At 32.5% G+C, this 67867-nt stretch overlaps 1 protein-coding gene across 1 annotated transcript; it reads left to right on the top strand.

Annotated features, from left to right (window-relative positions):
* The first annotated feature begins 13211 nt into the window (after positions 1-13211).
* On the top strand, positions 13212-31855 carry LOC143042714 (PDZ and LIM domain protein 3-like). The gene is made up of 2 exons (XM_076215151.1): positions 13212-13537; positions 31703-31855. Exons 1-2 carry the CDS (start codon positions 13370-13372, stop codon positions 31853-31855), a joined length of 321 nt encoding a protein of 106 aa, XP_076071266.1. The 5' UTR covers positions 13212-13369.
* The last annotated feature ends 36012 nt before the right edge of the window (positions 31856-67867 follow it).

Here is a 67867-nt window from a genome sequence, read left to right as displayed (position 1 = left end):
CTATATACTATTAATTTGTCATTGTTAGTATTGCTGCTGTGGTATTTTTAATGATATTATATTCCAGATGTATTTGTCAATCCCATGGAAGAGAAACAACAAAAAGTAGAATAACAGAAGAAATGAACCATAACAGAACGAAACGGAATGAAACGCACACAAATTAAATGGCAGAACAAAAAAACACAACACAAATTAAAATAACAGTCTAACAGTCGTGACTATTCACAGTAATCATGTTGACTAACCAACATGGTCACTTCCGACTATATCAATCAGTCATATGGACTACATTCAATTGTCAAACTGACAAATGTGCATAGTCAATTGAACAATCCAATTCGTCATAACGAGTATGACATATAGTCATTTTGACTTCCTAACGTAGTCATAATGACCACCCCACTCAGTCAAATGTGACTAACCATCTAGTCAAACGACTAAGAGCATAGTCAAAATGATTAAAGTCCATTGTCATCTAGAGGACAGTCAAAATGACTAATTAAATTGGTCAAATTGACTAATTTAGATTTTCAGTGCAGCATATATGGTCCATCATGTCAACTTTTGAAAAAAAAATGATTGGTATAGAGATCGAGGTTGATTTTGTATACTGTTACACATTATGTATGTATGCACACAAATAAATCAAAAATACATCCAGTAGTACATAATAAAATATTGATAATGTCAGTTGAGTTACTTATAATTTTGAACTGAAAAAGAAAAATGCAAATGATCGAAAACGATAAGATGGAATGCGTACAGGTGTATTGGGTGAATTACATGATTAGTTTGTAAACCTTTAAGATCTAATAATGAACCTTTGTACCATGAGAAATAAACTAATGTTTTCTTCATTTCAAAACTTTTTTAATAGCCAAGGTTAAACTTTGATTTAGTACGTTTTATTTTCTTTATTTCAAACAAAGCTTTGTTAAGGGGGAGGGTTGTGATCGCATTAAACATGTTTAACGCCGCCGCATTTTTGCGCCTGTGTCAGAAGCCTCTGGCCATTGTTATCCTGTCTTGTTTATATTTTCGTTTTAGTTCAGTTCTATGTTTAGAGTTTACTTAAGTACGATGGCCATTTCTACTTTTAAGTTCGAGAGTTATGTCTCTTAGTGTACAATACGATCATCTTTACCTTTCTGCTGCATTATTCTATGTCAAAATAATTTAATATTTCAAGTCAATATGCGCAATTTGCATCAAAAGTAGATGAATTGCTTCGTCAGTCTCTATATTTATGGTTCGAGTATTCCTGGGCAGAAGCCAAGTGGATTTCTAAGGTTGCTGATATATTTGTTTTCCGTTTACAGTATAATATAAATCAGGCCGTTGGCTTTCTCTTTTGAAGTGCATTTTGACATTTTTGATGCTCAGTGTATTGTTTATCCTGTTTCGAATCTCCAACTCTCCAGTATATAATGTTTAACATGAATAATCTGAGTGTGAAGAATAAACAAAACTATTTGCAAAACATTTGGTCGCAGCAGTCTATATGTGTGTTTTAAACTCCACTTTTCAGCACCGCGTTTGGGCTATTTCGTGGAGGCCAGGTTTTATTGGTGGAGAAAGCAAGAGCGTCCTTCTTAGACCACTCGGCCACCGAGGCCCCCTGGTCATGTTTGATAAACTGTATTTCACGGTTGGATTTAATCAAGTAAAAGTCACCAAGGGAATCTTAAATATTTGCATTACTAAATATTTGATAATTATATTTTAATTCATTTTCAGATTCATTTTCAGATTTTTATTGTAAAGAGAACTCTGTCGATTATGAATATGAATAACATAAGCAACATCAACACAACGAAATAAAATCCCAAAGATAGACATCATTGTTTCTTATGTTTAAACATATTTATTTATAGTGGATTGGGTAACAAGTTTTGCAACTTATATTAATCCCTTTCCACTTTGCGGGTGCGAGTGTTGCCTTGTGGCGGCATTAGCCTATCAGCTCTTTTTCGAAATCTACAAGGGTGTCTTTAACGTGCAAGAGATATGGCTCTCTCTTAACACGGGTCAGATATTTATTGTCCCCTTCCAACGGACTATCATCGTTTCCTCTAGAACATATTGGCAAATGGTGTCAAGGGAGACCCGAAAATTCAGTCCCTGAAATTTTCATCCCGGAACGGGAATCTAACCATACCTTTGTGGTAGTAGCCCGATGCACTAACCACTACATCACGGCTCTCTTGTTTCTTTGATACATATGACGTGGCTCTGAACGTGTACATGTCGTCAATGTGTTATTTATATAATAATGTTGTGTTTAACATTGACTATGCGAAAATAGTAGCCAGGGTGAGAGACAATAGTGCACGACCCGAAGGGGAGTGCACTATTGTCTCAAACCCTGGCTACTATTTTCCATAGTCAATGTTAAACACAACATTAATATCATTATTATACTGACTGTTTACTATTTTGAATAGTGACAGTAGTGTATTTCAGTGTAAAAAAAATGCGCTGTATGTAACTCTGCATATAGATGTATTTATACTGCAACTAGTTTTGTTTATTTTCTTAATATAGAAGCATAGCTATATTTTGTATAATGTCAATTTCATCATGGAACACTTTCTCCACTATCAGAAGTCCATTAAGGGATACAAAAGGGTTTTTGTACGATTAAAAAAGCTATGATTTTATTAATTTAAGTTACAGTATAAAAACAATACTCATATAACTCAATATCTTACAAAAAAAACAATGATAGCGGATCACAACTATTTATCTGTAAACAAATTACTTCTAAAGTATTCAAACAATTTTGGCTTCAACGGCAGTAAGCAGAAGTAAACAAAGAACAAAAACGTTCTAACAGAAACTACAGTCATTTAAAGTCTCTTAAAATGTCAGAGAAATTTAAATGAATATATCTTCTATTTCCCCTCTGATTGTCCATTGTAATAGTTTATTAATTGCCATGCTTATAAATCCAACCCACTTGCCTGTCAAAGCAACTAAGCTCCGCCTTTGCACGTGAAATTGACAATGATTGACATGAAAATCAATAGTCTGTAGCAACAGCAAGGCATACTATTTTCGCATAGTGCAGTTAACGCTATATATTTCTTTAAAAAACTATGCAAAAATAGAGCAATTTTTCTATAGAAGGACATTCTTACAGGAAGTATAATAATGTGCTATAATGGTAAATGTTTACATTCTTGTCTTTAATTTTATGCTAATGTGCTTTATCTATATGCCTTTTTTGTAATTCTGTGTAACATACTTGTTTTTTTTTATGTTTGTTAAGATTATAACACAATGTTGACTGCTGTGCCCCTATTTTTGAATTTTTTTTAACTATATCGTCTGTCTTTCTGTTCACTCATCGTTGTCAATATAATTGAATTTGATGCGACTGTCATACAAGTGAGAGGACTAGCTAGTTATAAAACCAGGTTTAATTCACCATTTTCCACATGTATAAGAAAATGCCTGTACCAAGTTAGGAATATGACAGTTATTATCCATTCGTTTGATGTGTTTGAGCTTTTGATTTAGCCATTTGATTAGTGATTTCCTTCTTGAACTCCAGTATTTTTGTGATGATACTTTTTGCAATCGTATTACAGGTCCGCATCGAAATTCAAAAGTTCTTAAATTTTCTATAAGAATCGAAATAATTCGATCATGCCATGCTCTGTGCTCTTTTTAATATGGGTAGGCATTATATTTGTTATCATTTTACATCGTATGTTTTTTTTTTATTTAACACTATAAGGTATGGGGGAAATTTGCATTCAGAATATTTATTTTTGTCATCCTGTTGACCAGAATATTTTTTGTTCTCGTAAAATTGGGGATCAGATTTATTTTTTTCTAAAACAAACTTAACTACCCTTTTTTATTAAGTTTAATTGTTGTATCCTAAGCAGATCCTGCTAATTATCTGGCATGCACCCTTTGTGTTGCGCATGGAGGTACAAACCCGAGGATAAGTCTATTTCGATAGGTCACATTCGGGGAAAAGGGAAGGGATTATAGTTACGATAGTTGGAACATGTCCGTCGTCATCAATGAAACAGATATGCGTAATAGTCAACCAACTCGTGACGGCATCTGTAAAATTTATGAACGATAATATTTCAACTTCACGACTTATAACTTTTCGTTTGGTAAATTCCTGGTTGCTTTTTTGTGAGCAGCAACCCTTTAGCGAGGAATTATTGAAATGAAATACAAACGCTGGAATATCGTACATGTTTCAACTGGTAGATTACACCCTTGCATGCGTTTTTTACACGTAATAAATGAGAAAAGGGGACGGGATTACGACAATAGGAACATATCCATGATCATCTATGACATAGGTATTCAATAACAAACAATGATAAAAATCTACTTAACTAGGAAAATATCAAAAGTTTGAAAAGCAAAAAATATCTATAATATACGGTAAAAAAATTGAAGAGCATGAAACCAAAGGGTCTTATTTAAACGACAAAACCTCAAATGAAATAATAACACTTCTTATAGGAGCCTCTGGCCTTTGTTAGTCTTGTATTATTTTAATTTTAGTTTCTTGTGTACAATTTGGAAATTAGTATGGCGTTCATTATCACTGAACTACTATATATTTGTTTAGGGGCCAGTTGAAGGACGCCTCCGGGTGCGGGAATTTCTCGCTACATTGAAGACCTGTTGGTGACCTTCTGCTGTTGTTTTTTTTTTTTTTTTTTTTTTGTTTTTTTTTCTATGGTCGGGTTGTTGTCTCTTTGGCACATTCCCCATTTCCATTCTCAATTTTATAACTATAATAGTTAAATTTCGAACGTCCGAAGCGTTTTTTCATCAGGAATGCTCAAAGATAAACATTTGAAAGCCAAGGATTATAAGACCGAAAACGCTTATAAACTCTATAAGTAAAAGGTACCTTAAGGATGTACTTGGGTGAGGTTTTGGAATTTGTGTCAAATGTTCGAACTCCTTGGTGTTTTTCCATACAATACAATGTAAAATATTGCCAAATTTAACTAAGGTCAATATTGCCTGAGGGCATTGCAGTCACCGATACTATATATGGAGAGCTATTGCCTGAGGGCATTGCAGTCACCGATACTATATATGGAGAGCTATTGCCTGAGGGCATTGCAGTCACCGATACTATATATGGAGAGCTATTGCCTGAGGGCATTGCAGTCACCGATACTATATATGGAGAGCTCTATGTTATATATTAGCAGTGCCCGCTGAAGATACAGACTAGGAAATGACAGTAAAACGTTATAATACATGTTTTGTTATAGTATATATATATGTGAATATACTAGTATCATAAAATAGAAATAAAATGACAAAAAAGAGTTTTGGAATAAGGCGGAGGGCGGAAAATATGTCCGGTCTCCTAGTTCTTATGCTCTTTACGCCATATAAGAATCAACCACTCTACATCATCTTAAACCTTGACCAATATTTATTATCTAGATCTACAAGAAAATGAAATTTCACATGTATTTACATTGTCCTTTGCCAAATGATTTTCAAATGATGACTTTAAGCATTTTAAACGGTTTTTAGGATTTCCCAAACCACATCACTGACTTTTGAATCGCCATTTTATGTCTATCTTAGTTTTATGACAACTTCTTAACCATGCAGTGACTGTATTTAGATTTTCATGACTAATCTTTAACCGCAAAAAAATCACTTTTTTAAATTCATAATTGCTTCAGTTAATAGTTGCACAAAATTGAACCTTTTCATATTTATCAATTTTTCGGCAAACCACAGTAGCGAACACTTTTTATAAGGGGGCCGCTGACTGATCTAAAAGAGGGGCCGCTCCAGTTACGCTTCAGTGATTCCCTATATAATCACCCAAATTTTGCCGGCCACAAAGGGGGGGGGGGTGGCGTTCCCCTAGGCCCCAGGATCCGCCTATGATCAAATTAAAGATGCAATATGAAATCAAATTTGGGTTCTTTTTAATTGTAATGATGCAAGTTAATCATGCACTAACTCGTCTGTAAACTAGACTCGAAAGAGCCTGTGTCGGTCGCATGCATCTTCAACCATGGCAACTTTTTTTAGAGGAAAAAAAACATAATGGAAGGGCAATAATTCTAAAAAGATTTAACTGACAATTTCAGTCATGTTGACTTGGGATTATTAAACTAATAATTATCCCGGTGTCGACGTATTTGTAGTTTTTGTCTTATTGACCGTTTTTGTTTTTACATCTTTATCTATCTAACTAGTACACATACTAGACTTATTTGTTGATCTCGTCTTGTTGATCATCTTGGCTATATAAAGTTTCTATCTATATATTATAATTTTAACAATTATAGTCGAAAAAAGAGGTTTCTTTATAAAACAGTCTTTAGAGCTCAGGACAGGGTACTCTTAGTTAGTTTTACTTGTGTCACATATAGATATGTGTGTCTTCAACTCAGTTATATTATTGTTGTTGTTACTTTTGTTTAATATGTCACAAGTATATAATGTTACTTATATGACAAATAAAGATAGTATAATAATGCGAAAAAATAATGTCCGTTTGAGGACAATATCTCCAACTACAATGTATAAGAAGTCTTCCAACAGTTTTGACGTAAAATGACAGCAAGAATATCTCAACATTCTGAACATTTTTTACGGGATGTTCTCTATTCACGGCAGTTTTAAAGATATTAGACAAAACTTGCATTGTATTCCCTGTATTTGTTTTGCTGGCCATATGTTTGTTTGCCGAGCCGGGAGCATCGGGCATATGATTTTTAAACAAGAACCTAACTAATGATTGTGGCCAAGTTCGATAATAGTTAGACCAGTAGTTTATGCAGAGGAGAAGATTTTTGTATGATGTTAATCATGCAAAAACGGAAACAATGGTAAACTTCCTAAAAAAAAATTTTATGTAGTCATATAGTCTAGAACGGTAAGTCAGTGTCCTCTTTTAGTTTATATCTTTTAATTTTCAAAAAGTGTGGAGTCACTGGAGAGAGATTACGACAGAACCATTGGGCAAACGAAACACCGACACCGGAAAAAGTAAAACCACAAAACTACTGCAAAAACGCAAAGTCCGATTAAAATCTCCGATGAAACGCATCAAACGAATGGATAGCAACTGTCATATTCCTGACTTAGTACAGGTTTTGAAATTGGAAGGTGATTCAGCAGTTACAAAGTTTTTGGTGGGTTTCGTGTTGCTAAGTATTTTAGTTTTCTATGTTGTGTTTTGTGTACTATAATTGTTTGTCTATTGTTTTTTCTTTTCTTTATAAGCCATGGTGTTGTCAGTTTATAATTTGAATGTCATTTTGAACATTACGATATTCACGGTCTTGTAAATTCTATCATGATTTCCTTGATAGAGGGTTGTTGTTCGTAAGGAAGCTACTAAACCAAGACTTCCAAATGGTGCATGAAGTTGAAATCACCTATCGCTATCATAAGTGCCTGTGACTAGTATAGGATGGCCATTTTTGGAATATCCGTTGCACCGATGATAGCAGATATGTTCCTAACAGGGCCGTAAATTGCCTGACATGTAAGGGGAGGCAGCCTGCTGAACGGAGTGATGTGAAATTTGTTTTGGACCCATTTTAAGCAGAAAATGATACTGTTTCGGGCATTTTCCCTGTATGCAATGTACCTCCACAGAATCCACCACTTGTTAGATTTTTGTTACATTTCAAAGATAAGAGCCTGAAATATATTGAATACAGTTATAAACCAGAGTTAGGAGAGAGTTGGGATCCCGTTAAAATGTTTTACTCTGTATGTATGTGCCTGTGACAGTGTCCCAAGTCAGGAGCCTGTAATTAAGTGCATGGTTGTCGTTTGGTGATTTGTTACATATTTGTTTTTTCGTTCATTTTTTGGTATATAAATTATGCCGTTAGTTTTCTCGTTTGAATTGTTTTACATTTGTCATTTCGGGGCCTTTTATAATTGACTATGCGGTATGGGCTTTGCTCATTGTTGAAGGCCAGAGCCGTAACTACATTGAGGCAAATGAGGCAAATGCCTCATTTAAAAAATAAAAATAAAAAAAATGAAACAAAAGGTTGTTTTCATATAAAATTGTTTTCACGGAAAGTGTCTTGCAAGAAGCAAATTTTCACTCTCTGGTGTATCCCCTGGATGTTTTTCGTTGTCCATGTTTCGATTTTCCTTTTAGTTTTCAGAGTTGATGGTCTATTGTTTGTACCTCTGTGTTCCGGGTTTGTCTTTTGTTCATTTATTGTCCTACTATATGACTATAATCTGAGCGTTGATATTCATTTGTAAACGTGGTTTTGCAATGTTGCATGTCCACCGATGTCCAGAATTGTGCGAGAAATATAGTTTAAGAACATGCGATGCTACTCATTGGACACAAAAAAAATGTCCTTTCTGCATGGATAATTGAAATTGATATCAAAGAATACAAAACAGTTTGTTTTATTGTAAATAAAACTAGATAGCTGACATGGTTTGAATTAAAGTAAGGTCACATATTTCCCGGTATCAAATAATTTGAAGAAAAAAACAAGGTATTGCCATATATGACCTTTTACATTGAAAGTTTAAACTTGCATTAAGTCGTGTTGAGACCCTTTAACAGATAATAAAGGAGTATGGGGACATAATCGCACACAAAGTCAATGCATAGAAAAAATACAAATGATCAATGGTCAAAGTTTGTGTTCCTGCTCTTCATCTTGATAGTTGCCGGATGGTCTTCAACAATACTTTTAAAGAATCATTAATACCGTAAAAGATCGTAGGTCCCTAGTGTGGACTTAAGCAGTACAAGTACTTAAAGTATAATACTGCAATGTCACTATATTTAAATCTTGTCATAAAAAAATCACCAAAGTCTAATCACAATACAAGACAAGAACAGAACAGACAGAAAGATACGGTATTAATAATTATGAGAATTACGATTTTTGCTTTATCCTACATATCGGTCTTTTAATGTTGTCTCTAATACCTAAAAGTCTTGAATTACAATGAATCTTTGTTTTTGCTTCGGGACCTGATTGTCGAAAAAAATATCTAAAAATTAATTAAGCCGTTTCAATGAAAGAAAGAGTCTGAAAAACGCTCAGAATGCACGATTTTGCGTTATATAGCGGCCCCAGACTCCTCGCCCAAATTTTTTCGTTTCGCTCCGCTCGGCGAATATATTTTGCCTCGCTATTAAAAGAGGCTAGTTACGGCCCTGAAGGCTGTACGGTGACCTATAGTTGTTAATGCCTGTGTCATTTTGGTCTCTTGTGGAGAGTTGTTTCAGTGGCAATCATACCACATCTTCTTTTTTATTCATATTAAATTGGATATGTGCCGGTAAAGAAAGATTTGTTTTTGGCTTTATCCTGATTTATGACTCTTCACTAGCTATTTTACTTAGTTATATTCTGTTAGGCTTAATGTCATATGATAAGGTGATTTTTCCAGTGTGCTCGTACGAAGTCCATCTCTTTATCACTTCTATACATTTAAATTGCCAACATTGTCACTTTTATGTATGTGTAGCATAGCCAGACCACACAATCTGCTTTCCGTCATTGTAGACTTGTTCCATGTTTGAAGGCGCCGTAGCGCAGAAATCGATCTTTAACAACTGCAAGACACAACTGGTAAGGTTAACATAAGCAATAGTATTTGTTTTATATTTTGGTAGAGTTGGGTATCGTTCAGCGATATTTATCAGTGCTAAATGTCGAACACACCCTGCCATTATGATTAATAACCTTGTTGGTTAAACTAACGAGCAGTGCTATCAAAATAAAGCACGATTTGAACTATCTTTTTATTTTCTGTTTTTGTTTTTTCTTTCTTTGTTTTTCATATTTTTTTGCCAACCCGCAATAGGAGGCAACTGCCTTCATACCTCCATGTAATTTACGGCCCTGCATAATGTCGTAAATACAATCCCATCCTCTTTTCACGAATGTGACCTACCGAATTAGACTTATTGCCTGGTTTATACTAACCTGAGCAACACGACGGGTGCCACACGTTGAGAAGGGTCTATGCATACCCTTACGGAGCCCCGCATGTTTTGGTGGGGTTCGTGTCGCTTTGTGTTTTGAGTGCTATTGTTTGTCTGTTTGTCTGTTGGTCTTTTTTCTTCTTTTTGAGCCATGGTGTTGTCAGATTATTTTCGACTTGAGAGTTTGGATGTCTATCTTGTATCTTTCGCCTCTCCTTTGTAACAACTTCAACTTCACTTAAATAGCAGGGAGAAATAAAATAATATCAGAAAGAAGAATAATTACATCAAGTTGAAAAGAGGGACGAAAGTTACCAAAGGGACAGTCAAACTCATAAATCTAAAACAAACTGACAACGCCATGGCTAAAAATGAAAAAGACAAACAGAAAAACAATAGTACACATGACACAACATAAAAAACTAAAGAATAAACAACACGAACCCCACCAAAAACTAGGGGTGATCTCAGGTGCTCCGGAAGGGTAAGCAGATCCTGCTCCACATGTGGCACCCGTCGTGCTGCTTAGGTAGCAATACACAGTTAGGAGTTTAGTTTCGCATTTTGGCCCCTGTGGATTTTTAAAATAGGAAAGTTATTGTGTAATAAAATTCATTTTTAGACAGATGAGTGCTAATTTAGCCTTCAAAGATGGTTTATAAGTTCATCAAGATTATTTTTTACATGTTTTATGGGCTGTTTTCTGTTTGACAATCCGTATTTTCATAGCTAGACCGGCCATCGGTCCAGAAATTAATGTACTGTTTACAAACACTCTTTTTTCTACGCGAAGTTTTTGACGCAATTTTACAAAAAAATGAGATGAAAGACATATGATTATCATTGGATTGGCTGAATGATATATGTACACAGTTTCAGAAAAGGTATTACTTCAAGCGATTGAAATTCTACTTTGAGCCAAATTTTGGGGAAATATATGACATCTTTCCCCCCCTTTTTGCAATATTTTATAACAAATAAATGCAGATTGTTGCCATGGATACACCAAAAAGAAATTATATTTTTCCATTTTATATATTGGATATAAAATCTATGGAAGATTCTGATTACATACATATGCCCATATATAACACAAACAGTAAGCTTGATATTGCAAGAAAGCAATGAAAAGGGGATGGTAAAATTCATAAGGGCAAATTTTAGTATTTTTCCCTAACTGTTTATTGCTACCTTATGGCATACTTACCAAGCTCAGAATTGTATAATTTAAGACTTTTCATGCCACAAATCTATTGATATTTAGATTCTTAATCAATTTCTGAGTAAATTGAGTGTTTAAGAATGACAATATATGTCAATTTTATTGTTTACAGTCCTTAGCAACCAAAATTAGACATTTTGACACAAGGCTTATATTTGTACTCTATCGGCTTAGCTTTTGCTTCTGATGGATTGGGCTGCATGTAGTAGCCTAAGTATTGAACGCGTTGGGTTTTTTCTTGCGAATATATCAAATTATTGTTTTTATCAAGATTTCATGTTACATTTTGGCATATATTAAATGTATAGTTAAATCAGATGTAAGAAATTGATTCCCTATCACCAAGTTTTTTAATCAAGTCTTTGGTATGCAATAAGCATAAAGATTAACATTTTTATGCTTGAAATTGCTAAATTTTATACAATGTTGCATCATCAGAGATCTTATTAAGATATTCAACATTAAAAAACTGACAAAAGAGGTACAGTTTTTAAGATTTGGCTAAAAATTGAGGTAGAGACAAGATTTACACTTTGACTTGGCACCTTTCTTTAAAATCAGTTTTTGTCGCGTTTCAGTGTCAACTGCTAACCTTCATAAAATATTCATTACTCAACCAATTTTCAAAAATAAAAGGCCATTTTACTCGTATTAGCTAGCAGAACTCAGAAAATAAGTTAAAAGGGAGAATTTGAAAAAAATATTTACTATTAAGGTAGCAATACACAGTTAGGAGTTTAGTTTCGCATTTTGGCCCCTGTGGATTTTTAAAATAGGAAAGTTATTGTGTAATAAAATTCATTTTTAGACAGATGAGTGCTAATTTAGCCTTCAAAGATGGTTTATAAGTTCATCAAGATTATTTTTTACATGTTTTATGGGCTGTTTTCTGTTTGACAATCCGTATTTTCATAGCTAGACCGGCCATCGGTCCAGAAATTAATGTACTGTTTACAAACACTCTTTTTTCTACGCGAAGTTTTTGACGCAATTTTACAAAAAAATGAGATGAAAGACATATGATTATCATTGGATTGGCTGAATGATATATGTACACAGTTTCAGAAAAGGTATTACTTCAAGCGATTGAAATTCTACTTTGAGCCAAATTTTGGGGAAATATATGACATCTTTCCCCCCCTTTTTGCAATATTTTATAACAAATAAATGCAGATTGTTGCCATGGATACACCAAAAAGAAATTATATTTTTCCATTTTATATATTGGATATAAAATCTATGGAAGATTCTGATTACATACATATGCCCATATATAACACAAACAGTAAGCTTGATATTGCAAGAAAGCAATGAAAAGGGGATGGTAAAATTCATAAGGGCAAATTTTAGTATTTTTCCCTAACTGTTTATTGCTACCTTATGTGATTACAAATCCGGTAAATAGTCTAATTCGGTAGGTCACATTCATGAAAGGGAAGGTGATTGTAGTTACGACGTAAGCGGGAACATATCCGATATCATTTGTGAAAGCTATTTCAAGTAGGGGACAATCAGTTACTATTTTGTGTGTAGTAGAGGGAAGCGGAGAGCTGAGTTTTTGCGGATAAAATGTTCTTTATCGCCAGGCGTCTGCTTTTGCTTTTGTAAGTTAATGGCCAAACAAACTGATTGTACTGAAAAATAAGAAAAATCAAATATATAACCAGTGGCGGATCCAGAAATTTTCATAAGTGGGGGCCCACTGACTTACCTGAGAGGGGGCCCGCTCCAGTCACGCTTCAGTGATTCCCTATATAAGCAACCAAATTTTTTCCCAAACAAGGGGGGGGGGGGGGCCTAAATCCGCCACTGATAACTTGAAAAGATAGATCGTATGTAAAATCAATTGTTACCAAAAAAATCTGAACTGCTTAAGTTTACAATTTTTCAAAGATCAAGTTTAAGAAGTGTATTAATTACTTTTAAAACTTTAACTCTTTCAAATCTGTGCTCTTTTTTAAACTGAAACAAAAAAACACCAAATAGTATGTCGACAAAAAAGACAAGAGAGTGCGTTAAATCCCGAGGTACATCATCTTACCTGTTCGTTCCGAATGGTTACAGGTGAACTGGCACGCGATATCAGACGAACGTCCGGTGAAAATGTTTACAGTTTCTAACAGTTAGACAGTTAGAGATGATATATTCACGTTATTTTTAATTTTTGGAAAATATTTTAAAATTATAGTGCCATGTCATCAGCGGACGATGAGTCCGAGAGCGGAGATGAGTTTACATTGTGGGACATCAGAAATAATTTGGATACAGAACCATTTGAAGTTATTCTAAAAGGGGGGAGTCCGTGGGGATTCACCATAACAGGAGGGGCCGAGGTCAGGTCCCCAATACAGATATCAGAGGTGAGACTTTTTAGGTTCTTTTTCTACTTTTTAAAAACTTTATTGAAGAATTTAATAACATTTAATGACCGATAAAAGTTTATATTGACATTTGAAGATATGAGGGGGTCTAGATGTGATACCTGGCTATACAGGTAAGAATCTTGATTGTATAGTAATTGTTCAGGTAATAATTACACTTCAAAAGACCTATGATGTAATGTTACTTCAATCTGGCCACAGGGAAATAGCTGACAAGAAAATTAGAGCTTAATTTAAAGTAATGTGTGTTATTTCATTACTAAGTATTTTAAATCTTAGCTAATTATTTTTTGTAAATTTCTTTTTGAACAATCAGCAGTTTTTCTTGGGGCCTCTCCTCCTAATTTACTTTCCACAATGAAATATAAGGAAAGTAAAGAATAGCAAAATGATATTCCATTCAGACCATAATTTTAATAAAAAATAAACTAAAAAAAACAGACCACGTACAAGTCACCTGAATAGATTGTGCTTTAAAAAGATTGTAAAAACACATATTTTAATTCTATTTGATTTAATCAAAATATTAAGTTTTGATTTTTTTATTGGAATTTATTACTTTTACTCTTCACTTTCTGTATAGCATGTCTGTGGCAGATCCAAAAACTTAAATAAGGGTGGCAATGACTGCCCTAGAGTGGTCCACACCCCAGTCATGCCTATGTGATTCCCCATATTTAATATAATCATCAAAAATTTTCAGACAAAAAAGGGGGACTCAGCATTTGCCTCTAGGGCCGTAAATTACATAGAGACAAAAAAATAAATGGAGAAAAAAAAAGCACTGAAAAGAAAAAAATTGTTAAAATCATGCATTATTTTTAAACAAGGTGGTTAATCATAATGGCATGCAGGTGTGTTCAATATTTAGATCTGAACGGTCGGTACACAACTCAACTCCTTTGCACACATAAAAGTTTCCCACAAAATACTAGTGCATCTGCATACACAGAAGTGACAATGTTGGCGATATTGAATGCATAGAAGTGTTAAAAAGATGGGATTCGTCCAGTTAGAAAAAATCACCTTAGCATTTGACAAAGCCAGAATAAAACTTTTTGGTGTATACAAACATTGTTACGTTTTAATAATTTGAACTTGATAGATCAAGTTATGAGTTATTGAGTATGCATTTTCATTTTAAGGTTTGAAAATTGTGTCTTTGAAACAATGTTAAAATTAGTTCGATTTGGACAGCCAAATAAGCCGGATAAACCACAAAAAATGACCAACGTCAGGGGGCTTTCATTTTATGTCTTTGCAAAATTTCCCCTAAACGTAAGTAAAATAGCTTGTAAAGAGTCACAAAGCAGGATAAAGCGAAAACAAATCTTACCATACTGGGACACGTAATCTAACTCTGGTTTATAACTATTTTTAATATATTCCAGGCGTATATTTATTGGAATGTAACAAACAAATTAACAAGTCCTATATTCTTGGAAGGTACATTGCATACAAGGAAAAGGGCAGAAAAATATCCTTTTCTGCACAAAATGGGTCCAAAATATTTTGGCGATGATAAACTGCCTCCCCTTACATGGCAGGCAATTTACGGCCCTGATGTATATGGATTTTTTAAGCTTTATTGATCAGAAACCTCAAATATTTGAAGATTCTTTGAAAACTTCATTTCCTATAGGGGAGACAACTTACTCTGGCAAGAAATAAGGATTTTTCTCTTATATATTTGTATTGGAACTTAATGTTACTTTTACCTTATGTTCCCATCTCCAAAGGACTAATTACAAGCCAAAAATGCAAAATACATGTATGAAAATGTAGGTCTTAAAAATTTTGAGATACACTTTGTAAAGTAAATTTTTATGAAATAAACTGCCAGTACCTGCTGGTTTTTTAAGCTCCAACTTCAACTTGTCTTCAAGGTCCAGCTCTAAGTAGCTTTACGTCATAGAAATATAAAACTAAGTTGTTTTCTTTTCAAAAAACTAAGGTTAAGAAATGTATAAATCATTGGGGTTTTGTAAACAAATTTGGTCCCCTACATTGTTTATGTATGAGTATCTTAAACTCACTTTAGTGCTACATGTATGTCAAGACAATTGAAACTTTGCAAAGAATTGGACTTTTTTGAAGATTTAAATTGACGTCACATATATATTTGATTATAGATCAGTCATTGCATTAAACTGCATTATTAAGTTTAAAGAACATTCCCCCTACTCCCAAAAAAAAGACAAACAATAAGGTAGATAGGTAAAAAGAAAAATTTTATGCTCCCCTAAGATAGTAGAGGGCATTATGTTTTCTTGTCTATGTGTCCATCCGTCTGTTTGTCCGTTCAATTGTTCGTCCGTTTTTGATGAAGCTGAAGTCCAATCAAATTGAAACTTAGTACATTTGTTGCTTATGATATGATCTTTCTAATTTTAAAGCCAAATAAGACTTTTGACCCCAATTTCATAGTCCACTGATCATAGAAAATGAAAGTGGGAGTTTCAGGTTAAAGTTTTTGGTCAAGGTAGTTTTTGATGAAGTTGAAGTCCAATCAAGTTGTAACTTAGTACACATGTTCCCTATGGTATATAATCCTTCTAATTTTAATGCCAAATTAGATTTTTTACCCAATTTCACGGTCCATTGAACATTGAAAATGATAGTGCAGGTGGGGCATCTGTGTACTTTGGACACATTCTTGTTTAATAATGTTTTAGGAAAATTCCCCCTAATACCCAATAAGGTACGTAGATCGGTAAAATTATTTTTTTTACAAATTTATTTTTTGAATTACATGTGATCTTCCATCACTCTATATGAGATTTTAGTCTTTATTATTGGAGTTATTGCCCTTTAAAGACCATTTTTTTAAAATACTATTCCCCCTGCTGAAACTATTTTTTCTTCAAAGTTTGGAATCAGAATATTTTTGAGGAAAAACCTGTAGCCTCTTGACAGCTTTGAAAACAGAATATATATTTCTTTTTTAAATGATGAAAATTATTTGATGAACATGATATATTAATTTTATATGCCATAATATGGAATATATGCATTCATTACACAGTTATAGGATATGAACTGTTGCTGTCAGTAGGAGTGCATTCAAAAATTCTATCACAATTAATTAAATCGGAATTAAACATTTTTGTAGAAGGTAAAATTGCTCGATCATGCTAATCATGGTGTAATGAATGTTTATTTTGTAACACTCCAAGTATCATAGGAAATGACATCCTATTTATGGATATATTTAATATTACTTTGAATAATTATTTTAGAATAAAATATTAAATAGTGTTGATTTTGTATGAATTTTAATCTTTTCAAGTCAACTGAAGTGAACAGATGTACTTCAATGGCACTCATATAATTACTTGGGTTGAAATAAGTTCAGATAATAGAAATTTTGAGTTTTTTTTTAATTTAAAATTTATTCGTAAACTTCTAAAAGGATTGGCCATTTTACAAGCAAAGACTAATTCAGTATATATATCTGAAATATTTTAAACGTAATAAATGGTAATAGTAAATATTTTAATTTAAAAAAAATTTTAAATGATAAAAAATAGCTAGTTCTTTATAAATCTGGGATGATTTACTATTTTACAAGCTAAGACTGTTTCAGTCTATTTCTGAAGTATTTTGACGTTTACCGCAATGTTAGCAATTTTTAGCTTGAGGTACATTATTTATACAATGTACTCTAATTTTTATGTGTGAAATTTCGTCTATAACGTTTATTGTAATAATTTAAGGTTCGTGACCAAGATAAGTGTGAAAACATACTGTTATAAATCTGTCTTGGCTAGTTCATTTATCTTTTGTATAATAGTTCGTCTTTTGTGTATGGTGACAAATTTTATCGGAAATGTTTTCAAACTTCAAGCTGTTTTCCCAAGGTTAATTTATTTTGTTAAATTTTTGCCTTATTTAATTCTTTATAAAAAAGTTGTCATAGGGAAACCTCAAGGCTTGTCATTTAAAGGATAAGGTCCGGTAAGGACTCATTTTGGCCTCAAATTTCAGTTTCATCTGACGAAAGATTTTGACCACTTTTTAAACACTTAAGTGTCTATTTCACTTGATTCAATTAGTTTATGTGAAAGATTTTAACTGATTTAGTCATTAAAACGATCCGATTCCAGCTCAAATATGAAAAATCTACCAAATATACTGAAAAATGTCACTTTACAGATGGTTTTTGTCAAAAATGAAAGTGGCCGCATCCGTGTTCATCCACAACCTTTATATATGTTATGTATTATCATAAAATACAACTTACATTTCAATATTAAAGATGAACACAAATGCGGCCACTTTCGTTTTACACGGAAACCGTCTAAAATTTAACTAAAATGCTAGAATTTTGAAGATTTCAGTAATTTAGAATGACTTAATGGCGCTACAACCCGATATATGTGCATTGTATAGTCAAAAACAGCCCATATTTATGTGGCAGAAGCATTCAGCTGTCCAATAAATAACTAAAAGTTTACATTTTAACAATTTTGTAAAACTGTTATATTTTGGGGCCAAAAAGGGGTCTTACCGGACCTACTCCTTTGGTACGCATAGTCTTAAGGATGTACTTAGGTGAGGTTAGGTGAAAATTAATTAATCAGGAATTTAGAATTGATACTATAAACTGGTAGAGCATCAATTAAGAATAAAGATAAGCTAAAAATATTGATAGGTCATGGACCTTCTTTTTGAGATATTTTGGATTTAAAATATGGCGGGAAAAGACTGACTCGGACTTTTACCTTATATTTGTATTGATATTATGTGGGTCTCAAAACAAAACAAAGAAAATCAAGAATCTACTAAAATTTTGGTTAATGACCTTTCATGGGCTATTAAGTCTTTTATGAAAAAATAAACGGGTGTTATATGGGTATAGATGCGCATTAGTTTCTCCATAGGCGGTAATCATAATGGTAACGTTTTCTTCTGTTGCTCAGTCCATATCGTTAACTTGGATATGTGTGATGGCTCGTTTCGAAGCTGAGACATTTTGACATATGTGGTTAAATTTCGGGGTACGAAGTGAGGTTACTTTTTCCGTAAATTAGCAAACCCCGAGTATCCTTTTGTGATGCGGCTCCTCATGGTAAATAATCCCATTTTTAACACAATAAGATCTTTGAAAATTTAATACTTTGAACACATTTAATAGCTCCATAGATTTTACACATTTATTCTGTGTTCCCCTACTTTCTAAATTAACTCAAATGGTTAAGCTCAGTCACTTGTTTATCATAGAAAAGTGTCAAATATCACAACACAGAGAATTTTTGTTTACACGTGACTTTTGAGTTCCTCATTTCAAGGCACATTAGGGATGTTGTCCCATATGGGGCAAAATATTTTTACCTTGTATTGTATGGAAAAACACCAAGGAGGACGAACATTTGACACTAATTCCAAAACCTCACCTAAGTACATCCTTAATTCATATATATATGAATATACTTGGCTGAAATAGAAAGTGTTCATGAGTTTTATCCGGCCTGCTTTAAAAATATATTTAACACCAACAAACAAATGGTTACTTAGGGAATCTGTAACAGGAATGGTTACATACCATATCATTTATTTTGTTTCTTGATGTTGGTAATTGTCATTATCAAAAGGGGTGCATTTAAATAGTTCAATGAAAATATGTTACTAAGGGGGATAAGGATTTAATGTACCCTTGTGTTGATTCAATGCTAAACAATGCTGAACAAGCCATAGAAGAAAATGTGTAGCAATTACTAACAGAGGCTGATTAATGGAACTTTTAGTGATAAATACAGGGGCTGATCCAGCCTTTCAAAAAAGGGGGGGGGGGGGTTCCCAACACAGGATAAAACGGGGTTGGTTCGAATTATATGTCCCCATTCAAATGCATCAGCTAAAAAAAAGGGGGGGTTTCAACCCCTGGATCCGCCGATGAAATACATAAACATTTTACAGACCCCCCTTTTTTTGTTCCAAATCTTGGATTGATACCTGATAAATTTTACTTAACTGGGAGAACTAAAGGTAATACAAAGCAATTGATCAATGCCTAAATCCTTTAATATCCAGTAGGCAATTTTTCATTTCAAGTCAGGATTATCCCACCCCATACAGAGGGTGAAAGATTCTCAGCACTGGAATGTTCACTATATGATTTACCCCTTCTGTTTTATGGACCAATCTTATATTGTATTTTCATCTTTGACCAAAGAAGAAAAGCAATGTTTATTATCCATAAATTAGCACTTTTACCAGTAGGTGTTTTGGCATTAAAAATTTAAATGATAAATAGCTATAAATCAACTGAATTCTTTAACATACATTTAAGGGAATTATTGCTTTTATTTAGATGTTAATTTATGTGCAGTGTCAAATAATATGCATATATTTAAATCGTAATAGCAGACCATTGTACACCCTTAGTACCAGACTTTTATAGTCTTAGAATAGTCTAAAAACTGGACCATTGTAGACCCTCTTTCTACCTTTTAATGCCTTTAAACATTTATGTAAATGCTTAAAAAATTATATATTAAATTTCACTGCAGTTAGAGATTTTTCTATTGTTTGAAAATGTCACTAAAAGAAGGATAATTGTTGGTTAACTGGGCTATAAAAATAATTCTTTGTTAACATAGAAAAATAACTGAATTTTAAAATAGGACTTAAAACTTCCTTAAGATAGTTTAAGGTGTTATTAACTCCGCACTGCTAACTGCTGATTTAGACTCAACACATAATAGAAATCTATTATACAGAAAATTATAAAAGCTTTTGAAATTTAATTATAATGTTCTACTGGTAAACATATCTATTTTCCCCCCATGTATTTTTTTAAAAAGTTAAACACATGTTATAATGATAGCTTGTCAAAGAAATCATAATTGTGAAATTTAATATAATTAATGTCAGAAATTTGAGAAGTCACTGATTATAAATAAGTGAATTTAAATAAATGTTGACATACAGGAGACTTTAAGTTTGGGGGTTGAGCCGTTTGAGGGGCTGAAAAGGTTTGGGTGATGAGCAGTTTAAGGGGCTGAGAAGGTTAGGGTGATGAGCCCATTTATGGGCATTATGTTTTTATGCCCCTTACGTTTTCTGGTCTGTTTGTCTGTTCATCCGTTTCTCCCGCTTCAGGTTAAAGTTTTTTTTGGTCAAAGTAATTTTTTATGAAGTTGAAGTCCAATCAACTTGAAACTTAGTACACATGTTCCCTATGATATGATCTTCCTAATTTTAATGCCAAATTAGAGATTTTTTTGCCATTTTCATGGTCCACTGAACATAGAAAATGATAGTTTGGATGGGACATCTGTGTACTTTGAACACATTCTTGTTAAGGTGGCTCCTGGGTACAAAAATTTCAGCCAAAAATTAAACCTTTATTTTTTCATTACAAGTTTTATTTATTATATATACAATTTTAGTTATAACTTTATGATATGGTACAAAAATCAACCCAAAAAATTGATTCAGTTTGGCCCAAGATGACTTTTAAATGTTTATATCATTGAAAAAGCTCCAAATTATCTCCCTTTGGTGCAAAAATGCCATTTTTTTGCATTAAATTTGTAATGTCTTTTTTAACTCATCGGTGACCTATATTTTTTATTATTGTTTTCAAATAAGCTGTACATATACTAAATAATTGTATAATTTAAGCGATTTCTGTAATTAGGTTATTTTTTTATTTCGATATTACATCTATTTCTCCTAAATTAGTTCAACAGAAAAAAGGACATTAACAAAAATGTATGCTTCTTCCAGAGGCAGATTGTGAGCTTAAATGAACGGTGACCCTATCTTTTTATTTCATTTTTCTTGTAAGTGTATGATAAAGTTTATTTATAAAAAAAATAGCGAAATCCTATATTAGAAAAAAAATTGATTGATACCCAGGAGCCCCCTTAATAATGACTTAATATTTCCTTCATGATGTTTTCGTGGGGTACATTATATAATTCTTCAGTCTAGTTCTATGTGTTTTTTTTATTGAGAGCTGTTTGACTTTTTTCATTTGGACAATTTTCAGTTATCTAGCTAGCTTTATTCTTCAACTTTGACTGTCTTCTGTTCTTTGGTCAGGTTGTTGTCTCTTTGACACATTCTCCATTTCCATTCTCTTTTTATATCTTTAAGTTTGATACATATTCTTTTGATATCTTTAAGTGTGTTTGGACATGGTATCTTCTGATAACATTAAAAGCACAAGATGCACATCAAATTACCAGATTATAAAATAGGAGTTGTCTCATGAAATCAAGGAAAATTGCACTAAATCTTTAGAATGAAAGCGACTGATTTTTACTGTAGCAATACAATGGAACCTGAATGGGTGATGCTAGTGGAGCAGGACCGATAGGAAATATTTATCTAGGTTTCTTTTTATAAATACATGGGCATAAATAGGCTAATTAATGTTTACATGTATATGTATATATTTTTCAGATGTATCACTGCTTATATTAACTTTTGACTCTATGTAAATTCAGACTACAAAAGGCCTTTGTCAGCACTTTTTAAGCTTAAATGACATCTTGATTCGATGTCTAGGTAATCTATAAATAGACTAGCACAATACGATATTGAAATGATACATACAAACTTGAAAATGACTAAGGTTGCATCATGTGCAAGAAATCTAACCAAATGTCAACATCTTATGTCAAACTTGCATACGTGACAGGATACAAATACATGATAATATATGCTCCAGTTGTATATAATATATGTAAACTGACAGAAATTTGAAAAAAATGATTGAACAAGCTTGTTTTTAAATATGATCATAGACCAGGTATCTAAATTGATTGAAATGTGTCACAAATATATAAGAAAAACAAGACTTTGTTAATTTATGCGTCATTGTCATTTTGTTTAGTTTTTTTGTTACCTATTCTGATATCAGACTAGGATTTCTTTTAAACTGAGTTTTACTGTGCGTATTGCTGCATGTGTTTTTTCTGCATTGGCTAGAAGTATAGGGAAAGGGTTGGGATCTCAAAAACATGTTAAACCCTGCCGCCTTTTTGCGCCAGTCAGGAGCCTCTGGCCTTTGTTCATATAGTCTTGTATGATTTTTAATTTATTTTCTTTTATATATTTCGGATTTGAGTAAGACATCTATTATCACTGAACTAGTACACATTTTAGTTTATTTTTGGACAGCTGAAAAACGCCTCTGGTTGTGGGATTTTCTCGCTGTATTGAAGACCCATTGGTGGCCTTTGACTGTTTTCTGCTCTTTGGTGGGGTTGTTGTCTCTTTGACACATTCCCCATTTCTATTCCCAATTTTATTTCATTAAAACTTCTTTATATACCCTTCATCAAGACTGAAATTGTATCCTGAAAACAAGTCTCTTAATCTTTTATCACAAATGGCACAAGATCTGAGTACTTACCCTTCCAGAGCACTTAGAGATAATAACCGCCTATTGATATGGTTCTTGTTACTTTTAATGTTGTGTAGGGTTTTGCTGCAGGTGTTTCGTTGTCTATTGGTTGTTTTTTGTTTTTATTCCCCAGGGCATAATGTTTCTGGCCATCATTGAACCAGAAGTTGGATGCCAGATTTTCTCGCTGTATTGAAAACCCATTGGTGACCTTTGGCTGTTGTCTGCTCTTTGGTCCGGTTATTGTCTCTTTGACACATTCCCCATTTTCATTCTCAATTTTATTGATCTTGTCAACGCAACCCTCTGAAACCATGTGGGCATAATTTTATGAAACTTTGTAGATAATGAAGGACACAATATGTAGATGTGCATATCGACAGGAAATTGAGGGAGGAGGGTTGTACAAACCCTTCGAAACCCCCTGGCTACAGGTGTGTTGAGTCTTAGTGCACTTACTCTTTGTGCAAAAACCAATTTTGATCCAGCATTCTACCCAAGACCATGCTTTAGTGCAGATCTTTTACTTTTACATTTGTTTACTTAATGATATGTAGTTCATATGTTTTTCAAAATTTTCATTATGGCTCAAATTTTGAAGTTTGATTTCAACTATTGCCAAATTCAATAAAACTTCAAACTTGGTATTTAATTTGAATTGTATTTATAGAGCCTCATACAGCACTTTGATTTAACTTTCTAAATAACATCATCTTATCTGCTATGTTTGACTTTCAATATATATAGAGAGTTGAGGATTAAGAATTGTATGTACATTTACACTGGTTTTATCCACAGGAAATGAGTAACGTGATTTAAGAGGGTGTGGATTGGGGGGTTATGGAACAGAAAATAATGGGCAAAAATATTATGAATAGAGAAAAATGGAAAAATAAAATAAATAATAGATACTTTAATATAGAGAATAGAGAATAATGAACAAAAAGTATAAAGAATAGAGAGAAAAAGGCCTAAAAAGTGAAGAATTCTGAAATGAAGGACCCCTGTCCAGACGCTCACGAGTAACATGATTTAAACTTTAGGTGACATATCGCCCTTGCGAAAATAGTGCAGGATATCACAAGATTTCCCCAGGATATCTCAGGATAATCTTGAGAAAAATCACAGGGCAATCTTGAGATATCCTGATCCTGAGATAGGGTCAAACATGGGACGGTATTGGAACAAGGATATTCCAGGGATATCCAGGGACCATCCAGACCATAAATTTCCTAGTAGAAAATCCTGTGATAATCCTGTTCTCAGGATTCTCAGGTCCTGGTCTCAGGAAATTATCCTGATGTCAGGATTTACAGATATGCTTGCATTGAGTTGGCCCTGGGATAATCCTGGTATATCCTGAGAATGTCCTTAGTTCAGGACCAATAAATGTCTTACATTAATTCTATAAGAAATTACAAAATTTGAGTAAAGTCCTTTTTTAAATTTTTCTATTGCAAATATTTTCTTAAATTAGTTTATATCCATATTCCTCATTCTAAGCAAGGGCGGATCCAGCCATTTCAAAAAGGGTGGTTCCCAACCCAGGATAAATGTGGGTCCAACTAAATGTCCTTTTTCAAATGCAATGATTGTCAAAAAAAACAGCAAGACCCCTCCCTTAAATACGCCACTGAATGACTGATAAGGTATGTTTGCCCTGGTACACAGTGGCTCGTTAGTGAGTCGCAGGAGATCTTACTGTCAATGGCGGTATCTTATGTTTTTTTTTATGTAGGTTACAACCGCCATTGACTGTTTGAATTACATTACATGTAGTTAGGCAGCAACCATTTAATTTTTGCAGGGTGGGGGGCTATGGATTTTTAGGAAAATAAAGTGTTTCTAGTTTTTGGAGAAAAAAATAATTTGTTTTTGACCCTGAGAAAAAAAATATGTTTGTTTCACCCTCAGCTGCAATTACATGTAATGCTAAAATTGAAAGAAAATTTTTTTTTCGACTTGTTCGATACATCATGTACATTGTTTAAATGCAAAAAAAAAAGTTTTTCCGAAAAGCAAACTTGTTGGCCAATTTTATTAATGGCTGTTCATATTGTTAAATTACCAATAAAAATGGTGCACCAGTGGCGTATCAAAGGGGGTTCCCTTTTTTTAGAACATAAAGTATGAACCCCCCCCCCTTTTCAAAATGGCTGGATCCGCCCCTGTGCCTACCCAATATTAAAAATTAAATTATGCGTCAGATATATAAAAGGATACATGTAAAATTCTGCTTCTTTCTGTAATATGTTGCTGTCTGTTCTTCCAAGTAGTAGTGCTGAATAAATAACTGAAATCTGCATGGAATCATTCAATCCCCTAAAAGTATAAAAAAATCCACAAAGAATCAATTGTTCTAAGACGTTTAAAAGCAGTACAATCAATAGAAATGTTGTTGCCTGTTTATACAGTACATCGGAAGCTGTTAACCTAAGGAATCGAATTCATTTACAGCCCCCCCCCCCTTTTTATCCCCTGAACTTTAAAAAGATTAAAAAAAAACTAGCTCAGGGTTGACTTTGGCAATGGTAGCCCACAGATTAATTTTTTTTTAGCCCACATACATAGTCCTATACAAAAAAAGTAGAAATTTAAGTAGCCCACACTAGATTTTAGGGGCCAATGGGGCCAATGGGCCCGTGGCCACTGCTAATTTCATACCCTGCTAGCTACTTATTATTCACTAAAGAACCAGTCACACAATTCAATATTTATAAAGTTTACGTATCTACCAGTTATACCCGTTATCATATGTGAAAACAATTATTCATTTTGTTTAATTTAGGATACGTAAAAATTATTTTTCAAAGATATGCTTTCAGACTTTCTGATGTTGCTTTGCTTAAATATAAAAAACCAAAAAAGAATAATAGTTCTTCAATAAATTATATTTTATAATAATATACACATGTCTGTCATGTTAAATTAAATTTGTAATGCACTTATCTGAAATTTTTCTGTCTGGAAATGTCTTTTTCGGGTTTCCATCAGCGTAGTCTCCATTTTGGTGACGTATTAATCAAGAGTGCACTTACGCTCACATTGAGGTGACAATCTCGTCCCAAATTATATCGGCCAAAAATTGATCCGTCACCGTACCGGTATTATAAAAAAAAAATCAAGGATGTCGCAAACAAACATTTTTAATATGCAGTTTTTTATGAAGTATAATAAAAATAATCTTTAGTTTGAACGGAACATGGTACATGCGAATGAACAAGTGCCGAAGTGGAGTCACCATCTAGGACGATATATTTAGGGCCGAACTGTTCAGACCTGTTCAGTACAATTACGAAAAACCGCGAGGTCCTACAATTTGTTTACATTTTGCATACGTTGAGAAATCTATCATTGCTGTTCATCTGATATTTTTTCTAAGTTAATTATATGCCGGACGACAATTAATAGAAAGGCATATATATAAACTTGGAGAAAATCAGAATTTACATCTGTAGGGAAAGCTAGGAAGGGTCAAAAGATACCAGTTACAAAAAAATGTACCACCGCCACCGGCACTGTAAGTTCATAGTTCAAAGTTCTTTATTTTCCAATTAAGGGCCCCTAACGGGACATAATGACAAGTTACAACACACATAGATAAAATTAAAATTTAGCTGTATGATAAATAAAACAAACAACTCTGCATATCCGGCAATGACAAAATTATGTGTGTTTCAACACTCTTTCTTGGACACCCTGCTGTTCTTATCACAAAAATCTCTGACTTTGAAATACTGTAAAACTGAAACTCGTTATGCTTCCTGAACAGGGAGATCAGCAGAAAAAAATATGTTTAATATTTTTAATTAACACCATAATTTGGGTATTTTAAAAATGTTTGACAAAATACTTTTTGTTTCTTCCCCCTATTCTATCACCCTTCACGAATCCTTGCCAAAAAAACTTATTTAATTTAACAAACAACAGTTAATTTCAGTCCCAAAGATATTTTTTATTTAAATTTGTGATACAGATTATATTATTTCTTAAGTCCCAATACCAGGAATCATTAAGGACTTTATTTCAGTTTATTCATTCAGGAAGAAAGTGTAAAGTTTCTGAAAGTATGATGAATGTTGAAGGAAAAGTCCTGACATATCCTGGTCTATATTATATTTATTTTTGAAAGTCTGGAGATATCCTGAGAATTCCCCTAGTTTACAGCTGCTTGATTTGAAAGTCCTGACATTTCCTGAAATTCTCCCATAAACTTTTTCCCTAAAAAAAGGGCTAAATGTTTTACAGGATATTTTCAGGATTTCCCAGGATAATCTTGAGATATCCTGGTTAAAAAAATTGTCAGGATTTATTTCTGCAAGGGCAGTCTCAGCTTTGTTGGTTGACACCTTTATATCTTGAATTGTATTGTCAATTACATAATTGAATTTTATTTGAAAGAAAATATAGAATTTAAACTTTTGTTATGATTTTGAAGTATACACAAGACTGTTCCTTTTAAAATTGATGACGATTTTATTAAATGAAATTATTGATTTGAAATGAGAAAATCATAAAAGATTTTTATTTACTCAAATGAGATTTAAAATTTAAAATATATTAAATTTAAATTTTGTCAGTGACAAATGCTTGTTACATAATTCTTAAGTACAACTATCAATATCAAAGCAAGTCTTGATAAAATATACAACCCTATTAAGTGCCAGTCATTCTAGACACTTACAATGTTTAATATTAAGTCAAGAAAAAATTTGAATTTACTGTCATTGTAAGAATCAATAGTTTGAAAATGAGGACTTTATTGTACTAAATTCTGTCCCATGGCGAGATATGACATATTTGAATTTATTTATTATCTATGTAATTGTCACATCTTCATATTTCATGTATGTGTTAAAACAATACAAATTGTGCAATATCACATAGAGAAAAAATAGATAATAAAAAGAAATCTACAACTTAATTGTTTGCTAAACTTGATCTAAGAGCTTTGAGAAGGATAGAATTTAGAATGGAAACAGGAAATGTGTCTCAGTGACAACAAAGTGAACAAAGAGCAATGCCCGGTCACCGTCTTCAAAGCATGAAGAAAGTTCTACATTAGATGTGGTGCTTCTCCTGGCCCCTTTACAATAATTTCTTCTATTACAGGAAATAGACACCTTGAACTAAACTCCAAACTATACAAATGATATAAAAAAGAAGATGTGGTATGATTGCCGAAGAGACAACTCTCCACAAGGGACACAGAAATTAACAACTAAAATTAGGTCACCAAACGACCTTCAATAATGAGCAAAGCCCATACGGCATAGTCAGCTATAAAATGCCCCAAAATGACAATATAAAACAATTCAAACGAGAAAACTAACAGCATAATTTATGTACAAAAAATTAAAGAAAAAAAACAAATATATAACATATAAGTAAAAGACAACCGCTGAATTACAGGCTCCTGACTAGGGACAGGCACATACATAGAGAATGTGGCAGGTTAAACTTGTTAGCGAATCAACATGAACCAATGTTTTAAAAAAACACAAGACTAACAATTTAGGCTAGAGGTTCCTGATTAAATAGGACAGGCACAAAAAGGGGCTGGTTTTAGACGTTTTGGGGATCTCAAATTGCAATCCTCCTACTATACTTCTAGTTCTAGCCATAAATAATCACAACAGTAAAACTCACTTTAAAAGAAGTAAGAATCAGATGTTAGAATAGGTAACACATAAGTATAAATAAGAGTCTGATCGAAGAATTCTGATTTCATGAATTACAATAAAGCATGAGGTGAAATCCTTTCTTCTTAAAGATGTTTACAATTTCTGCTTTGTTTGTTCTACAAGCTAACCACATAACCAAGGATTTGTATAGTGAGCACTAAACATTAATCCTTGTCTTAACTTATTACATACCTATTAAATATAAAGCAATAGAAATCAAAATGCTTCCTCAGGCCCTATTTTTGAAATGTGCAATAAACTATTGTGTTTATCAATTCTTAAACATTTAAAACTTTTTAATCCCACATATTGCAAACTACATTTGGGTTTAACAAGTCCACATACTAATAACATGTAAAGCTACATAGAAATTTTGTACATGTGCAGAAAAACCACAGAACACAGATTTTTCATGCTTCAACACTCAGTAGATGTTGGGTAAATGTCACTGATTTGTATCATATGGTAACCAACTAAACCAAGACACATTTCTATCCTCTAAATTTGTTAGGGCGAGGTTGCATATGTACGAACAATAATGAACAAATTCAATACCAGAGTATTTTTTATTTTTTTATTTTTTTTTAACTTAAATAAGGCCGTTAGTTTTCTCGTTTGAATTGTTTTACATTGTCTTATCGGGTCCTTTTATAGCTGACTATGCGGTATGTGCTTTGCTCATTGTTGAAGGCCGTACGGTGACCTATAGTTGTTAATGTCTGTGTCATTTTGGTCTTTTGTGGATAGTTGTCTCATTGGCAATCATACCACATCTTCTTTTTTTATATATTAGCTAGAAAAGGATATGTCATGATAAAAATATGAAACAATTGATAAAAAAACCAACAGCTTGATTTTAGCATATGATAACCAACGAGACAACTATCCAACAGAAACCTAAGGATGTCAGGATGCTCATGTATACAACCATAGGTCAATGTTAAAGACCAACAACCAACGAGACAACAATCCAACAGAAACCTAAGGATGTCAGGATGCTCATGTATACAACCATAGGTCAATGTTAAAGACCAACAACCAACGAGACAACAATCCAACAGAAACCTAAGGATGTCAGGATGCTCATGTATACAACCATAGGTCAATGTTAAAGACCAACAACCAACGAGACAACAATCCAACAGAAACCTAAGGATGTCAGGATGCTCATGTATACAACCATAGGTCAATGTTAAAGACCAACAACCAACGAGACAACAATCCAACAGAAACCTAAGGATGTCAGGATGCTCATGTATACAACCGTAGGTCAATGTTAAAGACCAACAACCAACGAGACAACAATCCAACAGAAACCTAAGGATGTCAGGATGCTCATGTATACAACCGTAGGTCAATGTTAAAGACCAACAACCAACGAGACAACAATCCAACAGAAACCTAAGGATGTCAGGATGCTCATGTATACAACCGTAGGTCAATGTTAAAGACCAACAACCAACGAGACAACAATCCCACAGAAACCTAAGGATGTCAGGATGCTCATGTATACAACCGTAGGTCAATGTTAAAGACCAACAACCAACGAGACAACAATCCAACAGAAACCTAAGGATGTCAGGATGCTCATGTATACAACCGTAGGTCAATGTTAAAGACCAACAACCAACGAGACAACAATCCAACAGAAACCTAAGGATGTCAGGATGCTCATGTATACAACCATAGGTCAATGTTAAAGACCAACAACCAACGAGACAACAATCCAACAGAAACCTAAGGATGTCAGGATGCTCATGTATACAACCATAGGTCAATGTTAAAGACCAACAACCAACGAGACAACAATCCAACAGAAACCTAAGGATGTCAGGATGCTCATGTATACAACCATAGGTCAATGTTAAAGACCAACAACCAACGAGACAACAATCCAACAGAAACCTAAGGATGTCAGGATGCTCATGTATACAACCATAGGTCAATGTTAAAGACCAACAACCAACAAGACAACAATCCAACAGAAACCTAAGGATGTCAGGATGCTCATGTATACAACCGTAGGTCAATGTTAAAGACCAACAACCAACGAGACAACAATCCAACAGAAACCTAAGGATGTCAGGATGCTCATGTATACAACCGTAGGTCAATGTTAAAGACCAACAACCAACGAGACAACAATCCAACAGAAACCTAAGGATGTCAGGATGCTCATGTATACAACCGTAGGTCAATGTTAAAGACCAACAACCAACGAGACAACAATCCAACAGAAACCTAAGGATGTCAGGATGCTCATGTATACAACCGTAGGTCAATGTTAAAGACCAACAACCAACGAGACAACAATCCAACAGAAACCTAAGGATGTCAGGATGCTCATGTATACAACCATAGGTCAATGTTAAAGACCAACAACCAACGAGACAACAATCCAACAGAAACCTAAGGATGTCAGGATGCTCATGTGAAAATGCTCAATGTTAAAGACCAGCAATGAACTATATCAATGATAAAAATGTGTATCAATTCGATGAAAAAATCCAACAGCCAGATATTGATCTAAAGACTCAGATTTTAAAGAAAAAAAAGGCAGAAACTGATCAATTTTACCAGTTTGACTTGTTAATTTGCCAGCTGCATTTACCACTTATGTACCTCCCTCAGAGGGGCAGCGGCACCCCTATTAATCAGCCACTGAAAGAATTATGCAATTTAAAAATAATCAATGATGATGTATCCATAACATTTATTTACTGCTTAAATCTGCCTCTGATAATATATTCTATATTCAGCACTTGACAGACATAAAAAAGAATCACAGTTTCCTACTTCTGTTTTTTTTTTTAAACATTAAAATTATACTGTCTGACTCATTGCCTATAACTATCCTGTTTAGACAGCAATTAACAATTTTATATCTCTATATTTCACACTTTGAAAATGATTTACCAGAGATAGAACACTTTTATTACAAATTACAGTTATACTTTATTATATTTTATGCATTTAATTTATATAATGCATTTCACTTTTACTCTGATACAATCTTACTGAATTTATAGTACTGTTTGAAGATTCACTTCTGCATTAGATTAAATGATGTTTTAAACAGTTATATTGTTTCCATTGCAGATAGCGGAGAATGGAAAGGCAGAGAATTGTAAACAGATTCAAACAGGAGATTTTTTACTAGGTGTTAACGGTATAAAATGTGTGGCACAGAATGAAGCCGTGGAACTCATTAAAGGAGCATTCAGGACTCTTACCCTTACAATTTGGAGGTAAGCTTTTTTAAATAGTCAACCTTCAAGCATGTGGCTCTGTTTAGGAAAAAAATAAATGATTGCTTAATAATGGGCACTTGAAATGGAAGTACTAAGCTTTCAGCATTTGTTTCCTTACAGTTTGAAGGTTAGTGTATGACCAAATTGTGTTACGGAATATTCATTTCACAGATGATATCAGATATATGTTCTTAATGACATAACTATGATATTTTGACCCTCTTTTGCCACAATTATGCTTTGTAAGCAATAATTAATAGCTTCCTCAACCATTATTATATTTTAGTTTTACCACCACCAAATAGCTCAATAATGCTGACAGTGGCATTAAACACCAATCAATCAAACAATATATAAAAGCAGTTGTGTGCATTGGTCGACCAAGAAAAAGGAGGGGTTCCAACCCCCAGAACCCCCCCCCCCCCCCCTGGATCTGCCAATGGATTAACAGACACTGACAACTATGATTCACATCAAATAATGTGTAGGAGCAGATTCAGGACTCACCTGAAAAAAGGATATTTGAATAATTTTACCTAAAAAAATCATTAAGCCTCGCTCAACTCTACAAAATTGAAGTTTGTCCCCCCTCCTAACACCTAACCTAAATTCCTGCCCTTGATGTATTTAGGAATTGATTTTATAGTAAGTAAATGACACTTAATATTGCAGATGTAAAGATGTGTCTTTAGAGACCCTCTGTAATTAACAAATGCATCTACTGTAACATTGGGAAAATACATAAAAACCTTTCAGTAGTAAAACAATATAGCCAATAAGGAATGGGAGATAACTCTATTTGACTTGTAAAATTATGAAAAGGAAATACCAAACTTTTTGTTAATTTGAAAACGTGACTAATTCAAAGATATTTTACATATTTGATTGTTTTATGCTATCTATCTTTTATTTAAACATTGCATGTCTGTTTAACTTTGTAAAAGGGTATGTTCAAGTTATGTTTCCAATAAAACTTGTGTATATTAAGAGCTTAAGTCCACTGCATATTAGTTAAAAATCATTTAAATAGCAACACTTCAACCTATCTAAATTTACCACAGTAACTGTTATTGCCATATTATACACAAGTAAAAGATATTTCTAGTGCATGCAAAAGGTTCTAATTTAAGTTTAAATTAACATGCAATGTTTTGGATTCAGTTGATATTAATTTTTAATGTTTGTACCCTTTTTGCTTAAATTCATTCATTACTAACCCTTAGATAAAGTTTTATACTAATTATTTCCTCCTCTAAACAAATAAAAAAAAAATGATGCCTCACTCAGCCAGCATACCTTTTTAACCTCAATTTTTATAAAATGTAAAGGGAGGCAACTCTAATTTACCTGTTGAAAAGAGATCTGATGAGAATTGTAAAATAACAACTTATCCATCATAGATCAATATTTTCATGGGACAGTGGTGTTTATATGTAATCACAAGAATTATTAAACCCAGACACTATTGGATCCCTAACACGATTTCAATACATCGCGATATAATTGAAAATGAATTAGGTTTTTCTTTATGTATACTGTGTCTCAGTGACGGCTAACAACTGCAATTTTCTCCCAAGTCAAGTTTGATACTATTGAAAAGATCAATTGAAAAGTATGATTTGAATATGAATAAAAATAATATTTAAAAAGATTCACGTCTGTGTGACGGGATACCAGCGTCGTATCCACATTTAAAAGCAAGCAATCAAATGTTTATTGATATTAAATGGATATGTTATGAATGTAAGAAAATGGAAGTTTAATTTTTGAGGCGAGACAATGGATTTTTTTAAGGATGTAGATCCATGGGACGTCTTAAAAGCAAGAATTGCTTTAAGGTAAGAAAAGTCGTTATATTTTATTTATCGGTAATGATGTGAAATGTAAAATCTCGTTATTTTGTTTGTCAAGAGAAATCTTTTGTTAAAAAGTGATGATTTTATAATGACTGACTGATGCAGAAATGCATTTCCTGTGCAATGAAAATAAAAAAAGGGGGGAGATGATGGTTTATTAGATGATTGGGTAAACTAATTATTGATGGTTGGTATGCCTTTTGATGTTGGATATTAAAATCCGTTTTTGCTATCCATTAATGGATTTTCAAACATTTTATCGCTTTATTTCATGATGTGTTTTTCTTGATAACAAATTATTGTGGGTCTTCGATCTGCTTTATTTGGAAAAGTTGTTGTAAAAACATGCATGTATGTAAAATAAAAATTTTCAGAGAAAATATCAATGTGAAATCAGATAATTCACTTTTGTAAAACAAACTTAACTCAAATTGTCTACTGTAATTTACAGAATGGATTGGTATAAACTATGGTGGATTAATTTATTTTCGTGGGTACCAATTTTCGTGGAATGAGGAAAACTTGCATTATAATCGTGGATATTTGATTTCTTGGTTTAGGCATTGTCAGCATTATGCAACATTCCTTTAGAAAATTTGTAATTCATTAAATATTTATATATCGTGGTTCCCCTGTACCCACGAAATCCATGAAGATTATTATCCAACGAATATTATTAGTTACATAGTGTGCTAGTGACCTAATACGGTATATATGGGGTCAGTAAATTCATTATGTGGTGAGAGCATCCCCATATGGAATTTACTGACCCCATATATACCGTATTAGGTCACTAGTACACTATCTAACGAATTTATCTTACCGACTATCTTAACGTGTGAAATTTAGACTAGTGACCTATCAAAATGAGCAAGTCTTCAATACTGTTAGCATTAAAAAACTATATATACGTCCATTGATCCTACAAAAACAGATACCAACAATAACAACTTGTAAGGTTTAAATGTGTTTTATGAATTTATTACAATCTTAATCATCAATTTCTTCGTCTGTTGAAACTTCTAGGATTTTTTCTCAGTACTGTTTTGTTTTTATAAAGGGACGTAACACCACTACTAACCGTGTATGAAATAAGCCCCGCCTCCCTACTGCCTTATATGGTATATAAAGGGACGTAACACCACTACTAACCATGTATGAGATAAGCCCTGCCTCCCTACTAACCTAATATCAAATATACACGGTTTGCACGCGGATGCTTTTAACCAATAATATTCCTAGAAATGTATAGGAGGTAAGATAATAATGAATCCACAGTTTGTGCCTATGAAGACCTTGTTTATATAAATAATAAGAAGATGAGACATTTAAACAAAATCATTTTATGTTATACAATTGTATTTGAACCATAAGTCATCGTGATAGACCCCATTAGGGCCATTACAATGCAAATAAAAGAATAAAAAAGGGGCAATTCTAAGATCCTTATGTAATTCCTTTGAACATTTTGAGGGGGCTTTTTAGTAATTTTATGTCTGGGTGCAGGAATTTCTTGCTGCCTTCGGCTGTTGTTTGCTCTTTGGTAGTCTTGTTGTCTCTTTGACATATTCCCCATTTCCATTCTCAATTTTTGTTGAATTGTAAGCAACTGAAGCTATATATTTTCTTTGGTTCTTATAACATGACTCTATACTTTAAAAGATTTCATCAATATGATATTGTTCTATTATATGTCATTATGATAAATAATAAATCATTGAAAATGTCTGTACCAAGTCAGGAATATGACAGTTCTTGTCCATTCGTTTTTGATATGTTTTGTAATTTGATTTTGCCATGTGATTATGGACTTTCCGATTGGATTCCTCCTCTGACTTCAGTATTTTTGTGATTTTACTTTTTGACATTCTTAATTTCTAAGACATTTTATCAATAAAGATGACCTTTGAAATAAACAAAATGTAGACTAATAAAATCTGCTACACAAAAATCTGTAACCTATTTTCTTTCAACCCTTTGAAGTGTACAAGCTGCTATAAAATATCTCCCATAACAAAAATGCCATTGAGAAATTAAAAAAAAATCTGTATTATAACGTACATTAATGAAAAAATATGTGGCAACATTTCATTGTAATCTTATATAGCATAGATGATTATAACATTCACCTCTTTGCAGGTTACGAAGTTGGGTTACTTAGGGGAGAAGCTGATCACCCCTGCTGTGTATGCAGTACTCATTTTAATTTGAATTCATGACTTTCAAGGTTATATATATCATTTGTATATAGCCAGTTTTTGATTGAATTCTGTAATAAATATACATTGTACCAATTTCAAGATGTTTAACTTTTACTGGTCTCATTTTGACACTTGTTGACTTATGATGTTTGCAAAACAATCCCTTTTGGTCTGTCCCTGAGAAATGTCTATGAATATAATATATCAAAATTCAAGGATAGCAAGTTATTTCCTTCATTTATCATGTTTATAGACAAGCTCATATCATATAAGATATCCCCATCCTGTTTAGTTTAAACATATTTATCTATAGTGGATTGGGAAACAAGTTTTTCAACTTATTTTAATCCCTTTCCACTTTGCGGGTGCGAGTGATGGCTTGTAGCGGCATTATCCTCCTCTTTTTCAAAATCCACAAGGGTGTCTTTAACGTGCAAGAGATATGGCTCTCTCTTATCCCCATCCTGAATACCTGAAAATAACCATCTTTCTTAATGTTGTGGTGTAACACTGTTGTTTCAGATAAGGGTGAAGGGGTGGTACCTATTAAAACGTTTGGATGGTGAGTTGTCTCTTTGGCACTCATACCACATCTTCTTATATCTATATACTGTAAATTCAGAAATTATTGTGTGCATTTATTGTTGCGATTTTGATTTTTACGATTTTAAGACTTAAATGCGATTTTGATTTTTTAGATTTTGAGAAAAACCCTGTTAAATTCATATAAAATATTTTAAAATGCGAGCTTAAATTATTGCGTTTATATCTTTGTCGCATTTTTCGCATTAATAAAAACCTCGCAATAATTTCTGAATTTACAGTAGTTTAAACATTACTGGAGTTTCACTATTTTGTGTTCTAAAAATAGATCATGTGATGTCTACTTGTGAGTGAAATCTTCCAAAGAAGGATGATGAATTATTCTGTCAGATATAAAAGCAAGGTTATTAATTTTAACTATAAGTCATTCCAATCAATATACCTTACCTTACCTGAGACACAGCTGATCATCAATATTGATTGACTTTCTTCAGAGTTTATAGAATATATGTAGCAGATGGGTTTTCTCCAATATTTTTTAAACTTATTTTAATATAAGAACAGACGATTTTTTTGAAGTTCGCCTCTTGCTGTTTTGAAGACCCATTGGTGGCCTGCAGTTGTTTTTTTTTTTACACTTTGGTCGGGTTGTTGTCTGTCTGACACATTCCCCATTTCCATTCTCAATGTCATTATTAATTATCATGAAGTCTATACTATTAAACGACAAGACCTCATTTTGTGTGTCACTTCTCTTCCTTCCGCAATAAATTAATCATCATGTCTCTGTGTCTGATAGGTACCATGCATAGTCGCATTTGTCATCCATTCTTATGATTATTTAGTTTGGGTTATTTTGGGAGGAAAACAAAAAAAAAGGCATCCCGGATAATGCTTCCGACTTTTAAGTCATGATAAGAGCTCCAGTTTTTAACTTTTAAACATAACTTATTCGGGGAGAGGACAACTATTTTCGTGTTATTCTGCATGTATACTATGATTATACTCCCATAAATCAATATAGAGACTCTCTATATAATATAGCAGTGATTGCCGTGGAGAAGCAACTTTGAATTGATAGTGAATAGCAAATAAACTTAATTTTATATAATATACATATGTTCATAGTACTTTAATAGTATACAGAAACGCGAAAATCATGGAATAATTTATAGAAAACAAAAAAATAACAGATGTTTGAAAAAAAGAGGCAGACTTAAAATAATTGTCCTGTCTCCAAGTACTTATGCCTTTTCGGTGTCAGATCCAGAATAGGGGCCCACTGACTGCCTAAAAGTATATATAATGCTTCAATGATTCCCTATATAATCAACCATTTTTTTCAGAAAAGGGAGGGCGGGACCCTTGAACCTCTCTTAATCCGCCTTTGCAGTTTTGAAACCTTTTCTGAAATTCTGCAGAAAAAATTTTACAACTCATCTTACAACAGTTTACATACTTTCAACCGAGCTCTAAATTTTACGCAGGTGCGTTCTAGTAATTCTTAAATCCAAATTTATTTTTTTCAATTTAACAAAAAAAATAATTAGAATTATCTCCCTTGGAAAACTGAAGCAATTACCATTAAACTAAAAGTTATTTTGATATGGAAATATATTATTATAGAATGTCATGAAATTATAATTCTTAAATCAAATATATTTATTTTCTTTCAATATTTACAATTAAAATATTTAGTTAGAATTATCTCCCTTTGAACAATGTAGCAATTACCATTACTATATATTTTAGTTCTATTTGTTTGTTACAAAAAGACTAAGTATTTTATCAGTGTCAGTATATAATCCAATGACAGCACCATTTATAAATACTGTCATTAAAATTTAACTTGATATTGACAAAATGGCTGGGGATCCACCACCATTATTGTCCTGTGGGTAGTAAGTTGGGTTAAAACCCGTGGCTTTGCCATTATGTTTTTGACGTGTGTGAGATGATATATTAGGTTATGATGACCTACGATTTAACACCCGTCAATTTTTTGTAAATTAAGTTACATTTAATTCTTTACTGGCTTAAGTTGTCAAGGAAAATATACTATTGAATAAAATAAACATAGGGATTTTTTTAATGGTTTTGAAATAATATGAAATTGTAAAGAAGTAAAAAGGGTTAACTGCTGGTTTGAATGTTAAATGCATTTGAAAACATAGTGTTGAAATCATTGACCTGAAGATATGGAAGTTTTGCAAAGCTGTTGTCATTCAGAAGTAGCCATTTACAGTGTGCGGAATTGGCCTGTAGTATTTTAATCCAACAATTCTTGTTTTCTGGACCACATTTTATGCAGCTGGCTTACATATTGTTACATCTATTCTATGCATACACTGTCACACAATGATGTAGAATATAAATTTCACATCAAAACTAACTCCAAGTTCATTATCATATATGGTATGTTGACCCTCTCTTTTGAGCTATCTGGACTCTGAGCTACATGAATGTATGGTAAGCTAACATTGGGGAGATACCAAGCATGTTGTCAGACTAATTTTGGTCCTGTGTCAGACTAACATTGGCGCTGTGTCAGCTGACTACCAATATCTTGACGGTGACCATGTGCTTTTCCTGCTTGTCTTCTCAGAGGGGTTGGATGTTAATGATTATAGTGAAGTCCTGTTGTATAGAAAAATATGTTTTATTCATTTTCCCTTTGATCCTTCTACCTTATAATTTTTAAATCTTGTTGATATACAAAATATGGGGCAATGACTTCACGTAACAATGCAGAAAGTTTTCTTTTCAACTCTGAAGTGCATGCATTTAAGCAACTGCTGCAATAGTGCATGTATGCACAAACAGACATGTTTTGAAGGTTTCATATTACTATAACTAGTTCAATTCATAAGTGAAAAGTAAATATTTTTTTGTGACTCTGGTGAATATTTGTCTTATGGGCATTTATACCACAGCTACTTATTTTGTATATATTAAAAACTTACACAACATAGTTTGTTTCAATTATAATGCACATGCAGTTACAAACAATCGCCAGAGCATATAAATTGCTATGCTTTATTTATAATGTATCTGACAAATTCTCAATAACATATTGCATGTCTAGATCGTTTTCAACTTATTTTAAGTAATTATAATGTTTATAAATTTAAATGCATTGCAGGTATTTGTGTGGGTTGTTTTACCTCTAAAAAAGTAAAACATAAGGAAACTAATTTGGCTCAATTTTAGTTCTGAACTATTTAAAGAATCTAGTAAGAAGGACATCAGGGGCAGATCCAGCCATTTAAAAAAAGGGGGGGGGGGGTTCCTAACCCAGGACAAAGGGGGGGTTCCAATTACATGTCCCCATTCAAATGCATTGATCGTCCAAAAAAAAAGGGGGGGTTCCAACCCCCGGAACCCCCCTCTGGATCTGCGCCTGGACATAGATAGCTGAGTTATGTATACAATGGTCAAGGTCTACTCTTTATGAGCCATTGTATTGGTTAGTGCCATGGTAGTGGTAATAGTTTTTCAGTCTTGTCATAGCAAAAAAAGCACAAAAAAAGATAATTTAGTTCTAAAATTGATTTCATACAAAATAATAGATTAGAACCATGAATTTAAGGAAATGTTTATCCATACAGAGGAATTGTTGAAGAGTAAACAGTAACTAAATCAAGTATCAACAAACATCAAACAAGAAATCTACATTAGAAGATCTATAAGCTCTGTTATAATGACTCAGAGTGGCATACATGTAGGACTGACAGAGTAGGAGGCAGGGTGTGGTTGGCAAGCTTCTTCTATAAAAGCAATTTTCTATAGTCTTATAGTCAATCAGCTAGTTATTGTCCATTTTAATTTATTCATTTTAATGCTTTCGCCGTAGATGATGGGGGGTATTTATGTTACCCGCTACCGTTTGTCCTTCCTTCCTTCTGTCCTGTATTTATTTCCCTCAATCTAACTTAAGTTTGCCTCATTGAAATTTAATTACTTGATTCATGAAAAATGCTACGAACCAAAACTCACAGACAAGAGTTCCAATTTGAGCAGTGAGTTATAAACCTTTTAGAGTTATGCCCTGTTTAACTTGAAAATTGCAAATTTTTCAGTTTCTGCATTCTTACTTTTAAATTTTATGACAATTGTACACTACTTTGAAGACCACACTTGATACAGACAGAGTTAGAATTTTGACAGTGAGTCACTTATCTCTTTAGAGTTATGACCCTTTTTAATTGCAATAATTGCAAAGCTTGAATGGAGGTATTTGTGTCCTTAAACATATTCTTTTTTATACCCCACCTAGGATAGTAGAGAGGCATAATGTTTTCTGGTCTGTGCGTCCGATCGTCCGTCTGTCCTTTCGTTCGTCCGTCCGTGTATCCCGCTTCAGGTTAAAGGTTTTGGTCAAGGTAGTTTTTGATGAAGTTGAAGTCCAATCAACTTGAAACTTAGTATACATGTGCCCTATGATATGATCTTTCTAATTTTAATGCCAAATTAGAGAATTTATTCCAATTTCACGGTCCACTAAACATAGAAAATGATAGTGCGAGTGGGGCATCCATGTACTGTGAACACATTCTTGTTTGTAGAGAGTCTTATAACAACAACACTTTAGGAACTGCTTCAGAAATTTTATTGATCGACATGTTTCGGTGCAGGCATCGTCATCAGAATAAAAACAATACATAAAATCATGCTGATGTACAAAAGCCGGTTGTTTTTATTTATTCATTATTTATCCTTTTGCAAATAAATTGCCACGTCTTCCCAAATAAGCCACTGCACCACAAAGTCCTTATATTCTATAAAGCCATATAATGTATATACCCAGTACATGCTGTTTTCAGCATAAAGTTACCTGCATGACAAGGCCATTACCCAACATTAACAGCCTTGTCTTATTGTCATGTCTTGCCCAACAATTTTATATGCCCCTATGCCAAAAAAGTTCTCTGCATTCTCTATAAAGCTATATAATGTACCTACCCAGTACATGCTGATTTCAGCATAACGGAAAGTTACCCGTATGACAAGGCCATTACCCGACATTGACACATAATTATAAATTAATACTTAATAATGGACTGATATTACATGTATTGATAGAATTCTCAAACAAATCAGTTGAATGTTTGCTAACTAAATCCATCGTAAGTGGAAAATGATAACTTGTCATTCTAGGGGGACGGCTAAAGTAAATTAACCTTCGTTCACCGCATTGTCACTGGTCGCTCATAAATTCTACCCGACGATTGATATTAAATGAAATGTGAGGACTTTAAAATAACATATATCAAAAGATTTAAGTTAATTTGGGTCCAAATTAAGATTGCGTCCATTGATGAATGACAATAAAGCTACTGTGAGATTAAAACGTGTATTAAAGTATGTAAAGAATGTTTAAATCCAACTTTGTATGTGGTAACATAATGTATGGGTACAGCACTCAAGTGAAATGTGTGGAATATTTCAATAAACAAACTTGTAGCTGTTTTTTCTCCTATAATGACTTGTAACTGAATGTATATTTGTAATCCAACATTCCAAATATGTTCAATTGAAAAACTTTTTTTCTCTCATAGTATAAATAAGAAGATGTGGTATTAGAGACAATGAGACAACTCTCTGTCCAAGTCGCAATGAGTACAAAGTGAACAAATATAGGTCAAGTAAGGCCTTTAACAGGAGCCTTATGGCTCACACTGAACAGCAAGCTATATAAAAGGGCCCAAAAATGACTAGTGTAAAACAATTCGAACAGGAAAACCAACAGCCTAATCTATGAAAAAATGCAACCGAGAATCACTTATGAACCACATCAACAAACGACAACCACTGAACAATAGGTTCCCGACTTTGGACAGGTGCAAACAAATGCAGCAGGTTTTAAATGTCTTAGCAGGCGCCAACCTTCACCCTAAACTGAAGTAGTAGTGAAACATTACAATATAGACAATGACTTGTTACAGCTTCTTACCTGTATTGAATACATTAAATACTTACATTCCAACAAAATGCTTATATATTTTAATAAAGACTAATTTGTTCTTGCTGTCAAATCTTGTATCATATATAAAGACAAGTGCTTGTCAAATGTTAGTTTCCAAAAGGAATGGCAGTGGCAGCTAATTGCCAACATCTTGTTAAATTTTATCTAGGTATCTCTGTTTATGGATATAACTAATTAATAGTAGATGGTACCAAAATAAAAGTAAAAATTGAGTTGTCCCCCTTAAAAGAAGGTTGATATAAAATATATAAGAAAGTTTTAAGTTTCTGATCTTTATCTGTTTGAAAGATGAAAACACATAAATTTTAAACATGAAACAGATTTTTTTTATTTTTATAAATTTGTATATCTATCTTTTCTCAGTTTTTATGTTATTGATGTGTTTGTGAAAATGATATATCGTGCAGTTGTAACAAATAAATCAAACCCGTTCTTTTATTTTGGGTTTTTCGGTCATTGATTTTAACTAAGATACTGCATAGCGGAGTCCAAAATTTTACAATCAATGTATACAAGTACTTTGTATCTTCATATCTTAAATCAAATTTTATATGTTTCATTTTGTGGATTTGAATAAATTCTAGAGTTTATATACAAAATGTACATTGTATCTTTAAAATCAGCATGAATTGCAGAATTTTTGTATCCAATTGTCCCAGGATAGCTTAGTATTTTCACGTCTATCTGAATTGTATTATATAACAAGTGATTCTTTCAGTGTTTTAATCAGCCAGTTCAAATGAAAAATGTTAAACTTCAGAAATTTTTTGCTTTTTTTTAATCGCTGCTAAAAAATTAGAGATTAATTATTGGTTCCTATAGACAGTGTCATGCAGGAGAAAAGATAAATAAAATTACAATTCAACATGTTCAATGTTCAAGGAAAGAAAGTTTTGTTTTAAACCATAATCTTTGACTTACGATGGTTTTTCAATTGAAAGTATGAAAGCATTGGTGTTTTAAAGGATAAACTTTGACCTCTTGTTAAGTTAAATGTTTCATACATGTAAAGTTAGTGGTTTGAATGTAGAAAATACACAAATAAGTGTATATAATCTTCCTGGGGGCTAATTTCAGGTAATCACTTTTGTTCAAAGACAATATTTAGTCCTTTGCTCAATAATAAGATTATAACAAATTTGAGAAGAAGTAGCACAAAAGTAGTGATCATTTAAAACTTATAATAGTCACTTATGCTTTGTTATTTTGCCTAGTCAACCATTCGAGGGAAGAGTTTTTAAAAATAATTAAAATTTGGAAAAATTACTTATAATAATATAATTACCACACTTTTTAATCTTTTATTGGCAGTCAATACTTAAGTATAAGTTTATTAACTTGTTCGGTCTGCAGAACTGCAGGAAAGCCTCTTCAGACGTCTGGTTTCGTTATTCTACCGTTTCTTTACAGGATTAAAAAGTCGTTTTTTGTACTAAGAACCTGTTTTCTGTCGTAATATAATAATTTAAGAAGATTACGATATTAGTTCATGAAGTTTTTAATATTTGAATAGAATAATTGAAATGATAGACAACGACCAACACAATCTTTTGTTCAATGGACGTCTTTAATGTTTTATTTTCGTCAAAAATAAATGTTTTCAATTACATTTTGGATGTAATTTATTGTTAATGTGCCGTGATAAAATGTTTTATAATCAAAGGATACATAATTTCTGTGCGATTTGACTTGAAAATTTATAACTTTATTGGATTAATTGTTTGTATTCTGGTGTATTTAATGTTTTGACTCAACAGAAAAGTGTGGCGATAAAAATACTACAGAAATGCATAGTTACTAAGATTGTAAGGGGAACATTTTCACTTCATTTGTGACAAATTTACTGGATTTTAAATGAATACAGTGATAATGTTTTCAAACATTTTTGATGAATAGCGAAGAGTTATAAAAATTCAAAGGAAAGGAAACATTTAATTTTCACTGGATAATTATATTTAGAGGTCAACTATTTACTTATTTGTGTGTATTTTACTAAGGGGGCCAAATGTTTGGAGTGGTTTATTATCAGTTATTATGAATAAACCACCTATTCCACAAACCCCTAGAAACAGGAGCCCAAATCCTGCTGTTGGACATAACTATGGGACTACATATTTAGATTCTCAAGACAGGACTGCAAAATACAGGAGGAATAGACCAGCTCCAATTATAATTAGAAAATCATCTAGTCAGAGCAATATATCACAACAGTCTCCAACAAGATGTGAAAGTCCAAGAATAGGCTACGGGTCTCCTAGACGAAGCTCTAGTCAATCAGGAATTCACCAGAGACACAGTAAAAGGAGTCCAAGTCCAGTTATGTCACCACGTAGTCCCACGACCAGGAGTCCAAGTCCAGCTATGTTGCCACAAAGTCCAAGGGCCAGGAGTCCAAGTCCTGCATTGCTGAGTCCAAGAAGTTCTAGTCCCAGTGTTACACAACAGGTCCAGCGTAGTAGGAGTTCCACTCCATCGCTTCTTGAAAAGTTGTTGAGGAAAACAAAAGAAAGTTGGGGCTATGATGGGTAGGTAGATGTTGGTCTGGTATTTACTTGGGGATATGATGGGTAGGTAGATTTTGGTCTGGTATTTGTCCTGATATGATGGGTAGGTAGATGTTGGTCTGGTATTTACTTGGGGATATGATGGGTAGGTAGATGTTGGTCTGGTATTTACTTGGGGATATGATGGGTAGGTAGATTTTGGTCTGGTATTTACTTGGGGATATGATGGGTAGGTAGATGTTGGTCTGGTATTTACTTGGGGATATGATGGGTAGGTAGATGTTGGTCTGGTATTTACTTGGGGATATGATGGGTAGGTAGATTTTGGTCTGGTATTTACTTGGGGATATGATGGGTAGGTAGATGTTGGTCTGGTATTTACTTGGGGATATGATGGGTAGGTAGATTTTGGTCTGGTATTTACTTGGGGATATGATGGGTAGGTAGATTTTGGTCTGGTATTTACTTGGGGATATGATGGGTAGGTAGATGTTGGTCTGGTATTTACTTGGGGATATGATGGGTAGGTAGATGTTGGTCTGGTATTTACTTGGGGATATGATGTTTTATGAAGATTTTATTGTTTCTGAACTGTTTTGGTACTCATCAGATTTTTAAAGCGATTTATGATATATGCTACCTATAGTATAATTTGCATTTCTAAAGACGTAGTAATAATAAGGTACGTTACTATGTTTCTATATGAGTGCAAGATATTTACACATGTGCAATATATATAAGACATGGTTTATAATACCAAGAAAGGGTTAAATTTAGTATTTCCTACTAAACTTGACCTTAAAAGATAGTCATGCAAGGCATGTCATGATTGAGCAAGCGATTTTCAAGGTCACTGCGGGACATTGGACATTGCACGGAGACCATTTATTAAACATTTAGGTTTGGTCTGATTTTATTTCTCAAAGCTTTGGGAAACATAAGATAAAATCTGGAAATATCAGAATAAATGAAATATATATTACAAATGTATTAAACTTCAAATTTCATATATAAAGTCAAATGGGCTTATATATTTCTTTAAGAAAATTCTCTGAATATTTTCTGTTTAAGTTGCATGCAGAATGCATTATTTGTTGATTAAGGTTACAAATAGTTTGGAACTGTGGACATGTTATGCTTTATAATATCATGAAATGTAGATTTTTAAAATCATTTGAGATTAAAACCAAATATAATTACAAATTTCCTTTCAAAGTCTTTAAATTGCAGCTTGAGCTTATTCAATAAAGATTTTCAATAATAATTTAATAACAAAAAAGTGTATTGAAATTTCATAAAAGAAACATTAAGAAATGGATTGAGGCATTCCAATTTATTGTCAATAACTAATAATTAAAGGTGAGAAAAATCAAATTGCTGTGTCACATCTAACCTTGACATAACCTTGGAACTAAACCTGGTTTTGATTTAAAGTATTCTCCTGTATGGAGGTTACAATGGTACTGACATAACGGCAGCGTTGCTGGGCTGGTCCTGTCAATGCTTTTGTAATGAGTCTTTGATATACGTATGATGTGGGATTTTTCAAAAGAGAACTACCTTAAGGCACATTTAAATCTTTATTTGTTTATTACATATATTTCTTCTAAAGATAGCATTTTTTGAAAACTTTTTTTAGATCTATACAATATTAGTAATATCGATTTCCAATAAAAGGTCAAAAACTTGAATTGCAATGGATTTTAAATCGATTAATTTTGCATTATGTATGTTTTATGACAAAACTAATATATCTATAGTGACAAATGCAAAACATGAGGTAGGAGGGGGTGTAACCCTATTAATTTATTGTCTTCCGCGTTCATTGACTTGAGATCCTCCCTAGCTGTAAGAAATTACGATTATGAAATTATACATTTATAATGAGAGACCAGAGATGTATGTTTTGAATTATCTGTCTAACATAAGTTATGAATATTATATGATATTTGTTTCATATGTGAACCTGTCTTAAGGGTAGGTTATAATCTCTATAAATTATGTTTATGTCAAGTGTTATGATATAATGTATGGAGGAAAGTGGTGTTTTCACAATGGAAAGTTTGAACTTTGTCAGATGAATTTTAATTTATGGGTAGCTATATCATAAAGGCCTTGTGCATTTACAAGTAGAGAATTTGTAAACATGTATTTGTTCTGCCTAACTGAATTTCCCCTGGAAACTTTGTTGTAAACATTGTCACACCACATCTTCTTTTTTATATTCTCAATATATATATTGATGTTGGAACAAATCTTCTATACCATCTATTCCACTAGGGTTACAAATCTTCTATACCATCAGCTATTCCACTAGGAACAAATAAGATTAAATGTTTGTTTCAGTGGGAGTATATATATTTTAAAATATTTTTTTTTCAATTTGGAACTTAAATTAAAGAGAAACTTTTAATTCATGACAAAATGATTGATTGGTACATTTTTGCAAAAGTTCTCAAACAGACAAAAACAAGTATTTTTCTGAAACTTTTGCATGTGTTTGTGTGTGAGTTTATGTGGAATAGAAGGGTAGCCAATTTGGATTTTGCATCCATTTGTTCTTCTTACATTTAAGAACTTGTTAAAATGCAAAAATAAATGTAATTTTAACCCATCTAGAATAGTTACTGAGGTAACTTTAAAGTCATATGAAACCTCATATTAATATACTTTTTTCTGAAGAAAATTCTTTAATTTGTCCACATTTAGAAGATGTTTACTTTTTATGCCCTACCTACGATAGTTAAGAGGGGCATTATGTTTTCTGGTCTGTGGGTCCGTTTGTTCGTCGGTCCCTGAGGCTGTCATTCAGTCCTTCCGTCTGTTCTTCTGTTCATCTGTCTGTCCCTCTTCAGGTTAAAGTTTTTGGTCAAGTTAGTTTTTGATGAAGTTGAAGTCCAATCAACTTGAAACTTAGTACACATGTTCCCTTTATGATCTTTCTAACTTTAATGCCAAACTAGGGTTTTGACCCCAATTTGTCAAGAGTTACCTCCCTTGAAACTGTATTGGATGCCCTTAAATAGTTAAAACATGAAAGTAATATTGAATATTACTTCCATGGTTAAAAAATATTGATGAAATTATCAAATATCAGTATAAAATATATCCGCTAAAAATTAATTAAGTGTTGTTTTAACAAAATAAATACAACTAATTTTTTTATCATCCTCCAATCTATTTGTTTTAATAATAATAATATCATTTTCACTAATGATATTATCTTTCCAAAGAAAATAACCACCATAAAAAAATAAAATGTTCATAGAGAAGAGCTGTTATTTTAAACTTTAAAATTCAGGTAAAAAAAGTTTACCTGAAAGATGACTTTTCTGTGCACCAATAGTGATGATGTCATCACTTATGGCCATGCCTACAGGTGATCACAATAACAGGTGAGATATCATGTGCCATGTGTACCTGTGATTTGATTTGATTTGTGGTTTTATCTGAGGAAATATATACTCCTGAGGTAAGCTTGATGTAGGGGATACATGTAATGGGGAGGGGTTAATATGATTGTCCCTCCTCAAGTGACAACATCCAGGAAGTGAAAAATAATATGAGGTCCAGTGATTTTGTTTACATTTATCAATCAGTGTTATGTCAGTAGTGCATTTTGTTCCCATAATTTTCCCCTAATATCTATTTAATGTTATTCCTAAACTTTTGTTAGTTTGAAAATATGTTCTATGGTATGGCCAATCCAAGAATGTTGACAATCTATAAAATACTAACAAGGAAAGTTTCATGTCAAGTGATGTCTGTTCAAATGTGGTCACAGTTTGCACCACACAGTCTGTTACTCAAATCGGAAATACAATCAATAGTCTCTAATTTGGAAAAATCTCTCTAGACTCGGCAACAATTTAACATGATGTCAAGAAAAGTTGCTGATGAAAACTTGTTGTTCCCACCCCCATCCCCCTTAAAAATGATTTAATAGATATTCCTTCTTTCCAGTTGGTGATTTATAAATTTAAAGGATGAATTAAGTGTTCACATATGGCAGCTAATTGTCCCGGTCTTTTGTGGTTGATTATTTAGGGAATCTGTAATAACTAGCATTACTACCCCCTCTCTCTTTATGAAAATTTCTGGATCTGCCATAGGTTGTTGGCGTATGTCCCCACAAATGTAATTGTCTTTGACTGCCACACATTTTTTTTCAATTTTTCAGTAATTTGTTAAATTAAAACTCACAAAGGTATAATCTTGATGTCCGTATTTTGTTATATCATTGAGTAAAAAAATTGGAATTCTTACATTTCGTTAATGCTGTAATGTGTAGGTGTAGTTTACGAAAATGTTAAACATTCTTTTATCTTTATTTTTACTCCATATGGAAATGACACGTTTTCCCAATGCTTATATTATAATGCGTAGGCGAAGTTTACAAAGATTTCAAACATTCTTCGATCTATTTTGATTTTTACTCGGAGGGCATATATGGAAGTATGACATTTTCCTAATGCTATAATGCATATAGGTGGAAATTACGAAGATTTCAAACAGTCTTCTATTTAGATTTTTACTCAATATGAAAGTGTTACGCTGGTCCCTAAATGCTATAATGTGTAGGCGGGAGTTTACAAAGATTTCAAACATTCTTCTCTTTAGATTTTTAGTCCATAATATGCACATAGTAATTAGAAGTAATTACCTATAGATGTTCTGTGTCATATTTCTAGTTTGAACATGACAAAAGACACTGATTGAGTAGGTGTGAAATATACCATGATATACAGGAACCAACATTATATATTTGCTCCAATATGGCATAAATTATGGTGTAAGATAACAAACAAGATATTGATATATTGGTTTAGATGATAATTAATTTGAATGAACATTGAATATTGGCATTGTGTGGTGAACATATGTTTTAACTTGAATATCCCATTTATGTTATATTGATTTTGACGACCATGATTTCTTCACTTCACATTCAATATTCAAATTTTATTTTCTGCTTTTTAGATATTTTTAAAACCTTAACCTAGTGTTCATTGATATAGCAGTTTTTTGGTCTTTAAGTTTAATTTAGTCATGTTTTACATTTGTGATGTCTGGGCCTTTTATAGCTGACTATGCAGTATGGGCTTTGCTCATAGTTGAAGGCTATACACTGACATATAGCTGTCTCACTTGGTCTCTTGTCGAGAGTTGTCCTATTGACAGTTATACCTCATCATCTTTTTTTTTTATGTTTGTCTCTTTTTTCCAAGAAATTAGGTCACTACTAAGGGCCCAGGTTGTGATCTGTTCAGATGTGCTGTGTGATATATTAGGTAATTCTTGGTCCGGTATTCATCCATTTAAAACTTGTGTTGCATAGAAAATTTGTACAGGTCAAGATCAAACCCCCCCCCCCCAAAAAAAAAAATAAAATATAGAGGAAAACATAGATAGAGAATACTGTAATAAATTGTACTAAAATATAAAGAATAAGTTTGGTGTAATCAAACAAAATATCAGAAGAGATCAGAAAAAACTTTCAGCTATCGATAGGTATCATTTTTTGTAACATAACTTTTGTAAGTTGATCTCTATGATCGAACCCGTTTGATATTCATATACAAGCTGTGAAATTGTCTATATCTATATTGATTAAAGTCTGTATAAGGGCTCTTGTTTCTAATAAATTTTTCAGCAGTTTGAAAAATTAATGACGTACTTGCACAATATTGAATTGCTATGTAAAATGTAGAGTCAGCTGTTTTTGTAAGCTATAATGAATGAACAAAAGAAGATGTTGGTTTTATATTCAATGAGACAACATTACATACAGGGTTATGACAAAAAAGAAGCACAATTGCCTTAAAAAGTTGTATTCAACACTTGTAATACGGTACATTCGACTAGAATCAGATTTCCAAAAGGTCTGTGATTTTCACTGGGCACTAAGGGTTATCAACCAAAAAAAAACTGACAACCACAATATAGAGGGACCTGATGGGTCATTTTCATTCTTCGTGATCTGTTTTTCTACAGATTTTTTTTCTTCATATTTTCATGTTCCAAGATCATGTGAAAGTTTATTTTCTGTGAATCGTGATTGACAAAAAAATTAACTCGTGAATCGTGATGAGACCCCCGGCCCATCAGGCCCCACAATATAGCCAATGAGTGCTGATAGTGTGGTTTGAAAACTTATGTTATGATGCACATATTGCACAAAACATTGCATGTTCAGTGGAAAATTCAGTAAGTGACGATCCATGGGGCTGGGGGTTCTAGGGGTTGGACCAATGTTTACACCCTCTTTTATTTGACGATCAATGCTTTTGATGAATGGTGATAAATTATGATTGGAACTCCTTCAAAATGACTCGGGATCCAATTATTGCACCCGTTCAGATAATACATAGTGAAATTTCAGTATGATCCTTCTAAGGTCACATTCTATATTATATTTCTTAAAATGTTTGCTGAAAGTTTGTAAGGACTTTTCATTCATACAATAAATCTAAGATCAAAAGTTTTGACACCAAATCTGTGAATATCACACCAAACCTTGAACCTAAAGATATGAAAAGCAAATTTTTATTTACAAAATATTATTGACATTTATGGGGGTATGTGAATTAAAAATGTCAGTAAATTTCATAGTCAGCAGACATTTAACATTTGTTAAAATTCATGTCAAAAAGTTAGATAAAAGTATTGATATTTAAATATACTGGTACAATCCACCTGCTAAGATTTGGTCAAATAAGAAGCATACTTCCTCTGTGAATTAATAACAACTTTGTCAAACTGTCAAACTTAGGTTTTATCAGTATACTCTTCAGAAAGTACATGCCATACAAATTTACTGTATTGGCTTACATGCTTCTTGAATATTTTTACCTTCTTCAAATCATTGCCTTGAGTGGACTGGCCTTACTTTGAACTTTAATGGTTTACTTTTACAAATTGTGACTTGGATGTAGAGTTGTAGGTCTCATTGGCACATCTTCTTATATCTAATTAGTAATTTCATCTAAATTAACTGTGAATAGCCTGTCAATTCTGGGGTTGTAGGTAAGCTCAAACCCTGCTTGTGCGGATTCACTTTTCTTTTTATCATGATCTGCTAGGATTACCTTATTTTCTTTAGATGGTACCTTAATATGGTTCTCTCCTGGGGCACTGTGACTAAATTCTCCACCAATAAAAACTCATGATAAATAGCCAGCAATCAATCAATCAAGTAATTGTCTAAAACATTTTGAAGATGCTCCGGAAATGAAAGGAAATTGTGATTGCATGCTGTCATGACTAGTGCATGGCAACATATTATTCATATGAAGGGCAAGAACAAACAGTTTAACCCACATCCAAATGAAGTTAGGAGCCTGTAATTCTGTGGTTGTTGTTTGTTGCTTACAGTGTAACCTATTTGTTTTTCATTCATTATTTTGTAAATAAATCAGACTTTTAGTTTTGTCTATTTGATTGTTATACATTTGTCCTTTAGGGGACTTTTATAGATATTACCAGTATGCAGTCTTTGCTCACTGTTGAAGGCTGTACATTGCAAATAGTTTGTTCAAATTTCTGTGTTATTTACTCTTTTGTAGAGAGTTGTCTCATTGGCACATCTTCTTATTTTTACATGGTGCATAGTGTTGTTTCCTGGGGGCACCCAAAAGGAGGAATAGGTCTAATATTGGATGAACAAAAGCATTTGCAAGGATTATTTAATGAGCAGTCTCAAAGCATCAAACACTCTCTTTACCATAGGTATTGAATTGTATGTGGGAACAGTACATTGTATAACAATATATATGTTCCTGATTAAATGACTCAAAATTTCCAACTGTAAGTGGCTCGCAGCAGTTTTATAATACATCCAACACAGCAGGGTTTAAGCTAGGATTTTGAGGGCTTTAGTCACTTTTGCGCGCTATTAAAATCAACCTTATTTTGTGTAAAAGCAAGGGGCCAATGATGCATATTACTAGCTTCATCTTTTGACTTTGTCAGATTTTAAGGGATTGAGGCACCAGCATGATTGGCAGTTATTGTATGATTTGACTGTATTGGCCATTATTATGAAAGATTCTGACATGGAATCCAGAAATTTAGTTCACAATTTCTCTTCAGTTTGTTCCAGGGGTCATTCCTGATCAACAAAAGTTGGATTCTATTTTTTTTAAACAAGGAATCACAGCAGAAATTAACTTGCAATGATTATTTCACTGCATAATCATTATCCATATAAAAGGTCTAAATCGATATTTGGAATCATTTCTTTCAAGTTGGAAATGTGTAAAATCCTTTTTGGAACTATAATAATGACTGAAAGTAGGTTGTAAACAAATCAACAATAGATCACGTTTACTACTTTCGGTTTTAAAATGAAACAAAAACGGGAAGTGACACGTGGATAATAAATTCAAAACGAGTCCTGATTCATCAGGAAATTATCATTTTTTTATTTAAATTCCTTTAGTAAGAGATATTTGTCTCTTTCGTTTAATTGATTCTAAATTAAATGATTTCGTATTTTACGTTTTTTTAAAGTCTATAAATAGTCAAAGGAATACTTTCACGCATGCATAGAATACAATACAGGAAGCACCTGTTTAACTCGTGAAAGTTTTGAATAAACACATTAAAGTTCTTTATTTTAAATGGAAATTGTCGAAAGTTTTTTGATGAAAATTTAAATCAATTATGACGAAAATGCCTTCGAATGACGAATCTACGACAAATGAACTTCAGATCGTTGGGAAAATATTGAAATTCAAATGCGAACTGACCGGGTTGTTACATTTTTGATTAATTGACGAAACTAAACTCCTGATTGTTGAAATGACTTGCCGACTGGCTGATTTTCCTGGGGAAATAATTATGATGGTCATTCAATTATGGGGTTTAATAATAATTAACGGATTAGTGACCCATCCGATGGCGATAAGTGGATTAGTTGTAATCACAACTTGTAACACCTGTTAAAAATGTTAATTACCTGGAGGTCATAAACTTGTCAAAAACATGAAGACGGGTAGATTTATAGTTTATATTGCGAATTTTTTTTTACACTTTCAAAATTAAAGTGACGAAATTGATTTGAAATACTTTCGTCAATGAGAAAACCCTTTCGTAAAATACGAAAGTGACGAGCGATAGCAAAATCACTGTGTTACACAGTCCAGATGACCATATTTCTTGACCATGCACTGTCAACCCATGATGTAAACATTTAGTATATTTAAAGTAATCATTCAGTCTTTGCTGAACTTTGAACTGTTGTACTTCCTACTTTTAACATTCCTATTATAGTTAAGATAGTGGCCATTCCTATGTCAAAGATAGTGGTCATTCGGATGTCCGAGTAGTGGTCATATCCTATGTCCATGATAAAACTGATATAAAACACCGTTGATCATGAGTTTGGGTTTGTGATAATAACATTTGACCTCGCATATTTGTCCAGATTATTTCATGTCTTTGCCGGACACTGGGGGATTAACTAACGGAAATAAGATAAAACATTACATTGACCTCAACATTCCATTCCGTCTCTTTCTTTTGTTCATGATCTCACCAGTGATCAGTTTTCTTTTGAGACCAATGATCATGTTATGGCTAGATATAATATTTTAACCCCATGCCTTCAGGTGCTTACTTTAAGATTTTCTTTGTTTATAACAAGCTAGGAATTTTATTAAGTAACAAAACATTAATGTTAAAGGAACTTGTGTTTTTATCCAATTGCAGATATCTCCAATGATTGTAAAACTTTTTTTGTTTGTTCCTTCGTTAGTTAATGTTCAGGGGGGATCCAGCCATTTTAAAAAGGGTGGGGTTCCAACTATATGCTCCCATTCGAATGCATTGATCGGCCAAAAAAAAGGGGTGGTTCCAGACCCCCCCCCCCCTTGATCCGCCACTGATGTTAATTGGCTATAAATGACTGAAGTGTTTTTTGTACAACTTTAATCTTAACCCACCAAGTCACTGTAAATACAAAGATACATACAAATAGAACTAAAGACTATAAAGACTTAACTATATAACTAAACGTAACTTAACTAAATTATAAGTTAACAGTTAAATCAATGTACATGTATGATTGGCAATGTTCGAGACAACTATACAAGAGACCAAATTTGAGAAATAAATTAAAAAAAACGAGTGGTGTTGGTATTTCAACTACATGTACATGGAAATATTCTGTCAACTTCATGGTCAAAAATGATTTAAAATATTTAGTTTATTTATTTCATAACACTTTAAAAATTTTGTTCATCAAAATTTAAATAAATTATCATGCAGTTTATTAATTTCATAACACTTTTTTTTAGTTTCGTTTTTTATTAAAATTTATGTAAGATGTGGTTGATTTTTTTTCATAACAAATTTTAATTTTTAAAATTTCATTTTATTTTTTTTAAATTATGAAAATAAGATGATTTAGGCATGTCAATCAAATTTAATTGTATCACACCTAGATACACTCAGTCTGTTTAGTCATCTGCAAATAAGGAAAATGTTTGATTAAATTATTATATAATATCATATGTACATATTTAAATTTCATGTCACAAATATTTCAAATATTTAATTTTTAATTTGTATGCACATTGATTTATTTCTAAATATATGCATGTAATTATGTTTGATGCATACCACAACTTCGCATGTACTGATCTGTACTGTGCAGACTTTTCAGAGTTATTTCCCTTTTCTAATACAAAGGAGAAGGTCCGGTAAGGACCAATTTTGGCCTCAAATTTCAATTTCATCTGACGGAAGATTTTGACCACTTTTTAAACACTTAAGTGTCTATTTCATTTGAAGCAATTAGTTCATGTGAAAGATTTTAACAGATTTAGTCATTAAAAACAATCCGATTCAAGCTCAAATATGAAAAATCTACAAAATATGCCAAAAAATGTCACTTTTCATATGATTTTTGTCAAAAATGAAAGTGGCCGCATCCGTGTTCATCCTCAATCTTTATATATGTTATGCATTATCATCAAATACAACTTATATTTCAATATTAAGGATGAACACGAATGCGGCCACTTTCGTTTTACACGAAACCCGTCTAAAATTTAACTAAAATGCTAGAATTGTGAAGATTTCAGTAATTTAGCATGACTTAATGGTGCTAGTACCTGATATATGTGCGTTGTATTGTCAAAAACAGCCCATATTTATGTAGCAGAAGCATTCTACTGTCCAATAAATAACTAAAAGTTTACATTGTAACAATTTTGTAAAACTGCTATATTTTGGGGCCAAAAAGGGGTCTTACTGAACCTACTCCTTTGAACTTTACATGAAGGTGTTCCTGAAATGGAAATTTAAAAAAATTATGTACACGTTATATGTTTATACTATTTGTACATTGTACCAAATTGTAATTGTCTTTAACATATTTGATACATTTTGTTCAATTTTAACCTATCATTTAATGGAAAATAGTAATTTTCATCTTGTCAGGGGCGGATCCAGACATTTTTAAAAAGGGGGGTTCCCAACCCATGATTAAGGGGGGATCCGACTTTTATGTCCCCATTCAATGCATTGATCTTAAAAAAAAGGGGGGAGGGGGTTCCAACCCCCCTGAACCCTCCCCCTGCATCCGCCACAGTAAATGTTTTCTACATTTAAGGAATCTTCATTTTTAGAAGATATTTAGAGGTTTGCTGATCCCATGCACCACAACCACCAACAAATAAGTAGAAAAAAAAGTTACTGTGTAAAAAAAAAATATCTATTAACATTGATATTATGGTAAAATTTACCTAAGTTTTACATTTAAAGTATACCATAAATGTAATACCCATCTATGAGTATACTGATTTAAAAAGAAAGCATATAAAATTTTAAATAATTAATTAAGGAAAAGTCAATTGCAATGTTGTTTATAAAAAGTCGTAATATACATGTATATTGATAGCAGTAAGATTAAATTGCTTGTAATATCCTAAATTACTGTCAGATGAAACTCTTGCTTCTTCAATGTATCCAAGACAACCAGGTATATCTATGCCATGTCTGGAATTTTTTCTGTAATTACCTGTCGGTTCTTATTCTTCCAGACTATCATGATTTTGTCATTTGATACCATTAGATTGTTGACAATCGGTAAATGTTTGACATGGGGCATCTTTTACCCAAAATAAATATTTTGGTTGTTTAAATCAAACTGAAGCTATTTTAAGCTGTAATGAATATGTATTGAACAAATTTAAGGTAATTACACAAGTGTCAACTAAATCTGACATTACTTAGAAAAATGTCCAAATTACAACTTTCAATTTATTCGAAATAAATGAAATCGTGTTTGCTGAACACTGAAATTTTTGAAATAGAATTAAAAGTTCAGTAAACTAACAGGTCATTTGACCCGCAGATTAAATACAGAGAAAGGTGATAGAAGTTTTGTAAAGTACATTATTTTGCCTTTTACGCAATGTCAATTTCCTGCACAAACAGAGTCAGATTTTTGGACCCTCTTTGTTAAAATATGATAGAGAGCCTGGATATATGTTAACCATTATAAATTGGTTTTGTTTTGTGAATGCATGCATCTTTCTGTTATTAATTCCTAATTCATACTATTTTGAATTTTCAATACATTTTGATACCTTTTCTTGAATTTTGAAATTTCAACTGCTCTAGTCCAAAATCATAATGTGCCCCCATGAGAAAATTGAATTACTAAGAACATCCAAAAGCATTCTAATTACAAACGCAAAGTTATTTCTGAATTTTTTCCATTGTCACTGAATGTTCAGCAAACAAGAGTCAATCTAGTCAACAATTAATTTGCTGGGCAAGATTTATGTGGAGCAGGATCTGCTTACCCTCTGGAGCACCTGAGATCACCCCCAATTTTGGTGGGGTTCATGTTGCTCATAGTCTATAGTTGTATATGTTGTGTTGTTTGTACTATTATTTGTTTGTTTGTCTTTTTCTTTTTTGGCCATGGTGTTGTAAGTTTATTTACAATCTATGAGTTTGAATGTCACTCTGTATATTTTTCGCCCCTCTTTTGTAAGGAATTAGCTTTTGAAGATATTATCTAGGAAACTCTTGTAACTTTGTTTTTAATCCAACCTGTAGTGGAATAATTTTTGAAAATTCTAATAAAGCGTCCAGGGATTTCTTTTATATAATAATTTTATCGTAATTATCAGCCCTTTCACAATTACCATTGACATTTCCTATAAAACATTCACAAAGTATGCAGTTATCTTATGGAAAATAAATTTATACAATATATTGTCCCCTTAGGTCATTAGATAGCAAGTTTTCTTGGCAAGATGCGAATGTGTTGATTAATAGCGGATAAACGTTTCTAGGTTATGGGAGGACAATAATAAGAGGATTGTGCAATATTCTGCAGGTACAACCAGGTATTTGCACGCATTCAAACTCACGATTTCTTTATCAAAATTCTAAAAAATGTTGTTGACTAGATGCGTAATTTATCATGATCTTATTTGGGTTCAAAAAGCCCCACATTATATAACTTTCTGAAAAGAAGTATTTTGTGTTTTGTTTAATATGGCCATTACCTACGTTGATGCAATAAATTATTTTTGAGTTGATTTTAAAAGGGACAATGCAGCTTTTATTTGAAATATAATGATTATTTTTTAAAGAGTCATTTTTTGGGACTTCCATCGAAGATCATACAAGGATATTACGTATTATGCACGTCAGAGCTGCATTTTTTTATCATAGATTTTCAATGCCTATATGACATCAAAGTTATTGGTAGAATACTGAGTACAGAAGGTTTACTATAAACAACAGGTAATACTTTCATTCAAATGAAGAAATTTAACTTTGGGTTATCTCCCTTTATTTCAAATTTATTAATTTGAATAAGAATGTATCTATTGTTGGTGAATTAAAGAGTAAAGGGGCAGATAAAAAAAATAAAAGCGGAGGGGTAATTCCTGACAGTATGAAATATACTACAGAGCAGAACAAGGAGGGGAATTTGAAAGAAGATTTTATGCATTAAAAAAAGAAAATGTATCTTCATATCAAAGGGGTGAACTGTGACCCTCTATGCCCCCACCTTGAAATCCCCCATAGATGTTATTACATACCTTATTATAGTTAAGAATCAAGCCTTTAAGCTTGTTTTAACACCTAGGAAATCAGAAATCAATCATATTGGATACACACCTTTTTAACCTGTCATTTTTTCCTGACATTGATTGATTGATTTATACCAATAAACATATTGATCTTTTTAAAAATCTGATGAAATAGGTATTTCCTATTACATATATATTAATTGTTTAATTATGCTGAAAATTGTATCATGCCTTCAATGTTATACAACTTGGAATTGAATAGTAAAGTATTATTATTTTGTTTTGCAAACTTTTAATTGTTATTGAATTGAAATTTTTTTTTTTGAGGGGTAAAATTAATTGTACATAATAGATTTTGAAATTGACAAATGGTATATGTTAGGAAATGATTCAAGATTTGCACTGATTGACTTAAGAACTTAGAAAACTGAATTGAATAAGAGTTGGTGAAAGTGACTTCAGCCAAAACCGATGCCAGGACAATCTGTTTATCCTAAAATACATAGATATAAGAAGATATTGTATGGGGCAACCAGTGAGACAACTCTCCATCCAACGAAGTCACAATATATCAAAATAAACCATATCTGGTCAAAGAAATCAGAGCCTTGGTTCACACTGAACAGCAAGCTATATTAAGGGCCCCAAAATTACTAGTGTAAAACCATTCAAAGAAGAAAACCAACAGTTAAATCTATATAAAAATGAGAAAAGAAAAACATTTGTGAACCATCTCAAAAAACGACTGTAACCACTTAACATCATGTTCCTGACTTAAAAGAGATGCAAACAAATGCATCGGGTTTAAAAGTTTTAATAGGTACCAACCTTCACCCTAACATGAAACAATAATTTAACATCACCAGGGGCGGATCCAGCCATTTGAAAAAGGGGGGGTTCCCAACCCAGAGTAAAAAGGGGGGGGGGGGTTCCAACTAAATGCTCCCATTTAAATGCATTGATCAGCCAAAAAATGGGGGGGGGGGGGGTCCAACCTAACTTGTGATTTTTGCAGTTATAACAACATGACAAACAAAATTGTTGAATTTACAGTATTATCTATATACCATAATACATTGGTTCCAAAAATGAAGTGGGACATCTTTATGTATAAAAACAACACAGAATTTCAAACATCAATTTGTTTTATTAGGAAAATTTGTCCAATCATGAGTTAACAATATTCCACAGTATAAGTAGTGCATTACTCTAAAGTATTTGAAGGCTATAGCAAATTTTTAGTTTAACCTTAAAATAAAACTTCTGTTTTAAGTATTTTATGACGTAGCTACTAGCTGCATAAAAGAATTATATAAATATCGGTAAAATATTTTAAAATAGATTTTATAATCTTGCAAACTGCTTTAAATTCATCGAAATGCAAACTATTTGTAGTATTAACTATTGATTTAGAATTTTTCAAGTGATTTTCTATATATGGACATTTAAAAGACTATTTACTGAGTGTAAAGACATTTTCACAAGCGTCCGTTGACTAAGAAGTTAATTTGACACGAAAAATATCCAAGAATTTGTTTACCTTTTAATTTGAGGTTTAAAAATAAATCTAGAATTTCTTTCAAATAAATAAAGTTAAGGTCAGGAATCAAAGACTTTGGGTGTCAACATGTAATTAGAGGCTACTGTTTATAGATATGTATCTTAATTCAATATGTCAGATGGTTTAAAGTGCAGGCAACCTTGTGCCAGGGCGGGACATGAACTTTTATTGTTTTATTTTTGTGGCTTTTTTATATTTTTGTATAAATTTGTATTTTAATTTTCATATATGAGTTGTTTTTTCATGAATAATTTTGCATTGGTGGTAAAATTTTGGGAGTAAATTAATCAGTTTTAAATTTTCATTATTATTAATTTGCAATAATACAGATTTTTGTTTTATATCGCTACTGTTTTGTATATGATGTTATGAGTTGTATGAGTAATATCAGATTAATGAGAAAATTGATGGTTAACATATTGGACAAATTTAAAATTCAATGTAGATTGGTTCAATTTTTGTCTTTTATTGCTTTTATAAACGTTACATAGGAAAGCTAAATTTGTTCTACAAAAAAGTCATTGTTTTACAAATATTGCTATCAAGGTAATTTATTTTTTTAAAGCAATTGAATAAGGTACTACGGGTCAGTTACGAAGAAAAGGATTTAAAGACAAATCAAAAGAGAAAAGTTGATAATCAAATAAAATGTAATTGTTAGGGAGATACAAAGGTTATCTATTAGATAAGTTGTCAGAACAAGCCAAAATATCTTCTGCTTTGCCTAAATGTTTTTATGTCTTTTCCCTCTTGAAACCCCACTTAGACTTCTTTCAAATATCTAAGACTATGCCATATTTGGAACCAGTGGTTTATTGTGTATTTGATTCTAGGAGGTTTTCTGTATATTTGAATATGTCTATGTCAGGACAAGAACAAGTAGTTTACTTATAGTTTTCCTACAACTATGTCAGGTCTAAAACCAGTGGTTAATTGCATATTTGACTAGAACTATGTCATGCATGCATGTAACCAGTGTTTAATCAGTATAGTTCAGGGTTGGCAAAAACCCGGGTTTTATGAGTATTGCCCAGCGCAGTGGGAAATACTGGGAAAACCCGGGTTTTACTGGGTTTTAGTGGGTAATACTGGGCAATACTGGGTAATATAAAATATTTGTCTGAATTTTAAAGAGGATTCAGTGATAAACACAAATGCAATACATTTAATAAGAAATAAGATATTTATACCCTATTTTGTTTGTTTAGCATTTGTCTAGATTGGCAAACTGTAAATAGAAAGCAAATAAATCATTTTTTTTTTCAAATGAATATAGCTCCTATTAAGAGTTAACAATTACATGTATTAAAGAAACATCACATTTAGATAATGTATATGTACTGTCACTAATTAATAAGTAATTATTCAGATTAGAACATAGATTTGTTTATTTAACAATAATCAGTCCTTTCAATTTTATAAGTGTTAATGGCATGACCCTGTAGGGTGTTTATTTAGCAATATGAATGTATAACAATTAAAATTAACAATTCACTTAAACACTGCAATAAAATGCATTTTTTCAAAGTTTGGACTATTGAAACAATACTTGGTAATTAAAAGGTATCTTTAAATGTGCAAATCTTGTATTCTGCCTACATATAAAATTAATAGAGAAGAGAATGAAATTGAATTTTCTAGAAATGACTGTCAATGGTTATCTGTATAAAAAGTATATATTTAGCTGTTATGCTATGAAACTATAACAAGTCTTTACTATTTTGTGTTAAAATAAGCTTAAAAAATCATATTGACCAGTAATGCCCACTATTACCCATTTCTGGGAGTATTGCCCAGCCGGGGAAAACCCGGGTTTTCCCGCCCAGGAATTCCCAGGTGGGTAATACTTTGCCAACCCTGGTATAGTTAACACAATGACATACATTTGACTATAAGACTACACTTTGTAATGCCAAGAACCAGTGGTTAACTGTAAATTAGACTAAGGCTATGTATAAATGCCAACAAATAAAAGTTTTCTGAAGCGTACATTTGACAATTACAATAACATGCCAAGAACCAACAGTTTACTGTATTTATTTCTCTAATGTTATAGACAACATGTCAAAAACAAGTTGTGTTCAAGCAGGAACATATATATTAATAGATATTTAAAACTGTTCCCAGGTTCAAACTATTGCTACCATGTCTTAAGAACTTAGTGGTAATCTATATATTTGACTAAAGCTTATGATCACTTCCATGTCAAAAACCAGTGGTATATCCTATAGATGACCTTTCAGGTCTTGTCTGCAGTTATCCTTTTAATGACCTGAGATAATTCCTGACATCTATGATGACAAATGACCAGTGGACAAAGTACTTGATGAATAATTTATGTCTGAGATGTTCACACATACTTCATCATGATTATTACAACTTTACCCTGGACATTTACTTTTAGGCCAAAAAAATAAAAAAAAAATGTGTTTCCTCTAACCCTTAGTAACTACCCTAATTTTCAGTGTCTACCCTATCACTTTTTATGCCAGTTTTGAACAAACACTTTTAAAGTCTAACAGATTCCCTTGTAGTAACCAGCTAAAAATATTTGGAAATAAAATGATATTGCTGACCTTATTTACCTACCTTATTTTTTCCCAGCATGTTAGAGGAAACACATGTTTTAATTATGCCCACCTACGATAGTAAAGGGGCATTATGTTTTCTGCTCTGTGGCTCCGTTCGTCTGTCCGTCCGTTCGTTCGTTCGTCCCGCTTCAGGTTAAAGTTTTTGGTCAAGGTAGTTTTTGATGAAACTGAAGTCCAATCAACTTGAAACTTACACTTGTTGCTTATGATATGATCTTTCTAATTTTAATGCCAAATTAGACTTTTGGCCCCAATTTCATGGTCCACTTAAAATAGAAAATGAAAGTGGGAGTTTCAGGTTAAAGCTATTTTTGGTCAAGGTAGTTTTTGATGAAATTGAAGTCCAATCAACTTGAAACTTAGTACACATGTTCCCTATAGTATAATCTTTCTTATTTTAATGCAAAATTAGACATATACCCAATTTCACGGTGCATGGAACATGAAAAATGATAGTGCAAGTGAGGCATCCGTGTAACTTTGGACACATTGTTGTTTGTTTTGGCCTTACATACATCATTACATCTTTATATACCTTGGACATTTGTGTATGTAAACTTTTACATACATTATGTTTGTATTGATATTGTTTTACATGTCATCACATGATCAGTCAGCTGGGAAACTTACATCCTTTGAAATGTTCTTATATAAATAGCTTAATGTTTTACATGACAAGATCTTGAATTTTCTACAAATTTAGTGCTTATATCTTCTTGTTGTAAGTCTTTATATTAGTTAGTGAGGAATTTTTAACATCTTACAGACCAACTTTTTAACAAAAAATGGTGCTCCTTTTCAATTAATAATATACCCATGGTAAACTCTAAATATATGCATGTCAATGGCCATTGAATTAGGCACACGCTTCGTTAGCCAGTAGGATTCGAGGGGTTCGATCATAAAAATGCGTTAATTCAAAAGTATTTGGATCAAAATGTCTTGTCTCAGTGCACAGTAAGGAGCGACATCAAAAGTTCAATAGGATAGAAAATTTAATTCATATAGTTTTTTAACTGATCCCCTTACCCTCCCCATCTCTTAACTTAATTTCGGAAAATTTTGATTTTTTTGAAGTCGTCAGTACAGTAGGTAAATTACCCCTATAAAATACCTGTTGGTGATCAATAACTTATATCAGATATATATAACAATACTAATCCAAGAAGAGATTGATATATAAGAAATGAAGAAAATTTTGTCTTTTATAGTTCCTTTACTATGTGTAGAATAAACACACCTTTAGATAGACTGCTCATTAACTTACATTGCAGTATACCTGAGATAGACTGCTCATTAACTTACATTGTAGTATACCTGAGATGGAAAGCTCATTAACTTACATTGCAGTATACCTGTGATAGACTGTTCATTAACTTAATTACATTGCAGTAAACCTGTGATAGACTGTTCATTAACTTAATTACATTGCAGTATACCTGAGATGGAAAGCTCATTAACTTACATTGCAGTATACCTGAGATGGAAAGCTCATTAACTCGCATATATTGCAGCACATCTGAATACAGAATCGTTTGCCAATAATTTACTAGAGAATCAAATATTGATTTTGAAGTGGCTGTAGAGGATAGTCTGAACAGATTACTTGTTCAATGACAGAATACAAAAACTGTTATATTGACTGGTTAATTGTTTTTTAATTGGAGGTAAATTGATCAGAGTTTGCTCTATAAAGCACTTTTGATCAACAGGAATTGGTTTTCAGTTGAGCTACATGATTACACACCTGTGTATAATTTATTGGGTACCTGGTCTCATGTTTGTAGATCGACACAGCACACCTGAGATTTACGCCTTAATTAAGATCTATATCTCTTTTACTTATCTTTTGAGTAAGGCATCAGTATTATTCACCTGTGAAATGAACAAAGTAGTATTTGGATAAAGATCTATTTAACTGCAAATTACCTCAATTAATTTGATTAAGATAAGCAACGATTTAACATTTCCCGTCAAAATAAAGTGCTAGGTTGCCATTGTATACAGACGGATCTTGAAGTCTTTGTAGTAGATTTGTTACTGTAAATGTTTAAATACGTCTTTGTTTGTATTGGTAATTCGGTAAATCTCCACGATGAAGGATTTTAAACTACTGAACTGTTTGTCTTCAAAGTCAAGGTAATTTCTTTGGTCACTGTTGTTTGTGTTGATCTTGACACAGCTAATACTAAATTCTGCACATTTTACATTATTTTTGGCAACTCATATTATTTTGCAATTCATGTACGTTGCATGGATAATTGTATTATGAAATTGATTATGGAATGACCGTTCAAATAATTTTCTCAATAATTGTGGATATAGTATAAAACTCTGCGATTTGTATAGAATGCAATGATAATTGATAACATGTCATCAAGGTACAGTGAGTGTTGTGTGTTTGTCTGTGTTTTTAAGTGTTTGATTAATACAGGAAAAAAGTAACCATGGGAAACATTGGTGTTTTTAAGTGTTTGATTAATACAGGAAAAAATATCATGAGAAATATCAACATTTTTCAAGTGTTTACGAAAATGTTGTCAGACAAAAAGGCATTCTTTCATGACAATATTTACCCTAAACGTGATAACAAATTGCTGGAACATAAATTGCACTTATTGGTAACCTAAATTGAAAGAAATTTTTTAATTTTTTTGTGTGATTCCAAATAGTCATTTATCTGACATTGGTCAGTTGTTGGATGTCTTAGAAGTGGGTCAACAATTTTCCCGTTTAATAAGGTCAGACTTTTCCAACTATTATTACTAGCTTCTAAACTTGAGAAAATTGCTATGGTAATTTGCAACTGCACTTGTCCTTCGGTACTGGCATGAAAATACGGATTTTTTGTGTTATTAAAATTTGCTGAAAAAAAATATAAAAAATTGGTACCGTTAATGTTATTTTAGAAAGATAACATTTGTATTTTTTTACAAAGACGGGCAAATTTGCTTGAAAACTTGAGATTGCTCATAAAATTTTTGAAAATTGTACAAATGTGTACTGAAACTGATGATTTCTACCAAAAGAAATTCCACAAAAACTTGCTTAAAAAAATCTGACAGCCAGTCACTAACTTCTCAATTTGCAGTACAGAAAATTTCTTATAATACTCTTTCGCAAAGTGATGTTAAAAAATGACAACAGGCAAAAGTGCTTTCGGTCGCATATGTCCCTATATTTGACAGAGCACACATACCAGTGTTGTATTTTGTAGTAACATAGGATTTGATGAACTTTTGATATTTGGTTGTTTGTCCAGTTTGTTCCTTAGGTGTGTGTGAATATTCTTGTTGATGGGTGCCAAGTTTGGGTCTGTTTTGTTTACACCGATCTGTCAAAGGTGACAGGTTTGTTTCATCGTGTCAACTTGAGGTTTGTTTTGGAAAATTTATAGAAACTGTACAATGTTAATTTAGTCTTGGTGTTTTTGTATAAAATGTAAAAAGTGACCAATTGAAAAATGTATATCAAAATGAAAATGAAAAAAAAAAAAGTTAAAAATTCAACACCACCCTAGAAATTCCTGGCAACTGGCCTCCGATCTACCATTAAATAATAGACTTGTAGGACCTGTGCTTTTATTACACGGAAGTCATAAATATTTCCTTGTAATTGCAAGGTTATGGAATAGTGACAAGAAAATTAATTTTCTCCAGTAAATAGCTCATTTCTGATAACTTTACTGCTGCTTTGAGTTATGTAAAATAAAAGTTTATAAAAATAAAAGTTTATAAAAACTTTTAAATAAGTATTAAAAGGACCTAGTTTAGTACCATACTCTATGTTAAAATGCATTTGGGCAATCATGCTATGAGAAAATTAAATTAAATCTCCTTGTTGATAGGGGTATTGTCTGATGGTCCGATACTATTGTTAATGTTTGTTTATTTGTACATACTATCCACTTCTAGAGGTCAGAGATCAAACACTGTCCTGTATGGTAAATTAAACATGTATTGTTTCAGAAATCTATGATCATTTACCAATAGATCTGTTTTATTATTAGTATGACATGAACAATTGTCCTATGTCGGAATGTTCAACTAGTATGTACTTTTAAGTCCAGACATTTAAACTACTAAGAAGTCCTGTAAAGATTATATTTATATTCAGTGGCGGATCTAGAAATTTTCATAAGTGGGGGCCCACTGACTGCCTAAGAGGGGGCATGCTCCAGTCACGCTTCAGTGATTCCCTATATAAGCATCCAAATTTTTTCCCAAAATGGGGGGGGCCTGGCCCCTCCCCCTGAATCCGTCTCTGATATTCAGGATTTATTATCAGTGGTGGATCCAGGGGATTCCAGGGGTTTGTCACCACCTTTTTTGATGATTGATGTATTTGAACGGGGACATATAGTTTGAACACCATCAACATTAAATTCTCCAAAATAACAAAAAAAGTAAAGATATATGGTAAGGTAAACATCTGACTTGGTTACTCAAACTTAAGATATGTATAATAAACTTTGTCAAGTAAAGCTAGAAACCTCATATACATTATTATAAAAACATGAGGATTATTTACTACATTGCCTAGTAAATAGAAAGTTTCTAACATTGTTAGGTCAATATACAATGACAGGCAGGTATTTCTTTGCTTGCACGTTGTGACTCATTTCGGTGAATGTTTCCTTGTATTCTGTGATCTATCATGGCTAAGTGTCTAATTATTTCAAACTTTTTACCTTTTATAAGAAAGAATT

This window comes from Mytilus galloprovincialis, chromosome 8, assembly GCF_965363235.1.
Source record: "Mytilus galloprovincialis chromosome 8, xbMytGall1.hap1.1, whole genome shotgun sequence".
Taxonomy (NCBI): domain Eukaryota; kingdom Metazoa; phylum Mollusca; class Bivalvia; order Mytilida; family Mytilidae; genus Mytilus; species Mytilus galloprovincialis.
The sequence above is the reverse complement of the archived record's forward strand: the minus strand, read 5'-3'. Positions and strand labels throughout refer to the sequence as shown.

Bases quoted from the DNA above. Each gene is read 5' to 3' on its own strand.
- LOC143042714 (XM_076215151.1), top strand. From the start codon at position 13,370: ATGTCATCAGCGGACGATGAGTCCGAGAGCGGAGATGAGTTTACATTG. The intron at 13,538-31,702 runs GTGAGACTTTTT...TTTCCATTGCAG, and splicing joins CCCCAATACAGATATCAGAG to ATAGCGGAGAATGGAAAGGC.